Here is a 72089-nt window from a genome sequence, read left to right as displayed (position 1 = left end):
ATGGCAGAATATCGAAGACAAAAAATAGAGGGAAAGAAAGTAGTAATCACATTATACTTAGACACCTCTCCAGAAACGACGCCAAAAAGTGATGAGCATCAATATTGCAATAAGGATGCTGCAACTCCTGGGCTGTCATCTTTACTTTATCAACCCAAGGTTTGTACAAACTTGGAGGTGACAATGTTGTATACATAAGTAAAAGTGATGGTTCTGCATATTGTCACTATTCAGCTGGCGAAAGACCACTGGGGGTTCCAAGCTAGACTTCTATGGAATCATAAAAAGCTTGATTTTTTGATGGATGAAAGATAAATCTACTCTAAGAGAGAGTTACTCTACTGCAATAATGGAGAAGGTTGACATGTAATGCTAAATCACACCATTTCCTAATTAACCACTAAGAAACTATGCTTGGCAGAAATGGTAAATCAACATGAAATAAATGCTACTATCTAAGTCATATAAGTAAGAAGCGTCAAAAATCACTAATGCGCTAGTAAAGAGACTAAACTAAATTTGTTTTTTCTTTTTTGTCTTTTTATGCAAAATCAAGTATTCAAACTAATTGTTTTTGTGGATGTGGTAGGTGAATTAATGATGTTTGAGGATGGCTAGAAGGGTTATGAGATGGTTGGATGGTGTGGAGGACCCTTGGGAGGATTTTGGTGACTTCCTAGAGGTTTTTCATCAATTCTGCATTAAAACAGGTTATTTCAAGAAAACCTACATGATGTACTAGAAACCTACAGGATGATTCTGTAGGAATTACAGTGAACCTACAAGACACAGCCGATAGCAAAATGTGAGGTGTTGGAGGTGATGGGAGGCCTAGGAAAGGTGTGTGATGGGTGGAATGGAGTGGGAGAAGGTCCACGATCACTCAGAAGTCAATATCCAAGATAGTAGATGGTTGGATTCACTCAATGTGCTTGGAAGGATTTCTATGAAAAATGATAAAAAGCTAGTGAAGGTGATGGTGAAAACAAGGGACGGCTAAGGTGGATGGAGTGGAAGGTGGCTTCTAGCTATGAAGTCTTATTTTCCTCCTAAAGCACCTCATCTTCATAAAACATGTATATCTTCAAAAAAACTATGAAAACAAGAACCATTTTGATAAACTAGAAAAGCAGAATTAATTGCCTATACTATGCATGAGGAAAGTTGTTGAAAGAAATGAAAGCATGGATGAGATCTACTTGCAGAAATGGAGATGAAAAATATGACAGTGGAAATATACCTTGCAAAACTAACCAAATACTAATTTAAAGACATCAAACTCCAAAGCTCATAAAATAACTAGAAATCTATGTTTTTGGGGCTGCTTAAGGGTCCCTTCCTCAAGTCATGATCTTAGAGGGAGGAAGTGAAGCCAAGATACCTGCTGACAACCTTGTGGTGATCCTTTTTATTCTTGATAACCTGCTACTTGAAGTAAGACACAAATGGAAGAAAACTAATAAACAACCAATCTAATCTACACTACCTGTAATGGAAATGCATCTAGAGAGAAAATTAATAATGAAGCTATGAAACTACAATAAACATACGTGTCCAAGAAAGAGGAGCCTTGGCTGATAGGTTTGGGCCCTAGCCCAAGAACTTCAGCCCTCTGAGTTAACTCAGTGCTGGCTCAAAACAAAACTCATTCTTATTACAAAAACAACAAATTACATTAATAAAACTTTCACAAGTATTGCAGCTCGAAAATAACTTAGAGGTTTTCAATAAAAATTTGAATCCTACTGAGGTCCTGTTGTGGTAAAAACACAACCCCCGCCCCCCCATTATTTGAGGTGAACAAAAAAAAAATGGGGACCCTTTCTATAAAATTTTAGCTAAACGCCTTTTAGGATTTTTATTTAGTTGATTACCCTACGCTTTTGTTAAATTTTCAGTTTCTTTGGATTCTTTTTTTGATTGCTTTGTTAGAATTGAATTTTTATAAGTTTCCCATTAACATTTGTTTTGCCTCATTTGGTCAACTAGTTTGAAAATGGTAATCCTTTGAAGTCTCATCATTTATCTAGCCTGAGCTAAAAATGCATAAAATGTACAATATTGCATTTTGTAAATAAATTAGTTCAATAATGCATTTATTTTAAAAATTAACACATAGTTAGTTCTTAATAACATTTTTTTTTTTTTTTACTTATACAGCCAAATCATGAAGCAACGAGATTTTAGTAATTTACTCCAATATTTCAAATAAATTACTAATCTTGAAAAATTATAATATCAAAATAATTGTAGTTTATTTATTTTTATTTATTTTCAAAGTAGTTGTAATTAAAAAAGTTTCATAATTTAAATAAACCTCATTAAAATAAAACAATACAAAATTAAAATTGATATTTAATGTTAAATTTTAAATTAATTAATATATAATTAATTTAATTAAAATAAAATTTAATACATAAAATATGAATATAATAAAAAATATATAATAAAAATTCTTCTGATCGCATCAGGGCTTTTTGAATGCACACATTTCTTAAAACCCCGATAGCCCTCCCGATGCCGATTGCCGATTAAACCAAAGGGCAAAGGGGCATAAGACATAAAACCAAGTTTTATTATAGGCTTGATGTTTTAAGTTTCCTCACTCATACGAATGAGTGAAAAGTTAATAGGTAGTGTAGGTTAGTTTTATTATTAAAATAAATATTAATATTTAAATAATTAATTTTAAATATTAATTAAATTAATTAATATGTATCATATAATTAATTTAATAAAATTGAAATTTCATTGTTGTTTAGATTAGTATTAATTAGTTTATAAATAGTTAAATATGTTAATTAGTTAGATTAACATTAATTAATAATAGTTTATTAAATAATTAGTTTAATTTATGATTAACAATTAAATTAGAATTAATTATTAGTTAAATAGAATTTTAATTTAGGATTAAATTTTTAATTAAAATTCTAATTTTTTTTAGTCTAGCAACAAAAATTCCAGAATTATGCTAAAATTAACTCATCTACTTTAGAAGCTCATAGATTGAGTTTTACTAGGCCAAATGAGGCCTAGGATGGCTCATTGGAAAGATAAAATCAAGGAGAACAATTCTGAAGAGGTTTCACTAACAGATTTGGTCGATTATTGGGTCAAAAATCAGGCAAAAGATCAAGCTACGAATTTCTAAAACAAAATCAATTTTCTGAGTTTTATTTTCTGCATTTTCATTTGTTCAAACCTCTTCTCAATGCAGATCCATTCGTCAATAATATTATTGGCAAATTAAATAATCCCAGACATCAATAGAAAGCTTATATTTATTTTCAATTATTTAATTAATTGCATTTGATTGGATTTGTTTTAATGCCAGATGTTAGGTTCCTATACCAATAGGTTTCATTTTTCATGATTGACTGAAGAAGTGCCAAATATGTTCATCCTTTCCATGCTACAAAGGTTCCATATTTTGTAAAAAAATGAAGAAAATTAAAAAATAAAAAGAGGGTATGCCCTAAAACAAAAATCAAAGGGCAAAAAGAAGGGAATGGTCAAGAGAAAAATAATAGAAATAAACCCCAAACCTAAAGACCAGGAAAGTGTGCTAGTTCAAATGCCACTATTGTTCCATTTTTTAAGAATTTCATTGTGTGCAAATGGTTGACTCTTGCCGCAGTTGATGAATAGCCAGACATTTCAATCCTAGCTAGGTCATGTTTGAATTTACTTGTATTTAGAATAGAGAATAAAAGTCTGTCCAAACAGTTCAAGCTTGGCAGATGAGTAAATAGGTAGAAAAACAAAGGAGCCCAACTGCTTAATCTGGACCCTTGGAAGAGATAAGGGTAGACTTAGATAGAAGGGCAGTCAAAAAAAGAAGAGAGAAAGGGTTTGCTAGTTCAAATGCACTCTGCAAAAGTGAAGAAAAAATGTTAGGTGTGTTAGGCTGGGTAGGCAGTTTTTGAGGTTGCAGAAGCAGGTTTATAAGCAGTTTGGTCTGTTCAAGGTAATTCATGTCTCACGGGTATCTGAATTACAGTGCCAGTTGTTTGGCTGCAAAACAGGTGAAGCATGACTAATTTCCCCTCTCATTTCCCCAAGAACACTTACTAACATCCCTTCAAGGACATTGAGATCTGCTCAGTGGTCCTAGTTCATTTCATTTTATGAGAAATACTAAGTGGAAATTTGTGTTTGCCTACTCAAAACAAGCCACATTTCTTGTGTAAAAATAATCATTCCATTTTCCTTCCATTTCCCTAAAAACCTACGTTATTACCTTATAAACTTAGCGTTATCTATCCATAAAATCACAATTAACATGTTAACTTATTGTATAGCTCCTTTATCATTTTCCTACCCCTATTTTATAAAAACTATATAAAAAATCCCAAAAAAATATATAATATCCCCACCCCTGACAACTATAGCCATACAGCAAAGTTTCGGGAATTAAAAGGTTTACCAGAAACCTTATAATAACCCTCCGCGTTCAAATATCATCGGAGTTTATTTAACACGGTCGAATAAACAACCGCGCATAAAACCCTGTTAGCCAAAGTTTAAAACCCTGACAACATTATTAAAATGTTAAATATTAACGCAGGTCTCGTATTATAAACCTCCACCATCTAGTCAGATCCAACGCCACAGAACTAACGACTGTCGGCAATATCGGAACCCCCCATGTGCCGAACGTTAGTGTCCAGGGGATGGGCGGTATTTCTGCCATACCCGAGACATGCGTCGGCTTCCCGGCGTGATCGGAGCCTCCCCCTCCAAAACCACCATGGCCCAAAGGCGGTGCGGGGAATACCGCTTACCACCCCACTACCTCCCCGCTGACGTCATGACCACGTCATCAGCTAACGTCGCATCCACGTCGCCCCCCACCACTCCGTATCAGCGCCATGTCACCTGCTGACATCACCACCTCACCTCCATGTCACCCACCACATCATCTGACACATCATCCTCCGTATCCCGCTACACGACAAAATTACGTCATGCTGACGTCATCCAACAGAAACTCGCCAAAGCCTACCAAAGTCAAAAAATTTTGTTAAAAAGGCACAAAAGCATCGTTTTCAATCATTTGTGTTTGTCTCCTCTGCGCATCCTCCAGATGCTTTTTGACATCCGAGGTAGCATTTTAACAGCATAGTCGGCCACCCAGCAAATTTGCTCCATAGCTCGACCCATCAGCTCAACTCACCACCTGCTAAATGCTCATTTCACTGTTAAAACATGTATTTATATAAATTTTGCTCCCAAACCTGTTTTTCTTTGGTTTTCTCTAAAAATTGCCCGAAGAACCCAAAATTTGAAGAAAAGCACCGTGTTGTCTTCAGAAATGCACACAGTAACCACTATTTTGCCCAATTTTAACCAAATATCCGTCAAACTCCATCTCCCTCTGCAAAAAATTCGCCCATTGAGTCTGACCGGAGGTCACATTAAATTTACATTGGCTAAATGAAGAAGCCCTGAACTATTTGTCTATTTTGCTACTGGAAAAACTCTGTGAACTACGTTTTTCCTACAATTTGAATCCAGTGAATTAATTCTGAGATCGAATTCGGTCTGTGTTTCCCGAAAAAAATCCACAGAGCTATTATTTTGCCTATTTCACTTACACAGACCCAAAAATTCCAATTTCAAAGCAACAGAATTGAGCTATGGATGCTCCAGTAGCCTTGAATATCACTCCTCTCAATGCACCCCACAAGGAATTGGAATCACTACCTTTGGCTGATCGGGATTATCTAATCCAAGACTTGGTTGGTGACAGAAACCATCTGCAGGTATTCTGTGAACTCAAGAATAGTCATTTAAATAACAATGATTTCTATGGGATATGGGAATCAAATCTACCCATATACTTCCTCCCCTCTGTCAATGTCTTCCCTGAGATAATTCACCTCTGCTGTGAAAACTATGAACCAACCCAAAGGGCAGTCAAAACTCCATCTGGGACCATCCTCTTTCATATAACTCCTGACTCCATAAATCAAATGCTAAACTTCAAACCAACTCAGCTTCTGTTTCCTCTTACTATGAAATTCTTGCTTGATGAAAGTCCCAAACTCTCCAGCTCAGAGATAACCAGAATTGTCCAAGTATTTATGAGAGCAGATCGTCAGCCTACAAAGCCACCTCCTTTTCAGTATGCATGTTTCAATGAAGTCGGTAAATTACTTGTTGATATGATATCTTATGTTCTGGGTTTCAAGGCAAGTGAACATATTGATGAAACTATATTGGTCTTACTATCCACATTTACCCCAGGGCAGCCCCCTGCTGTCAAATACAATTATGCCAAATTCATTGCCAACAAGATGCATGACCAACTCTTGAATCTAGATAGGGAGGCAGTCTACAAGTATTCATCCTACATCTATCATCTGTTCCTGTATTATCAGTCAGACCATTTCCAATTTCCCATCAAAAAATTGGACTCTAAAGGAGAAAAGAGGCCTGTGATTTTTTGGATCTCAATCTTTCATGAAGTCTGCAACTCTCCCTACTCTTACTGTGAGTTCATTGACATGTTTGTCTATCCAGTCTCTTCTCTCCAAAAGAGAACTCCTCCTCCTAGACTCTCTTATGATATGCAAAAAATATTGCAGCTCTCCAAAAACTACAAAATAGGTGACTGGTACTTCTACCATAATCATGCTGTCATCACGATATATGGCTGTGAGCTGCGCCCCTATAGGCTACCAAGATATGTGCCAATGAGACTATTTGCCTTGGAATATTACAGGCAATTTATCAATTCAGATTTGACTCATTTCCATAGCACCAAGAAGAAGGCTCAATTGAAATTGAGAGACCAACTAGGCCCCTATGTCATGAACAAAAAAGAAGGATGGCAAGATGTTGATCATATATTGGGTGAAAAACTCATATTAAAAAGGAGCTTTTGGTGGGTACCCTATGACCCAAATGGCTTTATCAATGAAAGAAAAATAAAATATAGGCTATCAGCCTATGAACATTGCAAAATCCCAGAAATATAACAATTTGCCAACCAAGATGAGTGGGTAGAAGGCACACTAATTGAACAGTTCACTGAGGAAGAGAAAATGGAGCAAACTATGAAAAATCTGGAAAAAACCCTTGACTTAGATTCTTTTGGGCAGGTGTCATTCAAACAGCCACAGCAAATTGGAGAAGGCACATTAACTGCTGCAGCTTCACAAGTTTCCCAAGAAAGGACTGCACAAGCAGTAGGGATAGCAAAAGGCAAGGAGGTAGTAGATACAGAGCAAGAAACAATGACAGACCAGCCAACTACTTCAAAGGAACAGGGTCAAGGGCAGGCCCCTTCACTACAGACAGAGGCACCACAGGTACCAGCATTATAGACTCCTCTCTATGAAGAAAGAAGTAAGAAACGGGACAGAGAAGAAACCACACCTGCAAGTGGGTCAACAGAGTATCCAGAGGCCAAAAGGCAAAGAGTAGATCTTCAACCTGAGGAGGAAATTAGTGAAGAAGTCACAAGGAGTCCAAGGAGGGAGAGGGAAACTAGCCAACAAACATCCACCAGCTCTCACAGGAAAGAAATGGAGAGTCAGCATGGTATGGATGTTTCTTCCTCAAGGCGGCAAAGTGAACAAGAATCGGGTATTAAAGGAACATTCATGGAAATCAAGGCCCAAAATGAGTTATTGAGAGTACAGTTTTATGATCAATTTCTCAAAACAAAGACATCCAAACAGTAAAGACTAATGGCAGCATATGACATTAAGGAGGAAAAAATGATCTTAAGTCATTTCAAGCCTAAAGTACGGCAACCACAGACAGCTGCGGGCTACATAAGAACAAATCTAGAGGTCCTCGCCAAAGACATACACCCAATGGACCAAATTGAGCTGCACAAGCAAACAGGCGGAATGGTCTATGCTACATTAGCAGACAAGGCAATGCTGGCCCACCAATTGAAGGAGTCATTAAGCAATACATCTGCCCAATTGGATTTGGAAAAAATATCTTCCTTGGTTAAAGACAACAGAATAAATACCTTGTAGGAAATTATTATGGAGCTAGGGCATGATCCTAAGGATGCCAAGGGCATCAAAGCCCTCATAAAGAAAAAGGAAGAAGATATTGTTGCACTTAGAAAGCAACTGAGGTTGCCTGTAACCATGCGCCCACAACTACAGAACTTGCACAAGAAAAGGTAGGTGAAGACATGATGGATTTGTTGATGAAGATGAATCAAAGGCTAATTGAAATGGAGCAAGAATTGGAGAAAGAATTGCAAGCCAAGCAGGGAGAGTCGACCTCCCAGCCACCTGAAACAGCTCCAACAGTCACCACTGCCCCTCCCACAGTTGCAGCAGCAATCCCTCCTATCATCCCAGCATCAACAACAGGTACATCAACCACAGATGCTTTAGCAACAGCAGCAATAACAGCGCTAGACTCTAACATGAGCATGGAAGAACTCATGAAAGTAGTAAAAGAGCTAGAAGTCCAAATGTCAGAGCTGAAAGAGGCTAAAGAAAAGTTGGCCAAGCTAGAGGTAAGCTATGACAAATCCAAGATAACAGTGGCAGAGAAAAACAGAGAGATAAAGGCCTTGGAGAATAAGGTGAAATCCTTGGAAAAGGATCTCACTCTTCATAAACCTCTAGCAGACATTAAAACAATTTTGTGGACCAAAATTGGTCAGTCTATCACTAACCAATGGCAATCAATTCAGATGATCCATGAACAAATAGAATTGATAGAAATAGCCCGGGCAGAGATTCAAAAGGCCAGGGCATCATTGGGAAACATGCCTGAGTAGGCCAATAGACACATTCAATTTTTGAATACTCATACCAAAGAACAACTAGCAGCTCTTGATATCAGAGATAGAACATGTACTGTTTTGATAGTTAAAAAGGTACTAACCCTGAGGAATCTTGTTCAAAATCTGGAAAGAAAGTGACAAGAAATGCAGACAGAAATAAATGCCTTAAGAGAAAAGTTTGCAGTGTTGCAGAGCAAAGGGTTACCCAACTTATTGACCAGCAATGGGAGACTGTTAACACATGAACAGTATGCTCACAGGGTAAATACCTATGTTACCAATAAAATTACAGCATCATCAAGCATTTCAGAAGAGACAATACCTCCCTCTGGACAGAGCTTATATGACAAATTGGAAAATCTGTTCTATATTGAACATGAAATAAATCATCTTTTTGAAGTCTAGCCCAACTTCTATAGATATACTGAAGCTGATGAAACACTAATAAAAATACAAAGACATCAGTTGCCAACAGACCAATGGTGGCAGGAAATGTTAGAGGTTTTACCAAGGTAATTTTGGTTCTTTTTCTTTTTTGATCATCTGCATATCAGCAAATTCAAATGCACGAGCCACCTATCAGAAAATGAAAACAACTCATTAAGGCAAGACCATTAGGTTGGGACTGCAGCTCATTAATGCAAGACCAAGCACAGATGACAAGGCTAGGACAACAATGCAAGAACGCAGAGTAAAGACACAGCTATCAGCCGACTCACTCAGTTCAAAAAGTCAAATATATCTAACAAACTAAACAGCCAACACACCAACATTTACTTCTGCATTCATTTCCCTCATTTACTTATTCTGAAGAGTAGGTGGAGGAAGTTATTGCTTAATAGCTTATCTACGCAATATTTTGTATCTCCTTTTTGTATAAATACCTCCCCATGAGATGTATTCGGGGTTGGTGATTTCTTCTCTAGACTGCGCTGTAACTCTGAGACTTTTTAATACAAAGGCTGTTGAAGTTCACTCCTGTTGGACCGTCTGAATGTGGATTTGATGTTCTGGGACCTGCTACAGAATTCCCGTGTCCTTCTACAGATCAATAAGTTGTTCTAAACTATGTTTTGTGTCTTCTATGTTTGCAAATTTCATATATGTTTCATAATCTTAGTAACAGAGAAAAAGAATAGCCTAGAATTTGTTTAAATACACTCTGTGTTCAATCTCTGTTGTTAATTATGTTTTCTTCAGAGTTAGCATAAACAGGAATTCTTAGCTGCTCCCATTTCCACTGATTCTTTCACTTTGAATATTGCCAAGGAATTCTTTACTGCTCCTTGATAATATTCATGCACTTTCCCTCTGCCAACATGATGAAGGATTCTTAACTTCCCTTCATCCACTGGCTTACATTCCATCAATTTCCAGATTTTAAAATTGTTCCAAGATCGATTATCTCGCTCTATAGTATTTCCCTTTATCAAAGAAAACACACTCAGTAGTTCATCCTCATAGACTCCATTTGCCCAATGGAATATATTATTTTAGACTTACATCCCAGCTCTATTTAAGATCACCATCCAACAAACTTAAACAAAACCCTGTACATCATAACTAACCTAAAATACCTCAAAACAAAGCTAAATTGTAAAGAGAGAGCCCTCTCTGGTTGCAAATTGGCTAGAATCTGCAGCTAAAAGACTGGTTAGTGGTTACCTCAGCCGTATTCCCCCCTTAGAGCTTTCTTGGGGAACAACCTGAGTGATAACATCATTGGCGACTCCGTTGGGGACCTGAATGACTGTTTGTTACTGCTATCTATTTTCTAAAGCTACAGATGGAGCCTGAAGTTAGCCAGCTAGCCTTTGAAACTATTTTTGCTATGCATTTACAGGAGTAAATAAATGCTGCTTCAGTCAATCTCCAGTCTAGTTTTAGGCTTTAAGCAGCTGCCCCAAAGATTTGATTAGTTTCCCTGTTTTAGCATATTCAAAGGAAAGCCCAAAGCCTCCTATATTTCAAAAGAGCTTCCTTCAAGATATTGTCAAAAAACTGTGATCTTTAAACATTTCCAGAAAATACCAAAAACACATTTAGAAGCTGGCTCCAAAGAAGAAAACTCGTTACACTAGGTCAAATCCTGATCGAAATCCTCTAGCTGTTTTTGAAAATCTTAACTTGATCTCTAAAAGCCTTAGAAGACAAGAAAGTCTAGAAAATTCTGCTGATTTAAACCTTGATATACTTCAGCAAAACCTTACAAAATCTGAGATTACTCCTGGGAGAGAAGCAGTCCTTTCTGTCAATACTACAGCCTCTCTGAGTTCTTCATCCACACCTCAAAGTATCCTCTCCACTCCCCCATCCATTGCACATATTTCCGCTGTTGTCCCTGTTGTTCCAGCTGTCTTATTTCTTCCTGCTGTCCCATTTATCCCTGCAAATATGGCAAATAGATATGCTCCTCTGCTGTTACCTGCGAATCCAGGGGCTATGCCTCAAGATTATCAAAGCAAAATTACATATTTTGATGGTACTGGCACCTACACAGCACAGCAACACACTAAGAAAATGATGGACTACTTTGAGAACTATGAAATTGATGTGGATGATGTAAGAATGAAAGTTTTTGTCCAAAGCTTAACTAGTGATGTAAGGACCTGGTTTAGAGCACTTGCTGCAAACTCTATAGCTAACCTAGACGCCCTCTACCAAACCTTTTTGAACAGATGGGAAAAGAAGAAAGACCCATTTCACATCCTCTCTGAATATGAAAGCCTGAAAAGAGGCCCACAAGAAACTATCCAAGACTATTGTGCTAGATTCAATAATGTGTACAATGCCATTCCTCAAAACCTTAGACCTCCACCTGGCTTAGCCTTGATCAAATTCCCTGATGGATTTGATTCCGACATGGCATATCAGCTAAGGGAAAGGGCTCCTCCTAGCTTAGAGGACATGCAAAGCATAGTGGTTAGTGTAGAGGCCAACTTGATATCTAAGAGAAATTAGGCTAGAACTGAAAGGAGAACAACTTTTAAAGAAGAGCCTTCTGCATTTGAGCAAAAACTAGATGCAATCATCAAAGGTATGGACAGATTGGGTGATAGAGTGGAAACCATCGAAAGGAAATCTTCTTGGGATGGCCAACCAAGTAAGACAACTAGGAATCCAAACTTTAGAAAAAATCAAAATCCTAACATCGGGAAGACTGGCCCTAATCAGAATATCAAATCTCCATTTCAAGAGAACTATGCCAAAGCCTCAACCTCTAGTCAGCCAACAGAGGACACCCAAATCAACCTAATGGGTTTAAACAGTGAGCAACAAATCTTTCTAACACAAGATGACCAAGAGGCTCATAATTTCAACCAATTTCAAACCAAATCCAGAGAATCATTTGATTTCAGGGAAGGGTATGATGCAGCTGTCTATGAGGTTCATAAACAATACAAATTAAGGAGCAGAATGATAGATGTGCCTAAACCTAGCAAGCTGAAAGATACCAAGCAACCTAAGAAAGCAAAGGACAAAACTTCCCCGACAGAACTCCTAACTAAAACAAACCTCGACCCGAAGGAAACCACTGTTGAGGACATATCATATTTACAGCCCTCAAAAAATCAGCCATCCACCTCCTTTCCCTCAAAAGAAAATCTAAACTGTTCTCCTGAAAATAATTTCAAAAGAGATCTAGTTCAGAACAACACTCATGATGGAGAAAAGGTCACTGAAAACACAACAGAAAAGGAAAAGCTTGCTGTCCACAACACAAAAATTCAAGTGGAAAAACCCTTCAACCTAGAAACAGAAATAGGCAAGTTAAAAATAGCAATTCCACTGTCCGAATTGGCTAAACATGAGGTTTATAGGGAACGAATCAACAGGTCACTTCAAATATTAGAGAACAGAGATGCAGTCAATGTTTTAGATGACCAACCTAAGCTAATTTTTGGTCCTGAGGTAAATGGTAAAACAATAGATGGAGGAGTCCCTCCATTCTACGTAAGCTTAAACATTCATGACAAAGTGCTGCATAACACAATGTTTGATTCAGGAGCTTCCCACAATCTAATGCCTAAGTTTGTGATGGAAAAGCTAGATCTAGACATCACAAGGCCCTACAAAGACTTGTTTTCATTTGATTCTAGCCAGGTCAGGTGTCTAGGCCTAATCAAAGATTTGTGTGTCTCTAGTACAATACCCTACCAAAACTATTTTAATGGATGTGGTGGTAGCTGACATCCCACCTAAATATGGAATGCTTTTATCCAGATCTTGGGGTGCAAAACTCTAGGGATCTTTGCAGCTAGACATGTCTTATGCCACCATCTCAGTCTTTGGCCAGCCAAAGAGATTGTACCGGGAAACATTGATGAAGTATGTGGTCAGCAGTCAAGAGAAACCCCAAAACTTCCCCATTTATTCCCTGCATTCTGATATGGATTCGTTTATCTTATACAATGCTGAAATGTGTCCCAAAACTGATGACAAGCTACTAGAATTATCAGAAGCAAAAGACATGAATGAAGAATCTACTGCCCAAGATCAAAGAATTGTTGAAATAATTGATGCAACAAACAAACAAGACATACCATATGATTCACAAAATCCAAATCTGCCTATTAAAACAGTTTCCAAAACTCCTAAGGCCAGTTACAATCAAGAAATCTTATGGTACTTAGAGTTTGATGGGTCAGTGAACAAACTAGGAGCAGGGGCAGGGATTTGGATACACAATATGCAGAATGACCATGCCCAAGGACATGCATATAGGCTAAATTTCAGATGCACAAACAATATGGCCGAATATGAAGCAACTAATTAAAAGTCCAGGGGCAACTAAGATTTCAATTCTAGGGGACTCAGATTTGATTATCCAACAGATGAAAGGAAACTTTGTTACAAATGATCTCAGGCTGAGGTCTTATAGAGGGGCAGCAATTGAAATACTCAACACCTTCTTAGAATCTTAGCGAATCAAAATCCCTAGAAACCACAATTTACATGCTCATAGTTTGGCAACTTTTGCCGGCACTTGCAAGCTGCCATTTGAGCCTAATCACCACTTTAGTGCTGAAATTAAACACAGGCCCTCTGTTCCAGACAATGTTAAAAATTGGCAGGTATTTGAAAATGATACACAAATCAATAATTTCTTGACTTTGAGGGAGGAATTTTCAAGCACAAACATAGATACAAGCATCATTTGTGAAGAACAACAAGTAGACAAAATTGAGGAAAAAATATCAGCTGAAACAACAAATCACATTTTGCATCCAACAATTTTTACCAGCAGAAGTTTACAAGAGCTGAAGCAAATGGACCTTGATTAAATGGCTGAGGGAGAATCTGAAGTAATTGAGCTCAACGATAATTTTCTGCCCACAGGTCTAACTCCTTTGGAGGATATTTTTGACTCAAATGACATTCCAAGAAAGCCAAAAATGCAGCCATTAAACGCAGAAATTGAGGACTACAATATTGGAACCACAGAAAATCCCAAAATGATAAAACTATCCAAAACATTGCCTCCAAATCAAAAACTGAAATGCATTGAACTCTTTAAAGAATTCGAAGATGTATTTGCTTGGAGCTATGAGGACCTCAAGTCTTATGATACTTCAGTCATCCAACACACAATACCTTTAAAAGAAAATCAAAAGCCTTTTAAACAAAAGTTGAGAAGGGTTAATCTAGTTCTCCTTCCTCTCATTGAAAAGGAAGTCAAAAGAATGTACCAAGCTAGAATAATTGCACCTATTAGATTCTCAGAGTGGATTTCAAACCTAGTGCCTACTAGGAAGAAAACGGGAGAGATAAGACTGTGTTGACTTAAGAAATCTGAATAAAGTATCTCTCAAAGACCATTACCCCTTGCCCAAGATGGATCACATTTTACAAAGGGTAGTAGGGGCCTCTAGGATCTCACTACTAGATGGATTCTCAGGATTCAATCAGATCTTAGTTCACCCAGATGATCAAGACAAAACTGCCTTTACAACACCTTGGGGAACCTTCAAATATGTCAAAATGCCTTTTGGACTTAAGAATGCAGGGGCCACATTTCAACGAGCAATGGACATAGCCTTTGCAAAAGAGATCCATGATTTCTTAGTCATATATCTGGATGATCTCACTGCTTTTTCAAAATCAGACCAAGAACATTTAGAGCATTTGAGACAAGTGTTCCTAATTTGTAGAAAGTATGGCATATCATTGAACCCAAGGAAATCATTGTTTGACCTAGAAGAAGGCAAACTACTAGGTCACATAATCTCAAAATATGGCATTAGAATTGACCCTGACAGAATACAAGCTATTCTCCAAGTGCCTCACCCAAGGAACATCAAAGAACTACAAGCTTTTTTAGGAAAGATCAATTTCCTAAGAGGATTCATACCCAACTTGGCCGAACTAATAAGATTGTTGAATAACATTCTGAAGAAAGATTCCAAAGTCAAATGGACAATAGAAGTTAAACAAGCCTTTGAGGATATCAAAATAGCTTTAACAAAAACACCAGTCCTCACAAGCTCCAAGTTTGATAGGGACTTCATGATATTTTCTGTTGCATCTGAGCATACTATTGCTGTTGTCCTATTGCAAAAAGATGACCAAGGACGTGAGAAACCCATTGCTTTTCTCAGCAAAGCACTTAGAGATGCACCTTTAAAATATCAGATCATGGAAAAACAAGCTTATGCCCTTGTAAAGGCCATCAAGGATTTCAGAGTTTATATCTTGTATTCTCATGTGATAGCTTATGTCCCAAATGTCGTGGTCAAAGACATTATAACTCAAGAAGGAATTGAAGGTAAGAGGGGCAAATGGATAGTTAACATCTTAGAATATGACATTAAAATTAAGCCAACAAAACTAATAAAAGGACAAGGATTAGCCAAACTGATCACTGAAACCAATTTTCAAGCCCTTGACATCAATGAACTGGATAACGAACAGGAGATGGCGACTCCACAGATCAATCAAGCCTTTTTACAATCACCTTGGTATGTTGACATATGTTTTATATTGTTGAACCTGCAAGCTCCTCCAGGGTTATCCAGGACTAAAAAGAGATTCTTGAAAATGAAAGCTTCAAAGTTTTGTATTATAGATAATGTGTTGTTTTGGAAAAACCATGAAGGTATTTTGCTTAATTGCCTAACACAGGATGAAACTGACAAAGTGCTTAAAGAATTTCATGCAGGGGATTGTGGTGGACATTTATATTGGAAATCAACAGCTGATAAAATCCTAAGATCCAGCTTTTATTGGCCCACCCTCTTCGCTAATGCAAAGAAATATGTAACTTCTTGCCACAAATTCTAAATCTTTGAAGACAAGAAAAAGCTGCTCCCCCTGCCCCTCAAACCCATTTCAACTGAAAGACCATTTCAACAATGGGGTTTAGACTTCATTGGGGAAATCCACCCTTCATCTTCTGGCCAGCACAAGTGGATTTTAACTGCCACAGACTACTTCACCAAGTGGATAGAAGCCATCCCTTGCAGGCAAGCCAATGACTCAATAATCATGCAATTCTTAGAGACCAACATCTTGTCTAGATTTGGCTGCCCGGAGAAGATTATTACAGACAATGCTGCTGCCTTTAAATCCAAAAGAATGATCAATTTTTGTCATAAGTACCACATTACCTTGGGCCACTCCACAGCTTATTACCCTCAAGGTCATGGTCTAGCCGAATCCTCCAACAAAAGCCTGATCAACATCATTAAGAAGCTCTTAGAGGAGAATAAAAAGAATTGGCATAGAAAACTTGTAAATGCACTATGGGCAGACAAATTGACCACCAAAAGATCCATTGGAACAAGCCCATATGAATTGGTTTATGGCATGGAGGCAAAATTCCCTTCATCTTTGGGAATCCCAGTGATAAAGTTGCTGCAAGAAATACAGGTTGAACCTAATGATATTCAGAGAAGGATCAATCAAACTATTCATTTGCAAAAAACGAGAGAGGAGGTATATCAAAGATCTCAGGTTTTACAAGAAAAACTTAAAAAGATATTTGATAAAAGAACCAAAGCAGAGGATTTCTTCATTGGGGATAAAGTTTTAAAGTGGGATTCCAGAAGAGAAGATAAAGGAAAACATGGAAAATTTGATTTCTTGTGGAGAGGACCATTTATCATTCAGACTGTACAAGGAAACAACACCTATTTTCTGAAAAGCTTGGATGGTACAGAGGCAGATGATGGGCCAGTAAATGGTCGAATGCTCAAGCATTATTTTGATCTGGTTTGTTGAAGAAATCAGCACTTTAGTTTGTACATAATAGTGTTTACTTTCTGCAGTTTATTACAGCAATATGATAGGGAATAAGATGCAGCAAATTTTGAGGGAAAGGAAAGGAATTGTGCCACCTTATGGTATTACATTTTGAGTTTATCAGAAGAAGTTGAAAAGGAGACTTGGGAGCTGTGAAAATGATGACAAATATTCAGACAAGAGTAACCTAAATAGAGTTGCAACTAAGTGAATGAATTCATGAGAAACACTTAAATTTTGCAGAGGCACCATTTTGTGTACAACAAAGGAGAAATGTCAGAATACAGCAAGAATTGAATATAAGGCCATCTGACCTGCTGTTCTTGACTTTTCACCAGGACAAGCCATCCCCAAGTGGAGCCACTGTTAGGTTCCTATAGCAATAGTTTTCATTTTTCATGATTGACTGAAGAAGTGCCAAATATGTTCATCCTTTCCATGCTACAAAGGTTCCATATTTTGTAAAAAAATGAAAAAAATTAAAAAATGAAAAGAGGGTATGCCCAAAAGAAAAATCAAAGGGTAAAAAGAAGGGAATGGTCAAGAGAAAAATAATATAAATAAACCCCAAACCTAAAGACCAGGAAAGTGTGCTAGTTCAAATGCCACTACTGTTCCATTTTTTAAGAATTTCATTGTGTGCAGATGGTTGACTCTTGCCACAGTTGATGAATAGCTAGACAGTTCAATCCTGGCTAGGTCATGTTTGAATTTACTTGTCTTTAGAATAGAGAATAAAGGTCTGTCCAAACAGTTCAAGCTTGGCAGATGAGTAAATAGGTAGAGAAACAAAGGAGCCCAACTGCTTAATCTGGGCCCTTGGAAGAGATAAGGGTAGATTTAGATAGGAGGGCAGTCAAAGAAAAACAAGCAAGAAAGGGTTTTCTAGTTCAAATGCACCCTGCAAAAGTGAAGAAAAAATGTTAGGTGTGTTAGGCTGGGTAGGCAGTTTTTGAGGTTGCAAAAGCAGGTTTATAAGCATTTTGGTCTGTTCAAGGTAATTCATGTCTCACGGGTATCTGAAATACAGTGCCAGTTGTTTGGCTGCAAAAGAGGTGAAGCATGACTAATTTCCCCTCTCATTTCCCCAAGAACACTTACTAACATCCTTTCAAGGACATTGAGATCTGCTCAATGGTCCTAGTTCATTTCATTTTATGAGAAATACTAACTGGAACTTTGTATTTGCCTAGTCAAAACAAGCTACATTTCTTGTGTAAAAATAATCATTCCATTTTCCTTCCATTTCCCCAAAAACCTAAGTTATTACCTTATAAACTTAGCGTTATCTATCCATAAAATCATAATTAACATGTTAACTTATTGTATAGCTCCTTTATCATTTTCCTACCCTTATTTTATAAAAACTATATAAAAAACTGCAAAAAAATATATAATATCCCTACCCTTGGAAACTATAGCCATATAACAAAGTTTCGGGAATTAAAAGGTTTACTAGAAACCTTATAATAACCCTCCGCGTTCAAATATCATCGGAGTTTATTTAACACTCGGTCAAATAAAAAACCGCACATAAAACCCTATTAGCCAAAGTTTAAAACCCCGACAACATTATTAAAATGTTAAAATATTAACACGGGTCCCGTATTATAAACCTCGACCATCTACATCACCCGTCGACCGTCGGATCCAGCGCCACAAATCTAACGATTGTCAGCAATATCGGAACCCCCCATGTGCCAAACGTTAGCGTCCGGGGGATGGGCGGTATTTCTGCCATACCCGAGACACGCATCAGCTTCTCAGCATGATCGGAGCCTCCCCCTCCAAAACCACCATGGCCCAAAGGCGGTGCGGGGAATACCGCTTACCGCCCCACTACCTCCCCACTGACGTCATGACCACGTCGCCCCCCACCACTCCGTATCAACGCCATGTCACCTGCTGACATCACCACCTCACCTCCATGTCACCCACCACGTCATCCGACACGTCATCCTCCATACCTCGCTACACGACAAAATTACATCATGTTGACGTCATCCAACAGAAACGCGCCAAAGCCTACCAAAGTCAAAAAATTTTGTCAGAAAGGAACAAAAGCATCGTTTTCACTCATTTGTGTTTGTCTCCTCTGCGTGTCCTCCATATGCTTTTTTACGTCTGAGGTAGCATTTTAACAACACGGTCCACCACCCAGCAAATTTGCTCCATAGCTCGACCCATCAGCTCAACTCGCCACCTGCTAAACGCTCATTTCACTGTTAAAATAGGTATTTATATAAATTTTGCTCCCAAACCTGTTTTTCTTTGGTTTTCTCTAAAAATTGCCCGAAGAACCCAAAATTTGAAGAAAAGCGCCATGCTGTCTTCAGAAATGCACACCGTAACCACTGTTTTGCCCAATTTTAACCAAATATCCGTCAAACTCCATCTCCCTCTGCAAAAAATTCGCCCACTGAGTCAGACCCGAGGTCACATTAAATTTGCATTGGCTAAATGAAGAAGCCCTGAACTATTTGTCTGTTTTGCTACTGGAAAAACTCTGTGAACTACGTTTTTCCTATAATTTGAATCCAGTGAATTAATTCTGAGATCGAATTCGGTCTGTGTTTCCCGAAAAAAATCCACAGAGCTATTATTTTGCCTATTTCACTTACACAGACCTAAAAATTCCAATTTCAAAGCAACAGAATTGAGCTATGGATGCTCTAGTAGCCTTGAATATCACTCCTCTCAATGCACCCCACAAGGAATTGGAATCACTACCTTTTGCTGATAGGGATTATCTAATCCAAGACTTGGTTGGTGACAGAAACTATCTGCAGGTATTTTGTGAACTCAGGAACAGTAATTTAAATAACAATGATTTCTAGGAGATATGGGAATCGAATCTATCCATATACTTCCTCCCCTCTGTCAATGTCTTCCCTGAGATAATTCACATCTGCTGTGAAAACTATGAACCAACCCAAAGGGCAGTCAAAACTCCATCTGGGACCATCCCCTTTCATATAACTCCTAACTCCATAAATCAAATGCTAAACTTCAAACCAACTCAGCTTCTGTTTCCTCTTACTAGGAAATTCTTGTTTGATGAAGGTCCCAAACTCTCCAGCTCAGAGATAACCCGAATTGCCCAAGTATTTATGAGAGCAGATCGCCAGCCTACAAAGCCACCTTCTTTTCAATATGCATGTTTCAATAAAGTGGGTAAATTACTGGTTGATATGATATCTTATGCTCTGGGTTTCAAGACAAGTGAACATATTGATGAAACTATATTGGTCTTACTGTCCACATTTACCCCAGGGCAGCCCCCTGCTATCAAATAAAATTATGCCAAATTCATTGCCAACAAGATACATGACCAAATCTTGAATCTAGATAGGGAGGGAGTCTTCAAGTATTCATCCTATATCTATCATCTGTTCCTGTATTATCAGTCAGACAATTTCCAATTTCTCATCAAAAAATTGGACTCTAAAGGAGAAAAGAGGTCTGTGATTTTTTGAACCTCGGTATTTCATGAAGTCTGCAACTCTCCCTACTCTTACTATGAGTTCACTGACATGTTTGTCTACCCAGTCTCTTATATCCTAAAGAGAACTCCTCCTAAACTGTCTTATGATATGCAGAAAATATTGCAGCTCTCCAAAAACTACAAAATAGGTGACTGGTACTTCTACCAGAATCACACTGTCATCAGGATATATGGCTGTGAGCTGTGCCCCTATAGGCTGCCAAGATATGTGCCAATGAGATTTTTTGCCTTGGAATATTACAGGCAATTTATCAATTCAGATTTGACTCATTTCCATAGCACCAAGAAGAAGGCTCAGTTGAAATTGAGAGACCAACTAGGCCCCTATGTCATGAACAAAAAAGAAGGATGGCAAGGTGCTGATCAGATATTGGGTGAAAAACTCAGATTAAAAAGGAGCTTTTGGTGGGTACCCTATGAACCAAATGGCTTTATCAATGCAAGAAAAATAAAATATAGGCTGTCAACCTATGAACATTGCAAAATCCCAGAAATAAAACAATTTGCCAACCAAGATGAGTGGGTAGAACGTACACTAATTGAACAGTTCACTGAGGAAGAGAAAATGGAGAAAACTATGAAAAATCTGGAAAAATCCCTTGACTTAGATTCTTTTGGGCAGGTGTCATTCAAACAGCCACAGCAAATTGGAGAAGGCACGTCAACTACTCAGCTTCATAAGCTGCCCAAGAAAGGATTGCACCAGCAGCAGGGATAGCAAAAGGCAAGGAGGTAGTAGATACAGAGCAAGAAACAATGATAGACCAGCCAACTACTTCAAAGGAACAGGGTCAAGGGCAGGCCCCTTCACTACAGACAGAGGCACCACAGGTACCAGCATTACAGACTCCTCTCAATGAGGAAAGAAGCAAGAAACGGGATAGAGAAGAAACCACACCTGCAAGTGGGTCAACAGAGCAGCTAGAGGCCAAAAGGCAAAGAGTAAATCCTCAACCTGAGGATGAAATTAGTGAAAAAATCACAGGGAGTCTAAGGAGGGAGAGGGCAACCAACCATCAAACATCCACCAGCTCTCACAGGCAAGAAATGGAGAGGCAGCATGGTATGGAAGTTTCTTCCTCAAGGCGGAAAAGTGAACAACAATCGGGTATTAAAGGAGCATTCATGGAAATCAAGGCCCAAAATGAGTTATTGAGAGTATAGTTTTATGATCAATTTCTCAAAACAACGCCATGCAAACAGCAAAGACTAATGGCAACATATGACATTAAGGAGGAAAAAATGATCTTAAGTCATTTCAAGCCTAAAGTCTGGCAACCACAGACAGCTGCGGACTACATAAGAACAAATCTAGAGGTCCTCGCCAAAGACATACACCCAATGGACCAAATTGAGCTGCACAAGCAAACAGGCGAAATGGTCTACGCTACATTGGAAGTTAGGCAATGCTGGCCCACCAATTGAAGGAGTCATTAAGCAATTCATCTGCCCAATTGGATTTGGAAAAAATATCTTCCTTGGCTAAAGACAACAGAATAAAGACCTTGGAGGAAATTATTATGGAGCTAGGGCATGATCCTAAGGATGCCAAGGGCATCAAAGCCCTCATAAAGAAAAAGCAAGAAGATATTGCTGCACTTACAAAGCAATTGAGGCTGCCTATAACCATGCACCCACAAACTACAGAACTTGCACAACAAAAGGCAGGTGAAGACATGATGGATTTGTTGATGAAGATGAATCAAAGGCTAATTGAAATGGAGCAAGAATTGGAGAAAGAATTGCAAGCCAAGCAGGGAGAGTCGACCTCCCAGCCACCTGAAACAGCTCCAACAGTCACCACTGCCCCTCCCACAGTTGCAGCAGCAATCCCTCCTATCATCCCAGCATCAACAACAGGTACATCAACCACAGATGCTTTAGCAGCAGCAGCAATAACAGCGCTAGACTCTAGCATGAGCATGGAAGAACTCATGAAAGTAGTAAAAGAGCTAGAAGTCCAAATGTCAGAGCTGAAAGAGGCCAAAGAAAAGTTGGCCAAGCTAGAGGTAAGCTATGACAAATCCAAGATAACAGTGGCAGAGAAAACCAGAGAGATAAAGGCCTTGGAGAATAAGGTGAAATCCTTGGAAAAGGATCTCACTCTTCATAAACCTCTAGCAGACATTAAAACAATTTTGTGGACCAAAATTGGTCAGTCTATCACTGACCAATGGCAATCAATTCAGACGATCCATGAACAAATAGAATTGATAGAAATAGCCCGGGCAGAGATTCAAAAGGCCAGGGCATCATTGGGAAACATGCCTAAGCAGGCCAATAGAATCATTAAATTTTTGAATACTCATACCAAAGAATAACTAGCAGCTCTTGATATCAGAGATAGAATAGGTACCATTTTGATAGTTAAAAAGGTACTAACCCTGAGGAATCTTGTTCAAAATCTAGAAAGAAAGTGCCAAGAAATGCAGACAAAAATAAATGCCTTCAGAGAAAAGTTTGCAGTGTTGCAGAGCAAAGGGTTACCCAACTTATTGACCAGCAATGGGAGACTGTTAACACATGAACAGTATGCTCACAGGGTAAATACCTATGTTACCAATCAAATTACAGCATCATCAAGCATTTCAGAAGAGACAGTACCTCCCTCTGGACATAGCTTATATGACAAATTGGAAAACATGTTCTATATTGAACATGAAATAAATCATCTTTTTGAAGTCCAACCCAACTTCTATAGATATACTGAAGCTGATGAAACACTAATAAAAATACAAAGACATCAGTTGCCAATAAATCAATGGTGGCAGGAAATGTTAGAGGTTTTACCAAGGTAATTTTGGTTTTTTTCTTTTTTGATCATTTGCATTTCAGCAAATTCAAATGCACGGGCCACCTGTCAGAAAATAAAAACAGCTCATTAAGGTAATACCATTATGTTGGGACTGCAGCTCATTAATTCAAGACCAAGCACAGATGACAAGGCCGGGACAGCAACGCAGGAACGCAGAGTAAAGACACAGCTATCAGCCGACTCACTCAGTTCAAAAAGTCAAATATATATGACAAACTAAATAGCCAGCACACGAACATTTACTGCTGCACTCATTTCTCTCATTTACTTCTTCTGAAGAGTAGGTGGAGAAAGTTATTACTTAATAACTTATCTACACGATATTTTGTATCTCCTCTTTGTATAAATACCTCCCCATGAGATGTATTCGGGGTTGGTGATTTCTTCTGTGGACTGCGCTGTAACTCTGAGACTTTTTAATACAAAGGCTGTTGAAGTTCACTCCTGCTGGACCGTCTGAATGTGGATTTGATGTTTTAGGACCTGCTACAGAATTCCTGTGTCCTTCTACGGATCAATAAGTTGTTCTAAACTGTGTTTTGTGTCTTCTATGTTTGCAAATTTCATATATGTTTCATAATCTTAGTAACAGAGAAAAAGAATAGCTCAGAATTTGTTTAAATACACTCTGTGTTCAATCTCTGTTGTTAATTATGTTTTCTTTAGAGTTATCATAAACAGGAATTCTTAGTTGCTCTTGTTTCCACTAATTCTTTCACTTTGAATATTGCCAAGGAATTCTTTACTGCTCCTTGATAATATTCATGCACTTTCCCTCTGCCAACATGATGAAGGATTCTTAACTGCCCTTCATCCACTAGCTTACATTCCATCAATTTCCAAATTTTAAAATTGTTCCAAGATCGATTATCTCACTCTATAGTATTTCCCTTTATCAAAGAAAACACACTCAGCAGTTCATCCTCATAGACTCCATTTTCCCGATGGAATAAATTGTTTTAGACTTGCATCCTAGCTCTATTTAAGATCACCATCCAACAAACTTAAACAAAACCCTGTACATCATAACTAGCCTAAAATACCTCAAAACAAAGCTAAATTATAAAGAGAGAGCCCTCTCTGGTTGCAGATTGGCTAGAATCTGCAGCTAAAAGACTGGTTAGTGGTTACCTCGGCCGAATTGCCCCCTTAGAGCTTTCCTGGGGAACAACCTGAGTGATAACAACAGAAATGATATTTTGATTTTATTGTTGCGTCTTAATTCATTTTTTATTTCTTTTTATAGGAAAATGGTAGAAGAGATATGGAGAAGAGGATCTCAATCAATGAGAATGCTCCAGCAATTAAAGATTGAAATTTTTGAGCAAATAAAAATGGATTGGACAAATTTTTTCTTTAACAAACTGTCGTCTCAAAATAATTTTGGAAATATTATAAATAATAGATTGTAGAATGTAATAAAGCTTCTTTCTTCTACAATTTTAGACTTCTAAGAGCACTTTTGTAATAGGAATTTACAGTTGTAGGAGGGGGGAGAGAAAATCTTAGATCTGGGGATTATTGAGGATTTCTCCTCTGTATCTTGAACTATGTATGAGGGGCACAGTTTGCACTATTGTGGCTTTAGCTTTAAAAGTAGAAGTTCAAGCAATGTAAAGAGCTGTTGGAGACCAGGGACAGAGAAATGGATGCAATAAAATGGTATTTTTAATACTATTATTTCAAATATCAGTTTTAATTTTTATGGTAACAGGAATGTGTCATTTTATTCATGTTTGTATACTTTTGTCCATATGGGTAATTTGTCTCAATATTGTTATTATGTATCTCTGTTCTTATGTATTAAATTCTAATTTCTGAGTAACTACTTACTTAGAAATCTATCTTATAAAACTGATTTATTAAATAGTAATATGTTGTGAACTATTTATGCATATTATTGTTTAATTATTGGATTTACTAATTTGACAACCAATCTCATTTTTGTGAATTTCTTCCTGAGTGTTGTTGATTGATTATTTCAGTTAAAAAGGTCTCAACAGGATGTGTTTTGGTATTCATAATATCAGTTAATTGAACTACTTCATTAACTTGATATTCATTATAAGCAAGACATGTTTAAATCTCAATACTCTAAATATCTTACTCTTGGTTGGGTTAGATCTATATCTGCCTAATTCAGATAGGATTAAGATTAATTTATTTTGCTTGCATTATAAAATAAGTTTGCATTTAGAGTAATTTCTACATTCTTTTAAGTCCTCTTTTCAAAAAGGCAAAATTTTAATTATGGCTTGGCTGAACCCAAATCAGCTTAAGGGTCATTCTCTTGCCCGATCAGTAAGAAGAAGTGATCTGATATCCCTGTCCATTGGTAGTTAAAGATACATCATAAACCAATAGCGATAAGGAGAAGTTAACTGGACCTAGTTAAACCAGTCGGAGCCACTAATCCAAACGGAAAAGGAACTGCTTTAAGGTCTATACCGAGTGGTTATCCCCCATTGTTGTTGCAGTGATTTTTGAGGCATTAACATTTTTTGCGCTAGAAGGAGTACCTGAAACTTTTTGTCTATTGGAGCTTTTTCAATTTTAACATTTTATTTAATCATGATGGCTCCTCTTAAACTTTGAATTTGGAGTTGTATCCATGGACGTGCATCTTCCAATACTCCACCTGAAGTGGTAGGACTCTTGTCTCAGGTAAAGTTTAATGGTAAGGAAAATTCTGATGCTTTTAATTATGTCTTTCAATTTATTCAAAATGTGTCAAATTATGATTTTCAAGGAATTGATGAAGGCATCTTATGCAAAATTTTTACTCTCACATTTGCGGCAAAAACTAGAGACTGGTGTAGAACTCTTCCGGTTGCCTCAATCCATAGCTAGGATCAATTTGTTACAATTTTCATTTCTAATTTTGACGGCTATGATTATGAATAGGTATGTGAAGAAATTGAATATCTACGAAGATTTAAAAATGATTTTGTTATTGATTTTAATATTCGATTTTATTTGAATTGTTTAAGATTTAAAGTCGAAGATAAACCTACGGAAGAAGAATCACTAGATTGGTTTGGACATATTTGTTCTCTTCCTCCCATTCCCAATCCATATGAAATTAGTTCAAGTTTTGTTTTATCCCTTTCCAACATAAATGAGAATCATGATATGGATGTGCAAATAAATTATGATCAAGTGATCTCACAAAGCTTGGAAAATATTTCTAATCAAATGCAAGAAAACAACAACAACAATTTTGGAGAAAGAGCTACATTGGAATCTGAAAATTACTCTGTATTAAATTTAGAAAATCAGATCGCAAATCAGCAAATGCAAGTAAAAATCAAATTAAATAATAACATGCAAATTGCTGTACAAATTTCTAAATTTTTCCATGATGAGCAAATGCCGAAATCAGAACAACAAAGCAATCTTCTTCAAAAAGGCATGAGTACGCAAAGGAATGATCTACAATCTAAAATTTACAATGAGCATAATGCACAAGAGTTCTCAAACAGAGACAGTTTTAAATACATTGTTTTAGGTTCACATTTTTCCCTTTATCCTGATATTTTTAATGATGGTAATTTTTCTCCTCTTGTTATTAAAGATATTTTAGAAGATAAAGAGGATGAGCTAAATGAATTACCAATAAGTTTTTATCAAGATAGAGAAACGATTATTGATCATTTTTTTTCCATTACTCAAATTTTTATTCCTCCTTGTTTTGATATATTGGATGAGATCAAAAGTAATTCTAGAGAATATTGTGAAGTCATTTATGATAATTACTCTGACATTGAGGATGTTGATTACTATCCTCATGAGAAAATTCAAATAACATATGAGAATGAGGGACATTTCAATTTAGAAATTATTCCAACTAATCCTCATTCTAAAGCAACAAATTATCTTCATGATTTCACTATTCAAGAAAACATTCCAATTTATGATTCATATCATGATCAAGCTCTCATTCCTACTCATAATCATAATTCATTTTCTAATTCACAAGTTGGAATTGGCAATTATTCAAATTCCATTATTCTAGCTAATCTTTGTGAAAAAAGAATTATTTCAAAACAATCCCAATTGTGTTGTAACGTCAGTTGTAACAATAGTGATTTCATTTTATTTTTGTTTCCTCACTTCTTTTGTTTAAAATCAGATTTTATTTCTAATTTTATTTTTCTAATTTTTTATACTTTACACTGCCATATTGAACACTTTACTATCAAACATTCAATTGATGTAGTGCCCTGTTAGAAAATTGAAGTTTTGTACTATAATCATGAGCATCAAAATCTACTAACATTTCAATTTCAATAAATGCTAATGTTTCATCAAAAGCTTCTATCTTCTCAAAAGTAATGTCAATAAGAGAATGCATTTTTACAATCTGGCTGGAAATCCATCAATTAATAATTTTCCATTTTATTTGAAAGATTTCCATCCATTTTTCATTAGCTTATTTGAAAACTGTTTGGAAATTTTTCATTTAAGGAAGTTTTTTAATAGTTTAACATTTGTACATAACACTAACAATTTTTTCCAGGCCTTTGAATGTAAAAGTTCATATCCACAATCTGGCTTGTTATCTCTTCTTTTGAACATTTATCAATCCTTAATAGAAATCCATCCAGATTTCTATGATCTAATTGGTATTCAATTGGAAAGGAAATTTCAAGAGAAAGAGATTTTAATTAAGTTGCTAACAATAACCGTGCATGCTACTTACAAATTTAATTTTCTTAGTTCAATTAGATTTGTATTTTTATTATTAATGGTTGAACTATACATACATGCAGCAATTAAAATGAGAAAATGGTTACATTGGAAATATGACTATACCTAGCCATTTTCATGTATATGGTTAAAATAGCAGTAGAATTAATTTAGTTTGTTTATTTTTATTTCAATAGTTTTGCAGATTAAAAAATAAAACAAAGCAATCAGTGCTTCTCATACATGTTTAGTGAAACATTTTCTTTCTATCAGAAAGTTTTAATTCCTGTTTTCCTTTTTAAAATTTCTTGTAGCAATACCTCTACCCATGAATACATCTCTGCCTATTTCGAATAATATATTGACAGAATTTAATTAAGTATGCACCTAACACACATTTAGCTCTGTGTTGATATTCTTTCACAATTAGTGGCTTTATCCCATTCGGATTTCTAGTTTATTATCTGATGTTGCAATACACATCATATTCATTTACTAAAGACATTATTGAATAGTCACTATAACAATACAGATTTTTCTCAAGTTATTCGGAATAAGTAGAGTTAATCAATTGTTGTTTCAATTCAAAAGGGAAGACTATTTTCATATTTATTTATGGTAAATTTTATATTTCCTGAACATGAATAAGTAGATTTTATTTAGGCTGATTGCTTACTCCGATTTAGAATAAATAATGAGATGATTTTGAACAAAGGCAAAATTTTGATAAATCGAAGGAAGAATTTGAAGATTCATGAGGTAAAAACTACAGAGAATTTCCTTCCAGGTACGCATTCACAGGTTCATTCTCATCTATTATTAGTTTCTCTTTTCCTTAGTTTATTTTATTTATTTTTGTTTTGTTTTATTTACAAGTTTTCATTTGTTTTCAAGAACTTGAAGTAAGCAACAAACCCATTTCAAATTTGCAATAAGTTCAGGGAAATTTTATTTGTGGTTCATTAGAATTTGAGCATTTTTAACTTTTCTTTCAATCATCAGAAAACCCAATTGAAATTTCAAGCAATATCATAGGATTCAACTTGATTTTCATATTGCTGATAATTTAGTGAAAATGTTTGTAATATTCTCAGCCCGCTCATCTTCATCAATCATTTCATTCTGATATCACATCATCCATATCACAACTATTTATATCATAAGATTTCATCGAAATTAGCTCTTAGAATTTTTGATAACAAATTGTTCATAAAAGATCTTCAATGTATTACCTTACTCATATACCATATCGCATTTTGCATATCGCATTTTGCATATCGGAGGTTTGCAGTTGAAGTATACTTCCATTATCGTGAATCGTCGATCTCCGATAATCGACTTTAGCAATATTGCGATAATCACATAATTCCGGACCCGATATGAAATTCAAATCAAATTTATAAAAAATATCGTGTCCGCTCAATCACAATAATGGTAGGAGCATAACTTTAAAAGGGCAAATGTCTCAGATTCGATATGTTATTAAATTTTCATCATAAAGTTATCGAGTCCACTCTTCATCACATATCGGCATATCAAGAATTGTTACATCATGTGCTTAAGATCGCTGATCACCGATAAGCCACATCATCCATCGCATCGCCGATATTGCAATCGCTTCATCACATTTTTATTTATGCTCACATCACAATTCCGAATCTGTGATGTGCATTGTGCGATGTGGGAAGCCCAATGTAAATATTCCCCGATCCCCGATATAATATTTCTTCAATAATGCGATCGCTCCATCTCACCACACATCTTCTCATCGCATGTTTTCATATCGGCAATTTGCCATTGCAACCTCCAATGTGATAGCTTTCAATACATGCCTTTAAGCCATTAACATTTAATCAATATATGGCATAGCAACGAAGGTGAAGTCTTGCAGAAACTTGAAGCATGGTGAAGAAACATGTGATGCGAATCATCTGATACGACAATGTGTTATTTTAAAAGCGAGCTTGGGTAACCACTTTGGTAAGAAAGCAGTTGATGACAAATTTGCAGCATATTCAAATCATTTTGATTTCTCATACATTTCAGTTTCAAATATATAATTCCATAATTAAATATGGAATTCAAGACCTCTCTATCTTCATATTTAAATTTTATTATCTTGGATTTGGTCTTGATTCTAGATAATTTATAAAATCATGGAGTTTATATGAAACTTATAATATTTTGAGAAACAGTGATTAGTGCAATTTCTCATTCTCATTTCTGATACATTTGTTTTCCCTTGAATACTAAGCATTTCATTTTCACATTTTACTGTTTCCTTTAGTTTAAATAAAATAAATAATGATTTTGGGTTATAGAATGTTGGTTAGTTTGACTTCATATTTTAATGTTAACTAAAAGAAGAGGCGAGGTAGTATTGGAGAAAATGATACCTTTCAGGTAAGATCAAAAGCAATTATCTAATAGTAAGATTCATGTACCCACTTTCATTAATTTCCATTTCGTTACTTTAGTTTCAGTTTTGTTTTTCTGACATATAAATATGTTTTGCAGCTCTTCATAAAAGCTTTCAATCCTCTGTCAGATCATATTTTGGAAGTCTTATACTCTTCTCCTGGTTTTATTTCAAGAAGTAGCGATAATCTTCATTGAAACAGCTACACCATGAAATTTTTGAACCTTTAGTTTGTTTCTTTAAGCGTTCTTTTTATTAGAAAATGATTAAGATGATGCTTTGAAACAAGAAGATTGATATCAGACAAAGTTTTCATTGTGTCTGAATTTTATTGTCACTGCTATCCAAAAAGCCTAAAACACTTACAACCCTACAAGGTATGATTTTTCTAAATCTCGACATAAGAAGGAATGATTACACGATTATTTTCTTTTTTCTTCATATTGTTGAGACATTGGTATAAACATTCTTGTTTGAGTTTATCTTACGAAACTTGGATTTTCTTTTCCACTTTTAAAATTTCTTCATTTTTATTTTTGTTTGCTAATTTATTTCTCATTTTATCATAAGAATTCTTTTCCTTTTGTTTTCAATTTTGATTTTGGTGACTTTGCCATGATTTATATGGAATGCCTACTTGTTACCTAACAATGGTCAGCATACATGGAGAAAAATTGTTAATAGTCACCTATTAACTTTTTCTTAAAAACTCTTAATAAAGTTTGATTTTCTTATTATAAAGGTAGACATACTTAAGGAAGAGATTACCAATTTAGAGAAGTTGACAAAGTATCATAAAATCTGGAGAACTTTTTTTCATCAAAATTGTAATCATTTTGAAATTTCAATACTTTATTAAGATCTTTCAAATTTCTATTATCAGTCAAGAAAAATTATTTTTAACCAAGTAAAGACACTTTACAGCAAAACACCTTTTAACTCTGAAATTGTCATTATTAACTCTTAAAGAGTCAATGATTCTCCCTGTCCCAGAGAGTCTTATTTTTCTAGAGTATAATCCAGAGATATATTTAAACTTAAAAGATAAGAGGTCTCATCATGAGCCTGCTTACCATGCTCATAGGGGAAAAATAGGCTAACATTACCAACACTGCTAAACAAACCAGGGTAATGGCTTATGATTGCAAACAATTATAAGACAAGGGGTCTCATCACGAGCCAACTTGTTCAGTTCAATTATAACCAGTGAATGGCATTATCAAATATCTGGCTACCAAACCAGGACAATGGCTTTAAAAAAATAAAAAAGTATAATTAAGAGAAAATAAACATATATAAATGGATTTATCTCTAGATAAATAATTCTTAAACAGATGAGATTCTGAATCATTTATGATTAAAAGGTAACCCTGTCGAGACTATAGATGTTTGTTAGTAGCAGTGGCTCTACCTGTGACAAATAAGTATATTTCAAAAGCTAAGCCGTAAAGTGACCCCTGCTTTATCTCTACAACTAATTAAGGATTGATATAGAATATTAAAATATTTTAATTTATGAGAATTTTTGAGAAAAAATACAGTTAGATGATTGTTGCTTTTATTCAAACTAATGAAGCTAGTCAAGCAATCCAAAAATAATTTTATCTTCTTTAATTATTTTTACTCTAATTTTAGGAAAATCTCATTCATATCAAACAGAAATAACTGTTCTTCTCCCGTGTGTCGCCATTGTTGTGGTAAAAACATAACCCCCCATTATTTGAGGTGAGCAAGTAAAAAATGGGGACCTTTTCTATAAAATTTTGAATAAATACCTTTTAGGATTTTTATTTAGTTGATTACCCTACGCTTTTGTTAATTTTTTATTTTCTTTGGATTCTTGTTTTGATTGCTTTGTTAGAATTGATTTTTTATAAGCTTCCCATTGATATTTGTTTCGTCTCATTTAGTCAACTGGTTTGAAAATGGTAATCTTTTGAAGTCTCATCATTTATCTAACCTTGGTTAAAAATGCATAAAATGTACAATATTGCATTTTGTAAATAAATTAGTTCAATAATGCATTTATTTTAAATATTAATACCTAGTTAATTTTTAATAACTTTTTATTTTTATATTTTACTTATATGGCCAAATCATGAAGCAACGGGATTTTAGTAATTTACTCCAATATTTCAAATAAATTACTAATCTCAAAAAATCATAATGTCAAAATGACTGTAGTTTATTTATTTTCAAAATGGTTGTAGTTTAGAAAGTTTCATAATTTAAATAAACCTCATTAAAATAAAACAATACAAAATTAAAATTGATATTTAATGTTAAATTTTAAATTAATTTAATTAATTAATTAATAGATAATTAATTTAATTAAAATAAAATTTAATACATAAAATATGAATATAATAAAAATATGTAATAAAAATTCTTCCAATCGTATCGGGAATTTTGATCGCACCGGGTTTTTCGAATGCACACATTTCTTAAAACCTTGATAGCCCTCCCGACACCGATTTCCGATTAAACCAAAGGGCAAAGTGGCATAAGACATAAAACCAAGTTTTATTATAGGGTTGATGTTTTAAGTTTTCTCACTCAAACGAATGAGTGAAAAGTTAATAGGTAGTGTAGGGTAAAATAAATATTAATATTTAAATAATTAATTTTAAAAATTAATTAAATTAATTAATATGTAACCTATAATTAATTAAATTAAATTAAAATTTCATTATTGTTTAGATTAGTATTAATTAGTTTATAAATAGTTAAGTATGTTAATTATTAGATTAACATTAATTGCTAATAATTTATTAAATAATTAGTTTAATTTATGATTAAAGATTAAATTAGAATTAATTATTAGTTAAATAGAATTTTAATTTAGGATTAAATTTTTAATTAAAATTTTGAATTTTTTTAGCCCAGCAACAGAAATTCCAAAATTGTGTCAGAATTAATTCATCTACTTTAGAAGCTCATAGATTGAGTTTTACTTAGGCAAATGAGGCCCAAGATGGCTCATTGGAAAGATAAAATCAAGGAGAACATTTATGAGGAGGTTTCACTAATAGATTTGGTCATTTATTGGGTCAAAAATCAGGCAGAAGATCAAGCTACGAATTTCTAAAACAAAATCAATTTTTTGAGTTTTATTTTCTGCATTTTCATTTGTCCAAGCCTCTTCTCAATGCAGATCTATTCGTCAATAATATCCTTGGCCAATTAAATCATCCTAGGCATCAATAGAAAGCTTATATTTTATTTTCAATTATTTAATTAATTGCATTTGATTGGATTTGTTTTAATGCCAGAAATGATATTTTGATTTTATTGTTGCATCTTAATTCATTTTTGATTTCTTTTTATAGGAAAACAGTAGAAGAGATATGGAAAAAATGATCTCAATCAATGAGAATGCTTCAGCAATTAAAGATTGGAATTTTTGAGCAAATAAAATTGGATTGGAAAAAAATTTTCTTCAACAAAATCTCCTCTCAAAATACTTTTGGAAATATTATAAATAATAGATTGCAGAATGTAATAAGGCTGCTCTCCTCTACAATTTTAGACTTCTAAAAGCACTTCTGTAATAGGAATTTAGAGTTGCAGGAGGGAGGAGAGAAAATATCAGATCTGAGAATTAGTGAGGATTTTTCCTTTGTATCTTAAATTATGTATGAGGGGCAGAGTTTTCACTATTGTGGCTTTAGCTTTGAAAGAAGAAGTTCAAGCAATGTAAAGAGCTGTTAGAGACTAAGGACAAAGAAATGGATATAATAAATTGGTATTTTTAATACTATTGTTTCAAATATCAATTTCATTTTTATGGTAACAGGAATGTATCATTTTATTCATGTTTGTGCACTTTTCTCAATATGGGTAATTTGTCTCAATATTGTTATTATGTATCTTTGTTCTTATGGATTAAATTATGATTTCTGAGTAACTACTTACTCAAAATCTATCTTATAAAACTAATTTATTAAATAGTAATATGTTGTGAACTATTTCTGCATATTATTGTTTAATTATTGAATTTACTGATTTTACAATCAATATCATTTTTGTGAATTTCTTCCTAAGTGTTGTTGATTGATTATTTTAGTTAAAAGGTCTCAACAAGATGTGTTTTGGTATCCATAATATTAGTTAATTGAACTACTTCATTAACTTGATATTCATTATAAGCAAGACATGTTTAAATCCCAATATTTTAAATATCTTGCTCTTGGTTGGGTTAGATCTATATCTGCCTAATTGAGATAGGATTAAGATTAGTTAATTTTTTTGCATTATAGAATAATTTTGCATTTAGAGTAATTTCTATATTCTTTTAAGTCCTCTTCTCAAAGAGGCAAAATTTTAGTTGTGGCTTAGCTGAACCCAAATCAACTTAAGGGTCATTCTCTTGTCTGATTAGCAAGAAGAAGTGATATGATATCCCCGTCTATTGATAGTTAAAGATACATCATAAACCAATAGCGATAACGAGAAGATAACTGGACCTAGTTAAACTAGTTAGAGCCATTAATCCAAATGGAAAAGGAACTTCTTTAAGGTCTGGACTGGGTGGTTATCCCCCATTGTTGTTGCAGCGATTTTCGAGGCATAAACAAGTCCTAGGCCTCTCTATTTATACAACTGAAGTCCCCAATGACTTCCTTAAAATTAGGGAGGCTCGTCTCCCAAACTTGAGATAAACTGGTGCTTTGTCTCTCACTTGCTTGACTGTCTTCTAATCCTCATGATTTGGTTGTTTGCACTCCAAGATGATGCAATGAATGAAGGAATATTCGAATGGAAGAGTAGTAAATGAGGAGAATTTACCTCCTACAATCCCTCTCCCTTGTCCCATTCGAGCTTTTACCTTAATATTTGCCAAAAGTCCTTGATTTTCTCCTTTAATCCTGCATTCAATGCATATTAGTCCACTAAGCATAATATCCAACTCTAACTCACCTCATAAACAAAATATAATAAAAAAACATGTAATAAGTTATGAGAAATGTTGGTTTGACTCAGCTAAGAAGTGAATTAAGGCCCATATAAGTACCCAATGATGAGGCTCATCACATTGTCTAAGCAAGAGTTCATTGATGGTAACAATAAAACGGTGATGGTAGTGGAGCAAGTTTCATCTCCTGCCTCATCAAATCACTGAGAGAAAAAAGACAAATAAAGACTCAGGTGAAAACCTCCATGAGGTGCCTGAGCCCCACTATTGGGTCGAAAACCTCTTGGGGTAGCCCAATGGTGTCAAAAAACAAAAATAGAGAAAAAAAGGAAAATAAAAAGATCCCTGGGTGAAAACCTCTCTTGAGGCGCCTAGGGCAGACAGTTAGGATGAAAACTTTTTAGAGGTAGCCTAGTTGTTTTCAAAAAAAAAAATAGAAGGAAAAAATCATTAATATTTCTATTTGTAGGTCAGCAAGGAGGATGATCAGAGAACAAAGGAGGATTAAAAAGGGACCTGTTTCACTCACTTTTTTATTTTTCCACTCATTTTCATTCATCACTCCACCATTTCTTTCATTTTTTTCACTCCTTTGCTTCAGTTTACAAGGGGATTATGTTTTCTACAGGATCCCCTGTTAACCTATAGGATGATCCTGTAGGAATTACAGTGGCTCGGGAGTCCTACAAGAAGTGACCCTAGGGCGAAAAAATGACCTGTTATGTCAAAGAAATGACACCCCTACATCACCATTTCATTACCATAGTTATGTCCACTTTCATCACCCTTGCATTCACCATCGAAAAAATCAGTTTTAAAAAAATATATATATTTTTCATAGTCTTCAAGAAAAAAAATGAAACAGAGAGCAGAAGGGAGAAGCACCTAAATACATCCCATTTCTCCACACTTCTAGTATTCCTCTCAATCCATGTCACCATCCTTAAAATCCCAGCAGAGTGTATGATTACAAGTTCTGAGGGAGAAGCAGCTACATGACATCCTGTAGGAAATCCTGTAGTAGCCTATCCCACAAAATACAAACCATGAGTAGCAGCAAGCTTCCAGCATGAAGATCCAATGACAGAAGGAGCTCCAGAGTAGCAACAACACCATCATCTTCAACACCAGGTATCTACACATCAAAGGAATCATCAGAGAACAACAAAAAAGGAAAAAAAAACATGCAGCCTATTAGCCTTGTGGGCAAACGGTCCAAAAATGGATCCAAGTATGTCCTTTAAAGCCTCCATAAGCTAGCATAATCATGCCAAAGGATCCAAATATGCTCTTGAAAGCTTTGAAATTTGCATGAGGATCAATCAAAAATCCTAACAGTCGCATCGAGGAAAGCCCTTAAAAGGGCAGAAAAACACTATCGGGATGCTAAAACACCTTAAAACAGTCAAAAACCAACTATCACAGGCTTGAGCATGGCAATGCACAGTAGTTGTTAGATTTGGCTGATCAATGGCCCAGATCTAACTGGCTAATCGCAATCAGCCAAGTAGAAGGGACAGTTTAAAGGTGGGCGCATGACACCACCAATCAGTGATCACCGATGATCGGATCGGCGGGGAGCATATGCTATGTTATATGAAGGCCCGAGAATTGAGCGATTAGCGATTGCAATTTATCGCATCAGCACTATACCATAGGGTAGGGCCTAGACACAGGAATGTGTGCAACCTGATAGGCTGGACTCAACGGAATTATATGCGACATTTGATAAATTTTCGGGTCCGTGGGAAGGCCTATTTTCAATGTTTTTTGTATATTTTCGTTGTTTCAACAAAATACAAAGGGAAACAGGGGCAGTACGATAGTGATAGGACCTGGACTCGATTGGTTTCCTGAATAAAAATATATAATCTTTGAAGTCCACGGAAGGCCCATTTTCAATGCTTTTTCACAATTTTGTGTAAAACGAAGGGACCTTTAGCGAGTGCAGATTGTGATAAAGCCTGGATCCGAAAGGGTCCGGGAAGTGAAATAGATAATATCTGAGGTCTGCCAAACCCATTTTCATGCATTTTTCAGTGTTTTCGCATATTTCATAATATAATGGAAATACACAGGAGCAGGCCTTTTGCGACTTGCAATGGCGATAAGGTTGGACCCAATAGATAATTAAACCATATTTTAGGAATTTTTAAGTCCGAAATGAATAGTGATTGGCGAGATTTATCAGTGTTACAACGTTTTCATTGTTTATAATAGAAACAATCACTGTTTTCAGTTTAAAGGGAAAGAGAAGGGCCACAGCATGTTGTAGCCTGAAACAGAAAGATTAAGGAGCACAAACAACATGATAGCCATAGCAACAAACATCATGGAGCATCTCTAGCACAGGAGAACTCCCAAACAACGCAATAAGCTACCAAAAATATCTGAAAGTGGTTACTCTACTGTCAGAAGCAGAAAACTCTGATCCCATGCTTGCCTAGAGGGCATCAAATCAGTTAACAATGGAGATCAAACAGATTAAGACTCCAAGCCTCTTAGAGCTCAGGAGCATTGTAAACAGGATATAAATAGCTGAGAGTAAGATGTAATAGAGGTTGAACTTCTGGAGATTGTTCCTCCTCTGTTTCTTCAAGCTTCTCATCTTCATTCTAGCAATATAAGCTTCTTTTCTTGTTACATGTTCAATTCCATTTTCTCTGTTGTTCTATGTTTGCACTTGAATAGGTTATTCATGTTTTCTGCTGTGTCTAATGCCAGATAACTGTCATCTTATCTCTGCATTAATAAACTAGATTTGCAAGTTTCATTTGCTTCCTGTAGTTGGCCATTCATATATGATTATGTATGTATATGCTGGTACAGTCAGTATTCTCCATCTTTCCGTTAAATCTATAAACTATTGAGCATTAGTAGTCTAAAGCCTTGTATTGTTGAGGGTGTTCATGCATGTCTTGAGTGAGAATAGAGCTCAAATGATTATCTGACCTGATCCAAACCATCATTCATTCCAATAGTTCAGAGAACAATATTGAAGATTATATATTACCGGGCATCTCCGATCTACAACCTAGGAGAGTTTTCTAGAGTGATAACATAATTAGCACCGTTGCCAGGGAGAGGAAACTGAAGCTCAGCTTCCTTGGGAAACGATATAGATCCAGCCTTGATGATAGACAAAATCTGAGCACTTTTTTGGTTGTAATCATCTATCTGGTGACTCTATTGGAGGCCGAACCTCTTGGCGACTCCACTTCATAGTTCCGGCTCAGTTTTTGAGGCATACTCGGAGAAATCCTCAGAAGCTACAAGCTGACCTAATACCTAACCCTAGAAAAATCATCAAAGAGAGAAAGGTATTGCAGAAAGGAGCATAAGGTTCAGGTAAACCTAAACAATCTCATATATCTCTTCAAACAAGTCCTATAATAGAACAAATACATCTTGAGAGTATAGCATCTAATACAAGCAGTGAAGAAAAACTCTCAGAGATTCATAAAGCTCCTTATTCTTTAGGTTCTCCTTTTTCTTTAATCCCAAAGAAAACCTCACCTCCTATCCATCATACTCCTTTAGTCTCATCAGTCACTCCTTAGCACTCTATCATTCAGACTGCTAGTACTCTTTTAGTCGCCACAACTATGGTAGGTCCGCAAGCACCTACCTAAATGGAAATAATCATAGCTGCTAGGTATGGACCTCTAATACTGCCCACTCCTTTGAATGCCATGCCTACTAGAGAATATTAGAAATATAGGCCTAAGTTCACTGGGACTGAAGGTGTTACTGCTGAAGAACATCTTGAGTCATTCTATAGCTATGCTGATAATATGGAAATTAGTTAAGATGATGTGTGGATGAGAGTCTTTGTCCAAAGCCTAGATGGAGAGGCTAGAAAATGGTTCAGAGAACTAACCCCAAGACCTATAGCAGATATTGAAGCTTTAGATGATGCATTCCTAAAGCATTGGGGGGATAAGAAGGATCTCCTCTACTACCACACTGAGTTTGGGAACTTAAAAAGGGAAAATGGTGAGTTGTTGTTTGATTTTAATAAGAAGTTTAACCGTATGTACAGCAAGATACCAGTTGAAGTAAAACCCACTACTACCTCTACTAAACTCACATATGCCAATGCTTTTGATTCTGACTTCTACATACTGTTGAGGGAGAGGTGATGTGCTACTTTGGCTGACATGCAGGATGCAGCCTTGGAAGTGGAATCAAACATCATGGCTGCAGAGAAGCTCAAGGGAAATGCTGATAGAAGAACACAAAGGGGCGAGTCTTCATCCTCCTCTAATCCTAAGATAGATAAAATGACCAAAATGATCAAGTCATTAGCCTCTAAAATATCCAAATTGAAGGTTGAGTAGCACCCGGGGAAGAGAAGAGTGCTTAATACCTTTGCTCCTAGGAATCCAAATCCAAATCCAAATCCATATAGAAGAACTAATGAGCAGTTGCATATTTTGCAAAGAAACAAAGATGCTAATGAAGGCCAAAAGGTGAAGGCTCCTTTTCAAAATGTAGTCATGGAAGAAGAGCAGTTTGAAGAAGATGATGAGATCCATTGTCTGGAAGACAAAGGCAATGCTTCCTTTTTGACCTTAGCTGCCTATGAGAAGTAATTATTCAATGACCAGATAAGCCAAGAATGGGATGGTGAAGCTATTCTACAAGCTATAGATCAGCAAAGATATAATTTGAGGTCAAAGATAAATAATGCCAAGGAAACTTTTGCTCAAAGAGCTACTGTCCCTGTAGTACATCAAGGTAATAAGCGAAAACCATCGCAGTTGATCCCATCATCCTCAAAGCTCCAGCTCATGAGGTAAGAGGCCTTGACAAGTCTCCTTCTCCTTTCAGTTTTCAATCAGAAATTTAGAAGCTAAGAATACCTATGCCTCTGATTGAACTAGTGAAGAATGAGTCCTTCAAAAGATCCATCCTTGAGGCCCTTGAGCCTAAATCCATCCAAGCCTCCACTGATTATGTGAATCTGCAAGATGACAAGCTGGCTGTTATTCTCAACCCAATGATTGAAAATTGTGAAGACAGCTCCCCATCATTCTATGTCTCTCTGACTATTCATGAAAAAATCCTTCACAACTGCCTTTTGGACCCTCGAGCCAACCATAATTTAATGCCCAAGGCTGTCATGGATGAGTTGGGTCTTGACATCACCAAGCCTTATCATGACCTGTTCTCTTTTGACTCTAGAAAATTGAAATGCCTAGGATTAATCAAGGACCTAGCCATCACTTTGTCTAAGCTGCCTATGAAAAGCATGATGATGTATATTGTGGTAGCAGACGTACCTCCAATGTTTGGCATGTTACTTTCTAGAGGTTGGATCAAGAGACTAGGTGGATCATTACAAAATGATCTATCCTATGCTACTGTCCCAGTTTTCGGAGGTGAGAGCAAGAGATTATACAGAGAGACAAAATTGGCTTATATCATCAGCAATGAGAAGAACCCTATTAATCATCCCATCTATGCTGTTGGCACTGATTTTGGAGCATGTATTCTTCATATTGAAGAATCCCAGTTAGCCAGCACACAGCTTAAAAAACCAGTTTTCCAAATCATTAAGGAAGAAGGCCCATAGATTTTGGACATGTTCTTTGATGGAGCTTGCTCTAAGAAAGTTGTTGGGGCAGGTGTAGTCCTTGTGTCCTCCACCCAGGAATACATTCATTTATCTTTCAAATTAACCTTTCAGGTCACAAACAACATAGCAAAGTACGAAGATTTCATTCTGGGCTTAAGCGCTGCTAAAGAAATGGGGATCAAAGGCCTGAAAGTGTTTGGAGATGTAGACCTCATTATTCAACAGGTAAATAAAACTTTCCAAGCAAAGCAGCTAAGGATGAAAGAATACAGGGATGAGGTATGGAAGGTCAAGGATTATTTTAATGATTTCAACATTTCTTATATTCCAGGAACGAAGAACCAGCTTTTCGACTCCCTTGTTGTGTCTGCTAGCATGTTTATTCCTCCTTTACCTCCTAAATTGACATATGAATTTCAGGTAAAATATAGACCGTCTCTGCTAGACAATGTCAAATATTGGAGAGTTTTTGAAGACGATGAGGAAATTAACAGGTTTTTACGAGTCTTTGGGGAATTTTCTGAAATGCACATCGACCAAGAAAATGAAACCATGAAAGAATGCAGTCAGTCCAAGCTAAAAAGCGAGATCAGCTAAAGAAGCATTGTCCAGCTGCCTAGTAATCACATACCGAAAGGACTGGTGTCTATAGAGAAGCTTTTCGATCATAATGACATGCACTATAAGCCAGCCAAAACAGAGAATGAGTCTGTTGTCTGTAAACATAATATAGAGAGTCCAGCCCATTTGAAATTCATCAATCTGTCCACTCATTTGTCTTCTACCTAGAATTTTGAGTATTGCAGCCCCATGAAGCAATTCGCTGATATTTTTACCTGTGAATACAATGATCTTAAAACCTATGATACAAACATCATTCAGCACAAGATCCCACTGGGAAAGAACACTACCTCTTTTAAGCATAAATTAAGACCTATCAGCCCTCTCTTATTGCCTTTGATTGAGAAAGAGATCAAGAAGCTGTTGGATGCCAAAATTATAGTTCCCCTAAGGTATTCAAAATGGATAGCTAACCATGTAGTAGTGAGAAATAAAAATGGAGAAATCAGGCTTTGTGTTGACTTTAGAAATCTAAACAAGTGCTCTAAAAAAGATAACTACCCCCTACCTAAGATGGAACACTTGTTGCAAAGAGTTTCAGGGGCCAGAGTCATGTCTTTCTTATATGGATTTTCAGGTTACAATTAGGTTGTTGTACATCCAGAAGATCAGGAAAAGACTGCCTTCACTACTCCTTAGGGCACTTTCATGTACTCAAAGATGCCTTTCGGACTGATGAATGCTATGGCTACTTTTCAAAGGGCCATGGACATAGCCTTTATGGGAGAGAAGGACAAACTTGTCCTTATTTATCTTGATGACATAACAGTCTTCTCCAACAACCACAAAGACCATTTACAACATTTGAAGAAGGTCTTCCTAAAGTGTAGACAGTTTGGAATTTTAGTGAACCCAAAGAAGTCATAGTTTGCTCTAGAAGCAGGCAAACTTCTGGGACATATTGTTTCTACTAAAGGTGTGAAGATTGATCCAGCAAGATTTGAAGCCATTCAGACATTGTCCATCCCAAGGTCAAAAAGGGACATTCAATCCTTCTTGGGTAAGATTAACTTTGCAATGAGGTTCATTCCAAAATTTGCAGAGCTTGTAAAGCACATCACTTCCATGCTAAATAAAGGATCAGAAATAAAATGGACAGATGCTTCAAGAATCTCTTTTGAAGCCATCAAGCAAGCCATCATGGAAGCTCCCACTCTAATCAGCACAGATTACACTAAGGAGTTTTCTATTTTCTCTTTTGCCTCTTATGATACACTTGCAGTAGTTCTGTTGCAGAAAAATGATGAAGGCATAGAGCACCCCGTGGCCTTTTTTAGCAAGACTCTAAGGGATGCTAAACTAAGGTATGACCTTATTAAAAAACAATCTTATGCTCTCATAAAATCTTTAAAGGCATTCAGAATTTATATTCTGCATTCCAAAGTGGTTGCATGTGTACCCTTAGCCTCAGTAAAAGATGTCTTAACTCAACCAGATATTGATGGGAACAGAGCTAAATGGATTGAAAAATTCATAGAGTTTAACATAGAGGTGAATCCCACTAAGCTTGTCAAAGGCCAGGGCTTGGCTAAACTTATGGCTGAAGAAAATTGCAGCTTGTTATACATAAACTGCATGGGTCAAAATTCAGATGATGAGCAGACAGAGGGAGCAGCAAAAGAGCAAAAGCAGAATCAATCTTTGGCTAAAAATCTAGCCACATATGAATGGTATTATAGCATAGTTCATTTTTTGCAAAAGCTAGAAGTCCCTCCAGGGTTTAGCTCAAGTCAAGCTCGTGCCATTAAACTCAGATCAACCAAATTCTGCATAAATAAAAATATTCTTTATTGGAAAGACCCATCAGGAATCCTCTTGAGATGTCTAGATAAAGAACAATCTGTGGAAGTCATACACCAATTCCATTCTAGCATCTACGGAGGGCATCATTATTGGAAAACCACAGCTCACAAAATCTTGAGGGATGGATATTATTGGCCTACTCTGTTCTCTGATGTCTTTTCTTTTGTGAAAGCTTGTGACAAGTGTTAGAGGTTTGCAGGAAGACAACAACTAAAGTCTCTGCCCTTGAGACCAGTACATGTTAATGGTCCCTTCAAGAAGTGGGTCTTGGACTTTATAGGTGAGATCAACCCACATTCCAATGGCCAACACAAATGGATCTTAGTAGCCACTGATTATTTCACCAAGTGGATTGAGGCTATACCCACTAAGAATTCCAATCATCAAGTTGTCATAAAGTTCTTGAATGAGAATATTTTCACTAGATTTGGTTGCCCAACCAAACTAGTCACCAATAATGTAGCAACTTTTAAGGCAAAAGAATTGGTGGGCATGACTGAATCCATGGGCATTCAAGTGGTGCATTCTACCTCATATTATCCTCAAGGCAATGGCTTGGCAGAATCATCTAACAAGAGTTTGGTAAGGGTAATCAAAAAACTATTAGAGGACAACAAAAAGAGATGGGATTCCAAGTTGAATTTTGCACTATGGGTTGACAAAGTTACCATCAAGAAGTCCATAGGGAATTCTCCATTTAAACTGGTTTATGGCGCTGATGTTGTTTTCCTTATCCAGCTGATTCTCCCTATGGCTAAATTATTGCAAGAAGAACAAGAGGAAGAGAATGACATGGTAAGAAGAATGAATAACCTGGTTGAACTACAGCAGATTAGAGAGCAGCTGGTTGAGAATTCAAAAGCTCATCAGAAGAAAATCAAAGAAAAATTTGATAGGAAGGCAAAAGTGGACAATTTCTAAGTTGGTGATTGGGTGCTTAAATGGGATGCATTTAAGGAAAACAAAGGTAATCATGGCAATTTTGGCTCCTTATGGACATGTCCTTTTGTCATTGCTCAAGTTTAGCAGAACAATACATTCATTTTGCACAGCCTAGAAGGAGGAGATACTTTTGGTAGCCCAGTAAATGGGCGGTTCTTGAAATTTTATTTCATTTAAGGCCTTAAAGCCTTGGTATTGTAAATATGTATTTCTTTCAGTTTTTATTTCAAGCTAAATAGACTCCATGCCCAATTTAACACTAGGTGGAAGATTTGATCTTATCTTTACAGGAAAGGCGTTGTTCTGTAGTTCTTGAAACCTCACAGGGAGGCTTTCATCCCCAGAAGGAGCTAGTGTTAGCCTTGTGGGCAAACGGTCCAAAAATGGATCCAAGTATGCCCTTTAAAGCCTCCATAAGATAGCATAATCATGCCAAAAGATCTAAATATGCTCTTGAAAGCTTCGAAATTTGCATGAGGATCACTCAAAAATCCCAACAGTCGCATGGAGGAAAGCCCTTAAAAGGGCATAAAAACATTATCGGGATACTAAAACACCTTAAAATAGTAAAAAACCAACTATCACAGGCTTGAGCATGGCAATGAATAGTATCTGTTAGATCTGGCCAATCAATGGCCCAGATCTAACCAGCTAATCGCAATCGGCCAAGCAAAAGGGATAGTTTGAAGGTGGGCGCATGACACCACCGATCAGCGATCACCGATGATCGGATGGGCGGGTCGCATTGGTGGGGAGCATATGCTGTGTTATATGAAGTCTAGGGCATTGAGCGATTAGTGATTGTGATTTATCGCATCACTATATTACATCGGCACTATACCATGGGTTGTGGCCTATGCACAAGCATGTGTACAACCGGATAGGCCAGACCCGATAGAATTATATGCGACATTTGATAAATTTTCAGGTCTGCAACAGAGCTCTTCTTCTATCGTTATTCAGATTGGTCCTGATGATGGACCCCTGTTGGGATTTGAAACATTGACAGAAATATGGTTTCTATTGTGGATACTCTGAGACTAAGCTCAAAAGAAATGAACAACAGATGCCTAAAATCTAGAATCATTTCCCTCTACGGAGGGGATACATGGAGTGAAACTATTTTACTCGAAAATTAGAGTGAAGATAGCAAGAAGAGCTGTAGATTCACAAATCTCTTCTTCTATCATCATTTAGATTGGTCCTAATGATGGATCCCTATTGGGATTTGAAACGTTGACAGAAATATGGTTTCTACAGTGGATACTCTGAGACTAAGCTCAAAAGAAATGAACCACAGATGCCTAAAATCTAGAATCATTTCCCTTTACGAAGGGGATACATGGATTGAAACTATTTTACTCGAAAATTTGAGAGTGAAGATAGCAAGAAGAGCTATAGATTCATAAAGCTCTTCTTCTATCATCATTCAAATTGGTCATGATGATGGATCCCTGTTGGGATTTGAAACGTTGACAGAAACATGGTTTTTACTGTGGATGCTCCGAGACTAAGCTCAAAAGAAATGAAACACAGATGCCTAAAATCCAGAATCATTTCCCTGTACGAAGGGGATACATAGAGTGAAACTATTTTACTCGAAAATTTCAGAGTGAAGATAGCAAGAAGAGCTGTAGATTCACAAAGCTCTTCTTCTATCATCATTCAGATTGGTCCTGATGATGGATCCCTATTGGGATTTGAAACATTGACAGAAATATGGTTTCTACTATGGATACTCCAAGACTAAGCTCAAAAGGAAGGCCCGTTTTCAATGTTTTTTGTGTATTTTCATTGTTTCAATGAAATACAAAGGGAAACAGGGGCAGTGCGATAGCGATGGAACCCAGACCCGATTGGTTTCCTGAATAAAAATATATAATCTTTGAAGTCCGCGAAAGGCCCATTTTCAATGCCTTTTCGCAATTTTGTGTAAAATGAAGGGACCTTTGGCCACTCCCGATTGTGATGAAGCTGTTATAGACATTTTTGTGCCTTACAGCATTAAGCATGAAATGTCCATAATCTAAGGGATCCAAAGTCCCTAAACATGTTGTTCCTACCCCTAGAGGAACAAGGCTAACAAACCACAGCAATTCACATAAGTTCTCCACCAGAAACTGCTCAAAAACAAGTCAATTCAGGATCATTTCAGTGGCTCCACTAGCTGTTTGCGCTGAATGTCAAAGCCAACACTGGCTACCTGCGCTGAGCGAGAGTTGACATGTGGCAAGTTCATTTCTCAAGGTGTCAAAAACCAGGAAGCTTCCAAAATGACACTTTCCTCAGGGAATTCGACTGGTGATGAGTAAGAGGTTCCAAATCTCCAAGTGGAAGCAAGAACCTCCAAGTGGAATCAAGAACTGACAGAGGGAGAGGACACTAGTCAGATCTCAAGCTGACTCATCCTCTCTCCAAACATCTATATATGGATCTCTCCTCCATGAGATCTAGAGGCTGGAATTTTGTTATTGCAAAGAATTGTTGTTGGTTTGAGATTGGAATCATTGGGTGCTTAATGCTTTGAAGGGGGTGAAGATAGGAATTCCATTTGCTGGGAAGGAGATGCTGGATTGGAGCCCTCTAGGTTGTATCTCTTCCTGAACCTTGTTATTCATCAATAAAGCTATCTTGGTTTCTCCTATATACTGATGTATTTTTGATGTATGATTGCATTAGTATGTTTAGTTTATTTCTAATCCTGAACTAGTTATGAATATGAATCCATGTCTTGTGTAGTGTTCTCTTCTTGTGATCTTGCAGAAACCTCTTGAAGCTGGGCGAGCGAGAAGGCAAGTAGCTGGGAACTCTCCAAGAGAAGAGAAACCAGATCGAGGGACAAACGGAAGACACCGGTTAGTCCATCCATCTCTCTTCATTCTTAATTCATAAAGGAAGAATACTAGAATAGCTGTCTCTGTTTGTTGCTAAGGCACTGTCACACCTTAGGTGGATAGGATCGTCCTGCATAGGCATTTTTCCCCACAACAGAAGCCTAGACCTGAAAGGGTCCAAGAAGTGAAATAGATAATATCTGAGGTTTGCCAAACCCATTTTCATGCATTTTTCAGTGTTTTCACATATTTCATAATATAATGGAAAGACATAGGAGCAGGCCTTTTGCGACTTACGATGGCGACAAGGCCGGACCCAATAGACAATTAAACCATATTTTAGGACTTTTGAAGTCTGAAATGAATAATGACGGGGGGGATTTATTAGTGTTGCAGCGTTTTCGTAGTTTATAACAGAAATAGTCACTGTTTGTAGTTCAAAGGGAAAGAGAAGGGCCACAGCACACTGCAGCTCGAAACAGAAAGATCGAGGAGCACAAAAAGTGCAACAGCCACACCAACAAACATCATGGAGCATCTCTAGCATAGGAGAACTCCTAGATAGTGCAACAAGCTACCAAAACTATCTAAAATCGGTTACTCTACTATCAGAAATAGAAAACTCTGATCCCATGCTTGCCTAGAGGGCATCAAATCAGTTAACAATGTAGATAAGATAGATTAAGACTCCGAGCCTCTTAGAGCTCAAAAGCATTGTAAACATGATATAAATAGCTGAGAGTAAGATTTAATAGAGGTTCAACTTATGGAGATTGTTCCTCCTCTATTTCTTCAAGCTTCTCATCTTCATTCTAGAAATATGAGCTTCTTTGGCTGTTACATGTTCAATTCCATTTTCTCTGTTGTTCTATGCTTGCACATGAATAGGTTATTCATGTTTTCTACTGTGTCTAATGCCAGATAACTGTTATCTTATCTCTGCATTGATAAACTAGATTTGCAAGTTTCATTTGTTTCCTGTAGCTGGCCATTCATATATGATTATGTATGCATCTACTTGTACAGTCATTATTCTCCATCTTTCCATTAAATCTATAAACTATTGATCATTAGTAGTCTAAAGCCTGGTATTTTTGAGGGTGTTCATGCATGTCTTGAGTGAGAATAGAGATAAAATGATTATCTGACTTGATCCAAACCATCATTTACTCCAATAGTTCAGAGAACAATATTAAAGATTATATGTTACCAGGCATCTCCGATCTACAACCTAGGAGAGTTTCCTGGAGTGATAACATAGCCAAAACATAGCAAGCAACTCTAGTCTTCAACAACTGCAACAAGGTTGAGGACCACAGGTAAGTATCTTTCTCACTCTCTCATTTTCATAATCTAGTCAAAAAAATGTAAAGGTTACGAGTAAGTTGAGCAAAAGGTGGCCAGTTAACTTGGCCACTTTCGTTCAGTCGACAAAGACAAAACAGTTGGTCCTCCCATATGTGGCATCAGTGAAGTCAAAAAGGAGAAGAGAAGGATAAAAATAGTTAAGTTTATGGAGTTATGAACTGGAAGTTGATTACGAGGAGAGGGAAATGGTGAGGTGGTAGTGGGGACCAATGGTCCAAATATAGAAAACATAACTCGGCTGCCAGCACACCACCTCACATAACTCAGCCATAAGAAGAAATATTTGTTGAAACCCATGCACTCATGCATGCATTTCCTCGAGGCTAACTCTTGCAAAAGTCACTCTCATATCCAGGCAACCTAAAGAAGAGAAAAATTCCATCTGTCTCCTACGCAGGACTTCTTATAGGATTTCACATGAAATCCTATAGGATCGCATAAGAAACCTACAGGATACAAAAAAACAATCTACAAGATTGGTCGAGAGGAGTTTCCGAAGGGAAAACATAGGGTTGGCTACAAAAAATGATATGAAGAGTTAGGCTCTACAATTCCTTCCCTTTTTCAAAGAGAATTGAACATAAAATCCCCCAGTAGTGAGTGAGTTTGGTAACTGTGTAAGGGAATTGTATCCAAAGTTCTTCCAACTATTTACTTTTGCATTAAAAAAAGTTGTGTCAACCATCTCAGCTCCTCCAAATTCATCAACAAAATGACAAGGTAGTTTAATATAAGGGAGCCTATTAATACTATGAGAATCCACCAACACCCTCAGGTGTTAGAAATCTTCACAAGGCATAATTGGATGCGGTATTTTGAAAAATTAAGAGGGTATGATGATGAAGTGGCCTGATATATTTCTCTCTCCCTCATTCCACTGACCAGAATTCATGCCACTATTGTGGTGAAAGGCCTCTCCATAGATCTCACCCCTGAACTCATAAGTAGAATTACCACACTTCCCTAGGAGTGCCTTGGAGAAAGGAAGGTAAGGGAGATATCTAGATTGCAAAGAAGAAGTTCCTTTTAGAGGGAGAAGAGCCCATTGAGGACAAAAATGGACTAAGGAGAGCAAGCCTACCATACCCTTGGAATGAGGTGAGCTACCACTTTATCAAATACATATCATGTGAGGGTAGGTATAGTGTGGTTTATGGGTATCACTTTAGGCTTCTTGAAGAATTGAGGTTCGGAGCAGAAACACCTCCTCACGACAAGCTCAACATACCATACTTCCTTCTGCAATCTCTGATAGACACAAGCATAAAAGTGGAGGAAGGAAACCACCAACAATTAGCCCACCATGGGTTAATTAGAATCATCATAGAAGATTCCCTCCACAACCTCAAAATTCTTATCCGATGGTAAATTTTTAGAGACATGCAGACAAAGGAGGATATCAAAGCCCTCACATATGACATTAGTCCTACTGTCAATGAAAAGGATGAGGAAGAAACTAAAACATAGGGAGAAGAAGCAGAGAGGGATGAGGAAGATGACAAAGAATAGACTGATAAACAAGATGAGGATGTAGAAGGAGAAGAACAGGGGAAAAACATAGAGGAAAAGGGAAATGAAAAAGAGGAACCATAGGCCACTAAGAGAAAAGCAACATCTGCCCAAACTGCTCTTAGCACCCCTATCAAACAGAAAAGAAAAAGATAGAGGCAAACCCCCTTATATTTCAGAACAAGGAAAAGCACAAGGATAAGATAGGGGAAACCCAAAACACCAACCAAAATTCCCATTGTGATTGAGGACTCACCTAAGCAGTAGGAGAAAATTCCTCCTCCTAAGTCTCCTATCACTTATGTGAGAAGGCCTATAACTAGATCCACCTCATCCAAAGGAAAAGAAATCCTACAGTATACACAGGAGGACCTACAGGAAGCTGAAGTAGTCCTACAGGATACTCTGCTAAACCTACAGGAGACTCAAAAATTGGATAAGGAGGGAAGCCTACAGTAAGAAACTAAAGAAGGGGACCCATAGTTAAAGGAACCTAACCCCCAACCTAACCTTGACTCAAACTATAGACTTATTGAAGGGGGCATGGTCATTCCACAAAAATTTGCTATTACTCTATTCTTTGTGCTTGAGAAGGAGAGAGCTAGAACTCATCAATGGAAGAAGATTGCCAATTCCAAGGGGGTGGAAGATATTGGTCACATGGAGGAGAAGCTCAAGGAGATGGGTAGAGAATTAAGTAGATTGAGAGATAGAGAAGCCATAATGTGAAATCAGTTAGAGACAGAAAATGCATGGTGGAAAGGAAAGTTGCAAGAAAGAGAGAACCAATTGGCATGTATGGCCAGTCTCTCTTTGGAAGCAATCCAATGTAGAATTCCAACTAAATCCTATGCCCAATACCTTAAGGAACAGTGGCTACAGTTCTAGATCAATACCCTAGCACAGAGAGGCACTATGCCATTTATGGATTATAGACAGTTCATTAATCTTTGTGATGAAAGTAAATTGGAAGGGAGGGCTAAGATGTCTGAATTTTATTTTCATATCATGGCCTTAACAGACATGAATGTATGTGACCCTAATGCCAGCTAGGAGATTTACAGATGATGGATTTGGCATCATGGATGAACCATGAGGAAGCAAGGGTATTGTGGGGAAAAATGCCTATGCAGGACGATCCTATCCACCTAAGGTGTGACAGTGCCTTAGAAACAAATAGAAACAACTATTCTAGTATTCTTCCTTTATGAATTAAGAATGAAGAGAGATGGATGGACTAACCGGTGTCTTCCGTTTGTCCCTCGATCATGTTTCTCTTCTCTTTGAGAGTTCCCAGCTACTTGCCTTCTCGCTCGCCCAACTTCAACAGGTTCCTGCAAGATCACAAGAAGAGAACACTACACAAAGACATAGATTCATATTCATAACTAGTTCAGGATTAGAAATAAACTAAACATACCAATGCAATCATACATCAAAGACACATCAGCATATAGGAGAAACCAAGATAGCTTTATTGATGAATAACAAGGTTCAGGAAGAGATACAACCAAGAAGGCTCCAATCCAGCATCTCCTTCCCAGCAAATGAAATTCCTATCTTCACCTCCCTTCAAAGAATTAAGCACCCAATGATTCCAATCTCAAACCAACAGCAATTCTTTGCAATAACAAAATTCCAGCCTCTAGATCTCATGGAGGAGAGATCCATATATAGATGTTTGGAGAGAGGATGAGTCAACTTGAGATCTGACTAGTGTCCTCTCCCTCTGTCAGTTCTTACTTCCACTTAGAGACTAAGAGCCTCTTACTCATCATTAGCCGAATTCCTTGAGGCAAGTGTCATTGGAGAAGATTCTGGAAGCTTCCAGGGTCTTTCCACCTCATTGAAGGAACTTGCCATTTGTCACTTCCCGCTCAGCGCACCCTGGTAGTGCTTCTACCTGCGTTGCAGTACACCTAGCCAGTGCAATCTCTGCATTTCAGCACAGACAGCTAGTGGAGCCTCTGAATTGATCCCGAATTGACTTGTTTTTGAGCAGTTTCTGGTGGAGAACTTCTGTGAATTGCTGTGGTTTGTTAGCCTTGTTCCTCTAGGGGTAGGAACAACATGTTTAGGGACTTTGGATCCCTTGGATTATGGACATTTCATGCTCAATGCTGTAAGGCACAAAAATGTCTATAACAGTTGCCCCCTAAAGTATGAGGCCGTTTATCGGGTGAAATGCTTTATTAGGAGGATCCGAAGTTCATTCAATGCTGGGAGGAGACCTGTAATAAGATACAATACAATACATTATTTTTCATACTGCTTTGATGATCTAGCTGAGGCGGGCATTCCCATGCTCAGCTTTATAAATTCATTTTTCTGTACATAGAACAGACAATCGTCTGATGGTAGACTGATAATTTTGATGAAATTATCATCTTTTATGTAGGATGATTATCTGCTGCAATGATGTACATGTCAATGTCTTTATCTTTCCTGAATATATATCGCAGCTCGGATGGATGAAACTAGATCTGGGGTCTTCAAACTCGTTCGATCTTCACTCTAAGTACAAGTCGATCCATGTGAGAAATGTTCTGAAGTCGAACATGGAAAGACATCGCTTGATTACCGGTCAATGAGGTAAACCGTTAACAAGCGCGAGAGGAATCACCGATAATGATAATGACCCTCAAGGTACTGCAGTATAATTCACGTGGTGTGAATAAAGGACTTGGCGTCGAACACCATGCAAAATCTTTCGGTCGAAGGTTATTGACGTATACCTATCGCCGGAAGCGAGAAACTTGCCATTGAGGCATGCAAGCTTCAAAGTACTGAAGGGGTGTTCCTAGATCAACTTCTTGGATAATGAGCTGATGTCGACAAGAAGCGATCTGTCAAAGGAGGGCCTTAATGTATCCCACATCAGTGACACGGAACGGAGCAAATGATTTTGATGGAAGTGAAAACGATCTGATGACATATGATTCAGTGTGGCGGTCATGAATGGATGAAGGATAATGTATGGCAGTGGATGGGACACGGTTGACTTCTCTGAACAATTTCTCTTGAACATATGGCGACACTTATGCGATGGATCGGTAGCATTACCCCAAATATGGATGGTATGGCGAGACCATGGTGATGTGACTGGTGAATGAAACAACCCAACCCGACTGTGGTACAGAGGAAAAGTGTCATGTTCAAGAGCGACTTGCTACCATCAAAGTTTTCTTGAGTTTCTCCCAATTTTTCCCCAGTCATTGCTGACCAGTACCTCTTTATTTTTGTCAAGCTTGAGGAGGATAACATATGCTTGTTCTATAACTTGCCCTTCGGGCAAGCCCATCGCTATGTTTTAACGAGCCTAGCGATAGTGAAACTCGTTCTCGTCTAAAGACAAGTTTGTCGCTATTTAATGCATTTAACGAGTCTAACGACAAGGATAACTCGGTCCTTTTCATTTTTAGAGAGTCTAAAAAGGTACATAAAGTTAACTCCAAAAGTCCTTTTTCGTCATCTAATCCCTTAAGTCCGAAAAAGTATAAAACAATACAGAAGGGATGAAATTTCGATAGTTTTAACGAGCCGAATAAGACAAGCGCTCGATCTTTTTGTGCAATAATCCCTCAGGTCCAAAAAGATTAAAATCTAGAGGAGGGATAGCTCTTCCGGTCACTTTAACGAGCTGGATGGCCAAAACTCGGCAATCTTTTCATATTTTACGAGTTAGATGAAAATAGCTTAAAGAAGACTCGTCTTTTGAGGAACGAGTGATAAAAAGGGGTAGCAGCTTATTCCAGGGAAGGATTGGAATTTCCAAATCACGGCAGTGTCACAAGGATGGCTAGTGAAATCACTCTTCACAGCTGTTCCTCAAAATGGGTAAACAATCATATGGAGGTGAATGATCGGCCAATGGAAAAGTGTAGGTGGTGGGCAAACACGACCAAGGCTTTAATGGCTGATGTCGCTACATTCACGGTGGTTATTTACCGTAATAGTTCATTTTTTAACAAGCTTAAACGCGGGTGGAAACATTTGCTCGGTCTTATGTTTATTTTTTAACGAGTATGAACTATGTGCTAAAACTGCTCGGATCTTGCGTTTATTTTTTAACGAGCATGAACTGTGTGCTAAAACTGCTCGATGATAAGTTTGCATGCCCCCAGCATAATAACGCAAATCGAGGTGCATGCATATTGGTCACTATTTAAGCATAGTAACGCTTGAGGTACAACCCATTACGAGGTTGCGCCAGTGGAATTCTGTCATAATCCATTAACTCATAGGTTCCTTTTGCTAACACTCGTTTAACAATATAGGGGCCCATCCATAAAGACTTAAATTTACCAGCTCCCAATTTATCGGATTCTTGGTCGTAAAGCAAGACCAAATCACCTTCTGAGAAGACACGGGGTTTGACATTCTTGTCGAACTGCGCCTTGACTCGTTTCTTATGGGCTTTGTTAGCCAATGTGGCGTCACGACGGGTTTCATCCAATTGGATTAACTCCAAGAAACGAGCCTCTTCTTCTGAAGTTCTGGGGAGGAGATCAATTGTGAGTTTAAGAGACGAGATTTCACACTGGATTGGTAGGATTGCTTCCAGGCCATACACCAGTTGGAAAGGTGTGAATCCAGTTGCATTCCTTACTGATGTTCGGTAAGCCCACAAAGCTGAGTACAGGATTAGGTGCCATATTCTTTTGTGAACCCCAATCATCCTTTGCAGCATGCGCTTCAGGACTTTGTTGATTGCTTCAACTTGCCCGTTAGCTTGCGGATAATATGGGGTAGAACTGTCGTGAGACAATCCTAGTTTGGCAGCTAATTCGACCATCATGTGATTGCGAAAATGCGATCCATGATCTATAACTATAGCCTGTGGTACGCCGAATCTGGCGACTACATGATTGAAAAAGAATAGGGCAGTTGTTTCACCAGTATTATCTAATGTAGGCATCGCCTCGGCCCATTTGGTAAAATAGTCAACCGCAACTATGATATACCCATGCCCCCCGGTCGAGGTGGGGTTATATGTCATGAAATCGATGCCCCATTTGGCGAAAGGCCCCACAGCTACTATTGGCTGTAGCGGAGTGGGAGGTCTTCTGGTTTTGCTATCAAAAATCTGACAAGCATGGCAAATTTTGACTGCGGTTATGCAATCTTTGAACATGGTTGGCCAGAAGTATCCTGCTCATAAGATTTTTTGTGCTATAGCATAACCAGATTGATGCCCCCCACAGGTGCCTGAATGACACTCATTCAGGGCTTTTTCGGCCTCCTCGTGGGTGAGGCACCTTCTCAGAACTGTATCGACACCACGACGATAAAGTGCATCACCGACGATCATGTAGTCTTTTGCTTGGTATCGAATACGTTTTTGTTCTGAGTGGGAGGTGTTTGGCCGAAATTTTTGGGTTTGGAGATAAACAATTATATCTCCATACCACTCATTGCTTGTGGATATCAGAAACAAACTTTCGTCCACGATTGATTCTTGGGATGTTTCATCGTTGGATGACGATGGGAGATCGCATAATAATTCTGCGAAAACCAAAGCTTTCTTTGATTTGGATTTTACAAATTCCAGATCAAACTCTTGAAGGATTGCTATCCATTTTGAATATTTGCCCCCCAGCAACTGTCGCAACAATATATAAGTCATGGGGTTGCAATCTGATAGAATGGTAGTTTTCCGAAAGAGGACATAATGCCGAAATCTCTGTATCGCTTGAACAACAGCGAGTGCTAGCTTTTCAACGTAAGAATATTTGCTTTCTGTATCATTCAAGTTTTTACTTAAATAATATATAGGATGTTCAATTCCATCGACTTCTTGAACTAAAACCATCGCAATGGTCGTATCCGCTGCAGCCAGATACAGGTTAAAATTTCTTTGATAGTCCGAGGCATACATTAATGATGCTTTTACTAGAGAATCTTTTAGAGCGTCAAAGGAAGCTTGCGCCACCTGATCCCAGACAAAAGGTACATCCTTTTTCAAAAGACGAGTATAACCTTTAGCAAGTTCTGCGTAATTTGGAATGAATCTCCTCAGAAAGTTTGCTTTCCCTTGGAGTTTCTGAATCTGAAGCAAATTTGAAGGTGGAGGCAAATTTATGATTGCCTGAACCTTACAGGGGTCGAGACGAATCCCGTCCTTGGAGACTACAAAGCCAAGTAAACGACCAGAACTGACGCAAAATACACATTTGTGTGGATTGAGTCGTATCTTGTAGTGTCGGCAACGTAGAAATATCGCTCTTAAATGCTGCGGATGATCAGTCCGCTTTCGCGAATGAGCCGGAAGGTCGTCGAGGTATGGTTGAACGATGTTCTTGATGTCATGGAAGGCATAATTCATTGCCCTCTGAAACGTCACCCCTGCGTTCTTTAAACCAAAGGGTAATTTTCGGTATGCGAATGTGCCCCATGGACAAATACATGCAGTCTTTGACTGGTCCTGTGGGCGGATATTTATTTGATTATACTCGGAGAATCCATCCATAAATGAAAAGATTTCACATCCGGCGCATTCATCAATTATCTGGTCGATGAAGGGTGTAGGGTAGTTGTGTTTTGGAAAAGCTTGATTTACATCCCTATAATCGATGCACACTCTGATTGTTCCTTGTTTTTTCATAACAGGGACAATATTTGATACCCAATCGGTTAGAGGAACTGGGTAGATGAAACCAGTGTGGAGAAGTTTTTCAACTTCTGCCTTAATGGCAGCGGCTTTCTTGGGGTGCACTTGCCGAAGCCGTTGTCTTACTGGTTTGACATCAGGATACATCTTAATTTCATGTTCAACGATGCTCGAGTCGATGCCTGGAAGTTCATCATATGACCAAGCAAAGACATCTCTGAATTCGCGAAAAAGAGTGTTATATATTTCCAGTTCTGAAGGTGAACAACATTTGCCAACATAAATATTCTCTACAACATTTGTTTTGGTTGAGATATTTATGGCTACGGTCTCTTCAATATTGGATAGGTTCCGTTCAGAATCCACCGCATTTACAGTATTTGATAGGAATTCAAAGACTGAAGGGTGATAAAGGTCATCCTGAGTATCTTCTTCACAATCCGGAAGAAAGGAACGATGGTGGCTATCATTCCATGGTGCCCCCTCAATCAACATTGATTGTAGAATTCCTTCGTCGGTTCCATGCACTCGCGACCAAGGATATAATGGGGTACCATATTCTCTAGACCTATCTACCCAAACGCACGATGAGCGTTGATTTGGGTTCACCTCCCAAGCTAGGAACATTGATTGCTACAATATTTCTGTTGGGCTTGGGGGCAAAACCATTGCATGATCCATGTTAGTATCATCTTCTGAAATCTTCTGTGCGGAAGATATCATGTTGCAGGCTCCTACCAACGCTACTTCCCCAATATAGATTGGAGGTGAAAGCGCGAAAGTTCCCATTAATGTGGGGTCTTTCAGTAGGCCTACTCCGATATTTTGAAGCGAATGATTGCTCTCATGGATCATTGGAATGCTTCCCGTAACTTGAGAACCATTGGGGAGGAAGTTCTGCTGGTCAACGATTGTAATCCCTCCTTGGAAAGGGAATGCAATCTTTCTAAAATAGGTCGACACGACAGCTGCCATGGCATAGATCCATGGTCTTCCTAGTAGGATGTTGTAGTCAAGGTTCCCATCAATGACTTCGACATCTATTTCTACTGTTTTCCCTCCTAGTTCAACTTTCAAGTTATTTAGGATACCATATGGGGTATATGATCGTCCATCAAATGCTTTTAATGTTGTCGAAGATCGCGACAAGGTTGGAGATCCTAATGTTTTCCAGCAGCTCATCGACATAATACATGTGGATGCCCCCTCATCAATAATCGTTCGATGAACGATTTTGTTGAGGGCTTTCACTTGAACAAGGAAAGCTAGTTGAGCCGGTAACTGAGGATCGTATCCTTTATGATCAAAGGATACAAGATTGGAATCCTTAGGATCAACCCCACCAATGGCTGATAACAAAGCCTGCCTTTGGGATGGGCAATTTTGTAGTACTTCAAGAGTCGACATAGCGGATGGCGATTGGGCCAAATATTCCACTATGTTATAATGTTGCGCTGCTCTGGCGCGAGGATTAAATGTCGACTTGTGTACTACTCCCTTTGGCGGTTTTATTGTTAATTCAGGAATGATGGGTGGTACAACTTCTGTCGAAGTTGTTGTCGAACTACTCGGTTGATCTTTATCCTTTCCGTTTGACAGCTGCGGATTCCCGTAATCTTTGTTCCTTGTCGAGATCAAAGCATCGTTTTGTTGCTTGGAGATCGACAACATAAGCACTTGCGATGGGGAAGCATTTCCACTATCAACTAGATTTTGACCTGGATTTGGAAACGGATCAGTTAATACAGCTGAGGATTGGGAACTCTTAAAGAATTTCTTCACCTTAGCTTTGTATGGACATTCGTTTGTCCAATGAAGTTCGTCACATATCTGACACCCTGTGGTAGGGGGTTTCCTATTTCCAGGAGGGTTTGAAGAAGTTTTTTCAGGTGACGACTCATCCTGTTTCTTCTTCTTCCCTTTTTTTTGTTTCTTCTTGCTTCCTGGTTGTTTGGTTTCTTTGCCCTTATCTGTCGATACAGCATTTACTTCCGAAGCAAGAACTTTGTCTTTTTCATTTTGATCTGAAGTCTTACGGGCCTTCTTGGAGTTGGCCTTTGTCGACTTCGCGTTTGTCGTGCCAATCACGCCATCGCCGGCGTGAGAGTCATTGTTTGATTTAGGAGGAGGAGGAATTGAAAATTCTGGTCTAGGGGCGTCAGGTATTTTGTCGTAGAGCGTGCCAGACTGAGTATAGACCAAGTCTAGATATTGCACACGAGCGATAACTTGCTCTTTCGTTACGAATCCTCCCTTGGCCACATCTTCCGTGATGGTAGGAAGTAATGACTTTATAAACCATTCAGCTAATAGCTGATTGGGAATGTATGTTTTTACCATTCTACGACGACGTCGCCACTCATGTATATGATCAGATATGTGAGTGGTTGTTGTCTGTTTGAAGTTGGTAAGGATTTCCGTCCCCGTTTCATACCTTATCGGTAATTGAAAATGGGTTAAGAATTTCGTGGCTAAGGTGTTGAAATTGTCGAACGAAGCTCTAGGTAATTCAATATACCATTTAGCCGCTGGACCCGTTAACGTCCTCTGAAAGAGGCGAAGCCTTATCGAATCATCATTTAAGGTGTTCGAAGAACACCATAGATGAAATGTCATCACGTGATTCGATGGATCTTCACCTGGATTTCCATTAAATTTAGGAATGTCTGATGGAAGTTTGTGTGGAATTGCTGGCCACCATGGGGCGTAAGCAATTGGATCGTTTGTTAACCGATGTAAATCAGGTAACTCTAGAGTTGCCACGAATGGTAACTACTGGCTCAGGTTAGGTGAAGCATACCCAGGATACGATGGGATCGCCTGAGCAGTTGGTCTTTGCATACCAGCATAATGCAGCTGATGCTGGTATGATTGGTAAGGTTGGTGGACAAGACCATTATAAAATGGTTGATTTTGACCGTTTTGAATGTATGGTTGCCCACTATTTGCAAAGATCTGTTGCTCAGAACCTTGGTATACTTGTTGGAATTGTGGTTGTTGGCATTGCACCAGCCATGGTTGAGAAGCCATGTGTTGTTGTGCTATACTAACCGTTGGACCAACGTGTGGGGTAATTGTACCCGTTTGGACCTGTGTCGCCCCACTAGTTGGCGATTGTGGTTGAGTCGCAGGGTCAAGGGGCTGTTGCATTACAACCTGAGAAATCTGAGGTTGACATACAACAGGCAACATTTGAACTTGCGACACCATCACAATCGCTGGTGTAGTTGGGATGTTCGACATAGGTACACACTGTTGCATCGAATACACAACCCTTGATTGTTGAGGTAGCATAGGTACCCAACCACTTGAAGCAATTCCAGTGTAACCTGAACTTTGTTGTGAACTCCCGTATGGGTAGCCTCCCGGAGGGGGTAATGAAAGGGCATACTGCCCCCCATACGGTGGTGACCCGGTACTGAAGGGGATTGTTTGCCCTTGGGGACCGGATTGCCCAAATTGACCTCCAAACGGATCAATTTGTTGAGTTTCAACATAAGAGTTACCGGGTATTATTCCGGAAGAACAAACAGGAACAGACCATACTGTCGTAATAACCCCTGAATGGGCTTCTTCCAGCGGTTGAGAACTAGTTGGGACAGATGGTATGCCGGCGAACATTGTTGGAGTGATGGCAGGAAGTTCTGCTGTCACTATGTCAGGTGCCACAGTCCTAGATGTCGACAGTTGTTCAGACATATTTAGTCTATCCAAGAGATTCCCTAGCAATTCTACAGGAACTTCCGCTGGTGGTAGACTAACTTCTGAAGAAGGATACAGAGTGACCCCGACTCCAAAGTGAGTTGGAGTACTTGTTGGAGGGTCTTCTACAATTTCTTCAATCGCAATCAGACCAGGTGGAAGAGGAAGACCGTCAGGTCTGTAAAATATTTCTGGTGCCGAAGAAGGGGTTGTATCGACAGCGACAGATGTTTGAAGAGAACCACTCTTCAGATTGGTTACTGATGGAACTGGTTCGGTAACACAAGTGTTTACTCTCAAACTAGGATCAATATCACTGTCCCTCTGTGGCTGTTGAACTTCTTCTGTAGAGGCAGGGATTCCAGAAATGTTTGGAGTAACCGGAACCTCCGATGTCGTCGGAACACTTGTTCTAACTTTAAGAGGAGATTGGGAACCGGTTAAACGAGTTCGCTTTGTCCGTACTGGTTTCGATTCCGGAGACAAAGACGGTTGACTCGTAAGCCTCCGCGAACGACGAGGTTTCAATTGACTTTCTCCCACGATTGCGGATTACTCGATCAACTAAAATAAACAGGGGAAGTATGTTTCCGAATTGAATGAATTTTAGACGCTTTTAGACACAACTTGCTTTTTCAATTTTAAAGAGTCGAGAAAAAGCTAAAGATGACTCTAGTCTCCTTCGATGTTTTAATGAGCCCGAAGTGACAAATGCTCGGATGGACTTTTTCCGTTATAGAGTCTGAAAACGGCCAAAAGGAACTACTCTGGAGATCTAGGTAGAGGGTGTGCCAAACTTTTCGCAAAACCGCATAATACTTTTTAAGGTACGGGCGGTCAATCTTCCTGAATGCTGTGTTCAGTGCATTGCGATCAGTAGGGCGGCCGACACGGCTTCCTAAGGATAAAGGTTTTATGCCTATAGGGGTCTCCCAATATATACTCGATGGTACGTGGGAGCACAATCCGTACTGGCGCTATCGTCCCTCAGGAGGAATCACCCACCATCAGCGAGATCGACAGTCACCAGGCTTTACGACGCTGGAACACGTCTCTAGCCTAGACCTTTATGTTTTGCGTTATGTTACAAAGCATTATTAAGTTCATTCAGTTTATTTTATGTTGATCTTTCTTAGAAGTTTGCCTTTTGAGGTTCACCACGAGATGTATAGACAACTTCCTAAATGCAAACTAAAAGATGATAAGCAAATTTTATCTCTTTTTCAACAATGAAAATCCTAGCTACAAAGGGAAAAGAAAGACACCATCTTTTCTAAGAGAGCAATCAGCACACTCTAAATGCACTTTCCCTAAATCAATCATGCAAACTATCAAGATGCAAATGCACAATGCAAGTGTTTGTTTTCCGCTTCCTTAATATTGATGCCTAAAAAGAAAGCTTTTCGCACAACTTTGAATTTGCTTTTAAATGACAAATACAAACAAGTTTACTTTTTCGAAATCAGAAAGGGTAGAAGAGATTACAACACTTAACGATTTTCGAAATGAACACTTGTTTCGACACTTAAAAGAGACAAACTCAAACCAAAAGCAAAAGTGAATGTATAATCAACTGTAAACAGCCTATGAACTCTCTCCTAAGATCACAATCAACAGATTTGAATCAAGGCTACAGGATGACTATTTCACTCTTGCAAAGGAAAACTGTAAATGACGCCGCAAACACATAAAAACACTCACAGTCTTTTTGTACAAAAGGAGGTGGAATTTAAGCAGAGAAAAGGAGTTATCAGACAGGTACCTATGCTGGTTACAGGCTGCAAAAATCAGAGATCAAAACAAGGAAAAACAAAGCAGAGAACCCCAGCTGCACAAGGTCTAACTGGATCAACGCACCCCTAACATAGAGGTTTTGACATTCAGCGCAGGTAGCCTTCACGGGACCTGCGTTGAAATGCAGAACCTCTTCACAGAGTCTGCGCTGAAGGAGAAACGAGAGTTCCTCACTGGGTTCTGGGTCATAGTTTGCTGATTAATCTACGGTTTCAGGCCAAATAAAAGCAACGAGCAAGGTACAATCAAAGGGATGCTTTGAGGAAGGACTAAGATCTATCGCAAAGGATCATCAAATCACTTGTGAGTCCATTTTTCAGATCATAGACAAATCCAGTTCGATTGTTGTTGTTCGATTGTTGCTGTTGAGTCTATGAAACAAACAATGATAGAAACACAAATAAAATGACTAAACAGATCTCCCCAGCGGAGTCGCCAATTTGTTGTGGGGAAAAATGCCTATGCAGGACGATCCTATCCACCTAAGGTGTGACAGTGCCTTAGCAACAAACAGAAACAGCTATTCTAGTATTCTTCCTTTATGAATTAAGAATGAAGAGAGATGGATGGACTAACCGGTGTCTTCCGTTTGTCCCTCGATCAGGTTTCTCTTCTCTTTGAGAGTTCCTAGCTACTTGCCTTCTCGCTCGCCCAGCTTCAACAGGTTCCTGCAAGATCACAAGACGAGAACACTACACAAAGACATAGATTCATATTCATAACTAGTTCAGGATTAGAAATAAACTAAACATACCAATGCAATCATACATCAAAGACACATCAGCATATAGGAGAAACCAAGATAGCTTTATTGATGAATAACAAGGTTCAGGAAGAGATACAACCAAGAAGGCTCCAATCCAGCATCTCCTTCCCAGCAAATGAAATTCCTATCTTCACCTCCCTTCAAAGCATTAAGCACCCAATGATTCCAATCTCAAACCAACAACAATTCTTTGCAATAACAAAATTCCAGCCTCTAGATCTCATGGAGGAGAGATCCATATATAGATGTTTGGAGAGAGGATGAGTCAGCTTGAGATCTGACTAGTGTCCTCTCCCTCTGTCAGTTCTTACTTCCACTTGGAGACTAAGAGCCTCTTACTCATCATTAGTCGAATTCCTTGAGGCAAGTGTCAATGGAGAAGATTCTGGAAGCTTCCAGGGTCTTTCCACCTCGTTGAATGAACTTGCCATTTGTCACTTCCCGCTCAGCGCACCCTGGTAGTGCTTCTACCTGCGTTGCAGTGCACCTAGCCAGTGCAATCTCTGCATTTCAGCGCAGACAGCTAGTGGATCCTCTGAATTGATCCTGAATTGACTTGTTTTTGAGCAGTTTCTGGTGGAGAACTTCTGTGAATTGCTGTGGTTTGTTAGCCTTGTTCCTCTAGGGGTAGGAACAACATGTTTAGGGACTTTGGATCCCTTGGATTATGGACATTTCATGCTCAATGCTGTAAGGCACAAAAATGTCTATAACAAAGGGTTGTAGAAATGAAGAAGATATTGGCAAAAGAACAAATAGAACCCCTTATGATTAGAGCTAAGCAGTCCAATCCAATGGTCCTCATCTGCAAGCATAATTTAATTTCAAATGATCCTCAGCTTGCACCCAGATATCTTGCTACCCAAGAGCAATAAATTTCACATTTTGAGGACATGTTCAGGTTGTTGGGGGATGACAGCATACATGGTTTCCTGAGGAGATGGAACACATTGCCATATAGTTTAAAGATAAGAGAGTACCACTCTCCTCAAAGAATGAGAGAAGCACTGAACATGACACCCATGTACAATCAATCTATGCAAAGGCTCAAAGTAAATTGGATTGGATTGAAACTTAGTCCACCACTACTCTTAGGAATGCTTGTTGGGCATGGAATCCCCCCAAGGCATGTTTTGGGGCTTAAAGCCCAAGTTTTGACCGAATCTTCTTGTAAAAGATCCACGAATTATGGGCGCGGGGCGCAAAATTATAATAGAGTCACAGTGTTTTCCACCCTAGGTTTTGTAATGTAATGTTGGCTGGATAAGATTGTATAAATAGAGCGAGGCTCTAAGTGTATAAGATAACGAATAGAGGAAAGAATAGAAGAAGATGGGAAGTCTAAGTGATTGAGTCAAAGTGTAAAGTGTGTTTGTGGATCATAAAGTAGGAGAAGGCTCTGCAGCTGAGTGTGCAGAGGCCTAGTATTCCATAGCTGAGTGCATGGATCCCTGCAGCTGAGTGCGCAGGGCAGGTCGAGTCTATAACCATTGGGAGAATCAATAAAGAGAAGTTTTACTATATTTCTGTGTATCTTTTCTTGGTTTAATGCATGATTGGATATAATTTGCAGGTATACTATTTATTTACTGCGTGAACCTGTATGAATGTTTTGTATAACTAATTATAACTTAATACATTCAAGTAGGCGAAGGTAATTAACTAGTACTGGAAGATAAGTAAGATCCCAGTTAATTGTGCAGAGTGCAATGCGAGAGCTCCACAACCCTTGGTTAGGGCTACGCATAGGCAGTGTATTAGGCCATGAGGAATGGGAAAGAGTGCGAGGAAACCTGCGCGTAGGAACAAATAGTGGACCGGTTGAACCTCTTAGACATATCAACGGTGCAGAAACCTGATACTAGCACCCTCCCATACTACTTTGGGTGAGACCTCAGTCCATGCTCCATGGACTGTTGCCAAAAGGGCCAGTAGTATAGGGATTTGTTTGGCTAATTAACTCCGAACCTCGGTTAGGCCCCAATAAGCCAACAAATGGGTCCATTGTCAGGACCAGGATCTGCATAGAGATGTCTGATGTCGCATCACTAGAATCCGACAAAGAAAGGAATTGAAGATTGGTTGGACAGAAAGATTCACGAGTTTGCGGCACAAGAAAATAGGAATCCATGACTATCAAAGGAAGAGTGGTTAGACTACTACTTATATATGGATATCCACAAAATTTTCTTTGCATCCTTCCCCACTGAGTTGTATGAGTGGATCGCGAAGCTAGAAGATAGCCAAGGAAGGTGTAAACTCGATAAATCTGTTGTGTGGGCTCTAGAATTGGTGTGTAGACTGGAAGCATCGAGATAAAAGATCACGCACATTGTCGATCACTAGCTCAATCGAATCATAGGAGAATTCATCACTGAATTCGCAGTAGATATTTCAGTTAGCTATAACAAGCCAGAACAACCCTTCCTCAAGGGACCACTATGTAAGTACATTAAATATTTGAACAATTGGATTAAAATGCTACCGTGTGAAAAGTGGGTTATGCGAATAAATTGATGTTTGGGGCTATGCAGAGTGGGAGAATCTACAGAAACGAAGGTAACACAAAACTAGAAACTAGCCCCTTGATTTCACCTCCATGATGGGGTGAAGAAGAGCTTGCGAAGGTCTCACCAAGAAGTGCAATCAATTTGATAAGGAAGAGACTTCTGCTCATACCACCCCCACCCACACCACCAGTAGTTTCATTGTCTTCACCCCTGTCTTCACCCATACCACCTTTGCCACCATTGTGAAGCAATATGGAAAGTGTGATAAGGCTACTAGTGTTCAAGGGAGTAGGGAATGAAGATCCATACCAGTTTTGGTTTGTGATAAAAGCTGTATGGGAAGCACAGGGTGTCACGGACAACAATATAAAGAAGGCAACGTTGGTCAACACTCTACAGGATTGCGTGCTGACCTGGTACATTAAGCATTCCATGACAATCCAAATGTGGGGATCGCGGATATCCAAGCTGTGCTAAACAAAGAATTTAGAAGGCCAAAATCAGAGGCAGAGTTGATCATTGGATTCAAGGAAATCACAATGCTACCAAACGAGACCCCGTGGGAATTGGATCAAAGACTGAAGAACACAATTCGCGAAGCGAACATGACATTAACAGATGGGCAACACTGCGAATGGTTTGTATCATAGTTAACGCCACATCTATGGAATTCCCTCTCGCAGCAAAGGCTAACCACTCAGGCTGAGGCATTGGAGGTTGCGATGAGATTGGACGAGACTCCGTTACAAGATCCTAACCTGGGAGTTCAGCAGATTCATGTGCAGTTGAAAAACTTGTGCGTGGATATGTAGAGTTTGAAACAAGACAGGACAACCCACCTTGAGATGCACGATGAGGTATGGTGCATAAAATTCAAGGTCCAGGGGCACAACAAGGACCACTACCCGGTGTTCACAAATTACCCTGCGGGAGGAGGGCCAATGCCACTAAGACTAGAGGCACAAGTAGGACCAAGCATGGCACCTACATTATGGTGTGCGATTTGTCAGATAGGAGGAAAGCATGCTACAAATAACTACCATGTATTACAGAAGTACACGCAGAATTCATAGCAGTTATTCTGTAATTTTTGTAGGTCGATGGACATGATGAGCACACCTGTAGAAGCTATGAACTGATGATGGATTGAACCCCTACCTACCGTGTTCAGGCCAAAACACGTGTCCTCAATCAAAACACAGGAATGGCACGCACCGGATTTCAGGGGTGCGGACGAGGCCAAGGTGGAGAGGGACCAGGAAAAGGTCGCGAACAGCTGATATGTTACAATTGTGGAGGGCCAAGGCATTATTCCTGGGATTGTACGAATCCAACATGACCATCATGCTTGTATTGTACATTGTTTGATCATGAGACAGAGGATTGTCCCACACTAATAGCAAGGTTGTATGATAAAAGAGCATTCCAACCTACCACGACTCAGAACCTACTAATGAAGAGGTTTGAGCCATGCGAGGAAGACCCTAATGTAAATATCTTGCTTCAGAGTGGAATTAAGACAGCAGATGACAAAGGCATGCAACGTGAAGAAGGTACCTGGGTTCGCAAGGCTCCAACGAAGGAACCAGAATTTGATTTGGAGCACGTTAAGGAGACCTTCATGGAAGCTAAGAGGAGCTTCATTGATGCCTCCACTTCAGGAAGTGAAGATAGACTAGAGCCAGAAATGGGCCCATCGATGCTCACTGCATTCTTGGAGACATGCATGAAGCTGCTGCGTGACATCAAAGCTATAAAGGGTCTATAATAACTCATAACTAGATGCACTGGGACCACGCTAGGAGAACCACACATAGTCCTGAAGCTCGGGAAGCACACGACGCAAATAGGAAGGGAAATGAGATTGACCGCATAGATTGGGGAATATGGGATGGACCAAGTGATTTTGGATCTAGGGTCGGATGTGAATGTCCTACCAAAACAGACATGGGAACCCATGGGTAGGCCTATGTTGCAATGGTCTCCTATCCAACTATAAATGGCGAACCAACAAAAGATCCTACCTATGGGGAGATTGCAAGGAATCACGGTAGATATTGAAGGAGCAAATGCATTAGAAGATTTCGAAGTAATAGAAATTGTTGATGAAATTAATCCCTACCCCATACTATTGGGAATATATTGGGCCACTGACATGAATGGAGTGATAAATATAAAGAAGTGCAAGATGATATTTGAGAAAAGGTCTCTGTGCGTAGTGGTACCTTTAGACCGTATAGAAGGACCACGCTACACGGAGCTAGTACGTGACTACGATCTGGACTGCATCTACAAGATAACCACGTGGGAGCAAGACTGGGTAAATCCGACCGTGGATGGTCGAATCTCATGGGAGCGCAAAAGCTCTTGCACATCAGATTCTGATGAGGAGATAGAACGATGGCAGAACTAGTTACACGAGGTAACCATGCTCAACTGTAGCATGATGACGAGATCTTTGTGTTGCATAGCAACAGAGATAAGGGATCTGCCTACGTATTACCAGTTAACAAAGGTGGATTACTTCGTGAACAAATTTGAAAGAGAAGTACCGGAACAACAGTGTTTTGACACTCTGAAATGGGTACTGTGAGCTACACCCATAAGATGGTGGGGGATGCACCAAAGAAATTTTGAGGACTGGCACGAATGCAAAAGGATGATGCGCATGTGGTTTGGGAAGCCTCCAATGTGATTAATAGACAATATTATCAGATGAACTAGCCCACGCACCCACCTATCTAGGTGGATACAAGCATATGGTGTGAAACCTGCACGAATTCACACCGTCCTCATGGTAGGAGACATGATTAGTAAGTAGGTGCGAGTAAGGCAATGGCATGAATGACCCCTCCAGTTGGGACCATGAAGTATGGAAAGACCAAGTGCACATAAGAATATCCATGCATAAGCTTTTAACAAAGTACGTGAAGCACTGAACAAGGTACACAATGTGAAGCGAACTGATTAGGACCCGTGCATACCAATGGTTGACCATGCAGGCACCACCAAGGCTGGAGTATGAAGCAACCACTGTAAGCCCTATAGTACATGGAGAGCTTAGACCATACATGATAGCACCGGTAGATACGACGGTTCGTGGAACCTTGGAAGCAGAAATCCAATAGGGAAATTTTAGGCTCCAAGAACTTGAAGAAGAAAGGGTATGATTAAGGAAGAAAAGCGCTCTGCTAGACGTAGAATTCAAGAAGCTGGAGGACGAGAGAAAAGAAGATTTTCTCGACAAAAGGACCAGGGTGATAAGGCAGGATGCGTACGATCACGATGACAGGTTTAAGGCCTATCACCGTGAATTGATCATTTTGATGCCTTGGTTTGGACCGCACATTACTAAGCGAATTAACTAGGGTAGCGCGTTGTAGATGGTAAAGTGCGTGATGTTGACCGTAACAATTAAAGGTGGGTATTTTCCAGGAAACATGATGGATGGCAGGATGAAACTTTACACAGGTGGTGCGACCACTTGACTAACTGAAGGAAGTACAGTCATAGCACTCTAGGTAGTTGAAAGGAAGCATGAGACTATAAACTATTCTACACGAGAGCTGCGCTATGTTGGATCTGTGTGTAGAAGCAAAGGGTCACAAGGTTAGTGCCTACCCATGGGGGGCTATGCTGCCACGCGGGTTAGCCAGAATGTGACTATTGAAGTCACTATTCATGATGGGATGTTTGACTTAAGACCAAATGGAGCAGGCAGTAGGCATTTAAGACGCGATTTATGGGCAAGATTTGGGAAAATCTGCCACCAAGGGAGCATTAATGAACCGAATTTGAGGGGAACAGTTGAATTCAAATTCAAAAAGCACTATAAATTACAAGGGGCTGCCCAACAAACAACACTTGCTCATTTGTGAATTGAGCTATTGAGCAGAGTCCTAATTGTTGTGTGCCGAGCGTTGATTGAGCCCCTGAGTTCGCGTGTGCTAGATTTCTAGATGGACATGATGGCAATAGCTAAGGAAGTTATGGAGATAACAAAAATGACCACTAAAAAATCCACACAGGCCCTAACTATGGGGGATATTCCGGAAGGTACCATGATTGTGGCACAAATCCCAAAATCACCGCGCACGCCAAGACCCAAGAAGGACAAAAAAACGATGGTTCCCATACGTGTGTCCCCATGGAACCTATTGTGCACCAAGTTTTCAATGGAGGAGAAGGGGAAAGCCATCAATATAGAAACCGATGAAGAAGAAGAAGACCTGGAGGACCTAATCATTTCAAAAGATGAGGATGAAGGCATGGAGGAGGAAACTAAGCCTGCACACCCCTTGACAAAGTTGCCCACCTATGTCCCCCCCCTGAAAGGGAAGGCTAAAGTGCCCAAGGATGTTAACGAGACCAAGAGCTCGCTCCAGACCCCACTCCTCCTAGACAACATTATTTTTGAGGGTACGCAGCTGGGACAGGTGCCGAGCCTAAAATTCGAAGATTAGGACCTCGCTGATCACGAGAAGTTCCCTCACCTTGAGATCTCACACCTCATGAAGCCCAAGTAGAACACTATGGTGGGGGTTGTAGAATTAGAGTGGTGAAAGTGGTTGCACTGAGTGGAAAAGGCCGGGCTACTTAACCTGCTATGGGTGCCGCATTTTCACCACGCCCCAATAACCATTTTCGTCATCAGGCAGCTGCTCTGCCTAGTGCATTGTTATAGACATTTTTGGGCACTGCAACCCCAATCATAAATGTCCATAAAATAAGGGCTCCTAAGTCCCTAAAGGTGTTGTTCCAACCCCTAAAAGAACAAGGTCAATTGATTACAGCATCTCCCAGAAGTTCCCCATGAAAAACTACTCAGAACTGGTCAAAACTGGACCATTTCACCTGCCCCATGGTCAAAGTGCGTTGCATCCCACCTGAATACACACAGTAGGTGTGATGCATGTTGAAAATCCCTTCTATGGGGTGCGATGTGCAAGAGTGGACAAATGGCAGGGTGAATTCGCAAGGTGGAGGAGCATGGAATCTTCCAGAAACTTCTCCTATGACACTTGCCTCTCTGCATTCGACCAGGGATGAGTAAGAGATCATCAATCTCCAAGTGGAATCAAGAACTATCAGAGAGAGGACACTAATCAAATCTCAAAAGTTGACTCATTCCCCTTGCAAACATCTATATATGGATCCCTCATCCCAGAGATCCGGAGGCTGGAATTTTGTAGCTTGTAAGGAAGTGCTGTTGGTTTCTTGGTGCAATATCATAGTGTTGGGTGATCTAAGCTTTTCATGAGGTGAAGAAGGGCTTTCTTGCTGAGAGGATGATGCTGGGTCAGAATAATTGGTTGTAATCCTCTTTGCTCTTTCTTGATTATCAATAAAGCTATTCAATTTTTCCTCCACATTCTTGTATGATTGATGATTTATGCATTTGTGTGGTCAATATATATCTGGTTCTATATTGTTTATGATAATAGATCTATGTTCTTCGATAGTATTATGCTGCTTTGATTCTCCAGGTTCTCTGTGAAGCTGGGTAGACAAGGAAGTGAGTAGCAAAGATCTATCAGAACGGAGAGGAATCAAGCAAGGAACCAAGCGAAAGATAGAGGTTGGTCTCCTTATTTCCCTCTTATCTATTTCTCATAAATGAAAACTAAAGTAGTCTTTAGTTTGTTTGTTTCTAAGGTAGCTACCAGCCTTAGTGGGACTAGCAACTCTGCATAGACACTATTTTTCCAAATTATAGAACAAGCATATGTTATCCTCCTCAAGCTTGACAAAAATAAAGAGGTACTGGTCAGCAATGACTGGGGAAAAATTGGGAAGAAATCTTGAAGAAGCTTTGTTGGTAGCAAGTCGCTCTTGAACATGACACTTTCACTCCGCATCCAAGTCGAGTTGGGTTGTTCCATTCATTGGTCACATCACCATGGTTCTGTCACACCATCCACATTTGGGGTTGATGCTACCAATCCATCATGTCAGTGTCACCGATATGTTCAAGAGAAGTCGCTCAGAGAATTCACCTGTGTCTCACCCACTGTAATACATTTACGCTCCATTCTTTCATGACCGCCACCTTGAACCTTATATCACTAGATCGTTTTCACCTCCATTAAAATCATTTGCTCCGTTCCGTGTCATTGATGTGGGATTCACTAAGGCTCTCCTATGACGGATCGCTTCTTGTCAACGTCAACTCATTATCCAAGAAGTTGGTCTAGGAACAACCCTTTCAGTACTTTGAAGCTTCATGCCTCAATGGCAAGTTTCTTACTTCCGGCGACAGGTTTACATCAATGGCCTTCGACCGAAAGATTTTGCGTGGTGTTCGACGCCAAGTCCCTTATTCACACCACATGAATTGTACTGTAGTACCTTGAGGGTCATCATCGTTATCGGTGATTCCTATCGCACCTGTTAACAGCTTACATCATTGGCTGGTAATCAGGCGATGTCTTTCCATGTTCGACTCCAGAACATCTCTCACATGGATCGACTTATACTTTGAGTGAAGATCGAACGAGATTGAAGACCCCGGATCTAGTTTCATCCATCCAGGCTGCGATATATATTCAGGAAAATAAAGACATCAAATTTACATCATTGTTGCATAGATAATCATCCAATCTAAGGGATGATGGCTCTACCAGAATCATCAGTCTACACTCAGACGATTGTCTGTCCTATGTACATGAAAATGAATTTATAAAGCTGAGCATGGGAAT

This window comes from Pinus tabuliformis, chromosome 6, assembly GCF_031772625.1.
Source record: "Pinus tabuliformis cultivar Carrire ecotype Pingquan chromosome 6, CPIR1, whole genome shotgun sequence".
NCBI classification, from domain to species: domain Eukaryota; kingdom Viridiplantae; phylum Streptophyta; class Pinopsida; order Pinales; family Pinaceae; genus Pinus; species Pinus tabuliformis.
Note: the sequence above shows the minus strand (reverse complement) of the source record.